Consider the following 72,089-nt stretch of genomic DNA (forward strand, 5'->3'; position numbering starts at 1 on the left):
CATTGTCGCCCACACAAAATCATCGTCGTTCAGTAGCTGCTTCCTGCTGTCCTGCCAGCAAAACAATCGTTTACTCTGCAGTTTCTCTGTTCCAGTGGAGATGAACAATAAATGGCCAAGGAACGTTCTGTGAGCAGTCGAAGCCAATTTCCATATCTGAGGACATATTAATACGAAGAACTGCGGAATATAGGGAACAGAGAAGCCGCACGCGGTTCAACCGGTAAAACTTCATTTTGCAAAGGTGACCGTGAGATGATGGCCGACGGCTTCGTTTAGCACAGGGCCTGCGTGACCTGTTTCCTGTACAGTGAGAGTCTCTTTTGCACCGTGTATGAGTAGGGGCATTTCTACAAGGGTCACTCCAAAAGAAATGCACACTATTTTTGTAAAAATTCAGTTTTCATTCTGCATGTGTGAAAGTTTTACAGTGTGTAGATACATCCCTCCCGCTTGTTTTCAAATTTAGTTCAACCTGTTCCCGTGAGTGGCGCCGTCACAGCATGTCTTCAAGATGGCTGCTACACTTGACGTTCGTCAGCAGCAACGTGCTGTCATATAATTCCTGTGCTGTGAAAACGAGACAGTGGGAAACATCCACAAGACGTTGAAAAAGGTGTATAGAGATGCTGCTGTCGATCGCAGTACAGTCGGTAGGCAAGCAGGTTACTTGATGAAAGCGGGCACGGAAATATTGAGGATTGTCCTCGCAGCGGGAGGCCTCGTACTGCACACACTCCAGACAATGTGCAGAGAATTAACGAATTGGTGACTGCTGACAGACGCATCACAGTGAACGAATTGTCTCACTACGTTGGGGTAGGGGAAGGAAGTGTCTGCAGAATACTGAAACAGTTGGCGTTAAAAAAGGTTTGTGCCAGGTGGGTTCCCAGGATGTTGACAGTGGCTCACAAAGAAACAAGAAAAACGGCATGCAGCGAACTTTTGGAACAGTACGAGAATGGTGGAGATGAATTTCTTGGAAGAATTGTGACAGGTGATGAAACATGGCTCCATCATTTTTCACCAGAGACGAAGAGGCAATCAGTGGAGTGGCATCGTGTAAATTCAACAAAGGAAAAAAAAAAAATCCAAAACCACACCTTCTGCTGGAAAAGTTATGGCTACGGTGTTTTTCGATTCCGAAGGACTCTTGCTTGTGGGCATCATGCCAAGTGGAACCACCATAAATTCTGATGCATATGTGACGACACTGAAGGAACTTCAAACTCGACTGAGTCGTGTTCGACCACATCGGCAAAAGCAGGATATTTTTCTGTTGCACGACAATGCACGGCCACGTGTCAGTCAAAAAATCACAAAACTCGGATGGACAACACTGAAACACCCACCTTACAGTCCTAACCTGTCTCCATGTGACTATCATCTCTTTGGGAAACTGAAAGACTCTCTTCGTGGAACAAAGTTTGAAGATGATGACTCCCTTGTGCACGCTGCCAAACAGTGGCTCCAGCAGGTTGGTCTAGAATTTTACCGTGCGGGTATACAGGCGCTGGTTCCAAGATGCGTAGGGCTATTGAGAGGGATGGAAATTATGTGAAGAAATGAAAATATTGTTCCTAAAGGATGTATCTACACACTGTAAAACTTTCAAACATGTAGAATAAAAGATGGATTAAAAAAAATAGCGTGCATTTCTTTTGGAGTGGCCCTCTTATGTAAGATGGCGCTCCTCCGCACTTTGCGCAGACAGTGAAGCGGTTGCTGCAGAGGCATTTGGGAAATGACAGGATTATCAGCCATCATTTCCTTACAGCCTGGCCATCCAGATCATCTGATCCTAATCCATGTGACTTCGACTGTGGATTTATCTGAAAGACGTTGTGTTCAGTGCTCCAGTTACAAAGGTAGCTGAACTGTAAGCAATGCACAGCACATTCTGAACGTGATCGACAAGACACTCCGATCTGTTGTGGAACATTCCGTTTCTCGATTTCAACTTGTGGCAGAAAAATGTGAACAGCATATTGAAAATTCTTTCGCCAGTCTCACGACAATTACAAATAGATGCAATTTTGTTTATAATGTGGTTTTTGGCCGCAGAGTAAATAAAAACCGATGTCAGTTTGCTTTTTAATCGATTTTTGGCCTTAAGACAATTAAAAACCAAATTTTTCCATCCATCGTGGTACGAGTTTGCCGTGGTGAATAGGCTTACCTAACTACCAATGTCACAACTGTTATCTGCCGAACTTACGTAGTCATTCACATTGAACAGTACGGATGGCGTTATGAGCAACTAAAACCAAAGCAGTGGATTGCGATTCACATGACATTTGGAGCAACCTCATTTACATTGAGACGCTTACACCGCCAGCTATTAATAAAATTTTCGTACATTTTTTTTTCGTGACGTTTCTCCCAGCGTCAATAATATGCTGTTCAAGTTTTACGCCATTCTGAGCAGTTCTTCTCTTTCTACAGCGTTTTAAAACTGGAACATTAATTATGAACACCCCCTGGTTATTATCGAAACTGCGTTGGAATTTAAAGGGCATCAATTTTTCGTGTTAACAGTTGCAAGTGAATGATAAGAAACAGCAGTTGTCCGATACCACGTTTAATTGGAGCTTCAATAATTTTCATAAAGAAATATCCGGAATGGCGCTAGCCTGACTAGTAATAGTACTCGTACTATAAAAGCACTGACCAGACTGAGCGACGGCTGTAGCTTCCTGGCGTGGAAACCGTTGTCTGATAAAGAGTTACAGTAATTACAACTGTTGTTCATAAGATTTCTTGTTGTTGTTGTGGTCTTGGGCCCGAGAATGGTTTGATGCAGCTCTTCATCCTATACAAACCTCTTCATCCCCGAATAACTTCACTATCTTGCGTCCATTTGAACCTGCTTACTGCATTCTTCTGTTTTTAGACTCCACACTTACCTCCAATACTAAAATGATGATTCCTTGATGTATCACAATGTCTCCTATCAATCACACCAACCAACCAATCAATCACACCAATCCTTTTAGTCAAGTTGTGCCATGAATTTCTTTTCTCCCCAATTTGATTTAGTATGTCCTCATCAATTACTCTGTATGCTCATACAGTCTTTAGCATTATTGTGTAGCACCACACTTCTAAAGTTTCTATTCTCCTCTTGTCTGAATTGCTTGTCATCTCTGATTCACTTCTGTACAATGCTTTTTTCCACACGAATACCATCAAGAAAGACTTCGTAACACTTAAATTTACGTTAGACAGCAAATTCCTCTTTATCCAACATGGTTTCCATTTTATACCCAGTCTGCATTTTATATCCTCTCTTATTCAGCTATCAACTACCTCGTCGTCTAGATAGAAAGGGCCAGTTTCCCATTACTGGTAATGTCAGGGATTTTTTCTCGCTGAGAGGTCTGGAATGGGGTAGAGTCAGTCTAGTAATGGCAGCTGAGGAGATTCTTGACCGAGTAGTAGCGGCTCGAGGTCACGAAAACTGGCAACGGCTGGGACAGGGGTGTGCTGACCCCACCCTCCTCCATAAAGCGTCCCGTGACGTCTTTAGCAAAGGATAACACGGCGTTTCCTCGGTAACGGCGGTTCCGCCAGGGCCAGTGGACAGAATTAACGTTTACATTTTTTTTTTCATTCCATTAGGCTTGTTCTGCTTTTGGCGACCTTCATCTTATAGCAAGACAGTGTCCTTTCCGTTCAACTGCTCTTCCATGTCATTTGCTGCTTCTGATGCAACTACAATGCCATCTGTAAGGCTCGAAGTTCTTATTTATTCTACCTGAACTTAAATTCCTTACTCATATTTTTCTTTGGTTTCCTTTGCTGCTTGCTCGAAATTCAGCTTGAATAACACTGAGGATAGACTACAACCCTGTCTCATTCTCTTTTCAAGTACTCCATCACCTCATGCCCGTCGTCTCTGTAAGTGCGCCGTCCAGTGTGGCCGAGTGGTTCTAGGCGCTTCAGTCTGGAACCGCGCGACAGCTACGGCTGCAGGTTCGAATCCTGCCTCGGGCATGGATGTGTGTGATGTGCTTAGGTTAGATAGGTTTAAGTAGTTGTAAGTTCTAGGGTACTGATGACCTCGAATGTTAAGTCCCATAGTGCTCAGAGCCATTTGAACCATCTGTAAGTGCCATATGGTTGCTGCACAAGTTGTAAACAATATTATTCTCCCTGAATTTTACGTCTGCTACCTACAGAACTTTATAGAGTGTATCTGGGTCAACATTGTCAAAGGTTTCCTGTAGTTTCCGTAGGTTTCTTTCTATAACTCTACGTTCTAATGTACGTCGTAAGGTCTCTTTGCCTCATGTATTCCTTCATCTCTCCAGAACTCTTACAGATCCTCCCCAATGCCGGTTTTCTATATGCTTTTACAAACTTGTAAATAATTCTTGTCACTTTTATGCAACCATGACTCCTCATACTGGTAGTTAATTAATACTTGGCAGCAACACGTCACAGCGACCAGAAGAAAAGTTGACCAACGGCTGGATGCCCTCTACCCGCTGTTCAACGAGGATTCCTCTCTAGCTGCCGCGAACGGCCACCTCCTATACAGACTTCTTGTGCGGCCAATGATGGACTATGCCTGTATTGCCTCAGGCAGTGCGGCGACTAAGCATACTCAGAGACTCCAATTGCTTCAAAACGAGGGGTTAAGACGGATTCTCCATGTCCATCCTCACTTTCCCTCACGCTACTTTCACAAGGCAACGCAAGAATCTGAAGTCATTCGAAGATTCCAAACGAAAGCAAGAAGACTTTATGAAAAGGCGGAAGTCTCAGGAAATCCCCTCATCCGGAACGTATGAGTTCACCAAATGTCAAGGACAATACACTGTGTGATCAGAAGTATCCGGACACACCCAAATTCATACGTTTTTCAATTAGGTGAATTATGATGCCACCTACTGCCAGGTACTCCACATATATGACAAACGACGCCTCGCTTGTCGTAAGGAGCGTAAACATTGAACGACTGAACTGTGGAAAAGCGTTGTGTGGAGTGACGAATCACTGTACACAATGTGGAGATCCGATGTCAGGGTGTGGGTGTGGTGAATGCCAGGTGAACGTCATCTACCAACGTGTGTAGTGCCAACAGTAAAATTCGGAGGCGGTGGTGTTATGGTGTGGTCGTGTTCGTCATGGAGGGGCTTGCACCCCTTGTTGTTTTGCGTAGCACTGTCACACCACAGGCCTACATTGATGTTTTAAGCACCTTCTTACTTCCTACTGTTGAAGAGCACTGCGGGGATGGCGACTGCGTCTTTTAACACGACCGAGCACCTGTTCATAATGCACGGCCTGTGGCGGAGTGGTTACGCAACAATAACATCCTTGTAATGGACTGGTCTGCACAGAGTCCTGACGTAAATCCTATAGAACAGCCTTGAGTTGTTTTGGGACATCGACTTCGTGTCAGGCCTTACCGACCGACGTCGATACCTCTCCTCAGTGCAGCACTCCGTGGAGAATGGTCTGCCATTATCCAAGAAACCTTCCAGCACCTGATTGAACCTACGTCTGTGAGAGCGGAAGCTGTCATCAAGGCTAAGGGTTGGGCAACACCATACTGAATTCCAGCATTACCGATGGAGGGCGCCACGAACTTGCTTTTCAGACAGGTGTCCGTGTACTTTTGATCACATAGTGTATTAACGACCTATAGCACTGCTCAACAGGTAAAGCATCAGGCAGTGCCACTAGAAGATAAACTGTAAAATACACCTACACCGCAAAATAAAGGCAACAACCTGAAGTCCTATCATGTACACAAAAATATAGTAGTTAATGCCTTAGGGTAAATGCTACTTTCACACAGCACGAACTTGCTCACAAGATGTGGACCGGAGTGTTAATTAGTGCAGTCGTTGTCCTAATGCAGAAGTGATGCGATTTATCTGACGTCCAAAATAATATGTTCATTGGCTTTCGGGAGAAGGGTGAAAGCGTTTCCGAAGTGGCTAAGGTTGTTAACTATTCACGTGCCCCAGTGGTTAAACTCTATCGTACATGGCAAAATGGTGCTATCTAAAACCATTGACGAGGCAACATTGGTGCACCACGAGTAATAGATGACAGTGGTCAACACCGGCTGCGGAGATGTATGTGGGTGAATAGACATGTAACTGCTGAGCAATTGACAGCCCTGCTGAACCAAGTGCTTGCCAACAGTGTTTCCTCAAGTACAGTTGCTGTGTATGGGCTTCAGCAGCAGGCGCCTGTTTCATGCAGCCATGCTGACTGCTGTTCATTGGCGAAAAGGGCTGGAATCTGCACGCGAATAGCGCAACTGGACGTCCATTGAGGTGGTGGCACGTGGCTTTCTCAGACAGGTCACGTTTTATACTCCATCGGACAGATGGCTGCAGGCGTGTGTAAACCTGTGACGGTTGCTGAAATGGTCCAGGCAAGAGGAGCGGGCGTGAAGGTCTGGGTAGTGTTTTCGTGGCATTCCCTGGGTGATATCATCATTATTGAAGGCGCAGTTGATCAGCACAAGCATGCACCTATTCTTGGGGCCCATTTTCACCCCCGCATATATTTTATTCTTTCCTTGTCGCAATGGCATGTACCAGAAAGACAATGGAATGTATCACGCCGCTAGGGTGTGCGTGCTTGGTTCTAGAGCATCGGGACAAGTTCACCGTACTCCCCCGTCTGCCAAACTCAACAGATTTAACGCGAATCGAGAACCTGTGCGACCGTCTCGAAGGGGCTGTACCAACCACGTATCATCAACCGAGAAACTTAGGGTAGTTGACCACTGCACTGGAGTCGACATGGCTTCACATCCTTGTCGGTACCTTCGAGAAACTAACTGATTCTCTTCCTGTATTCCTGGTGTAGACATGTTGCCAAATGAATGGGTATAAACAGAGCAGACTCCACCGACAAGGTTTCAGAAGTCACCCAATTGTCGCTTCTAACAAGGGAAGGTCACCGGGCCAGGATAAACCTATTAAAACTGTGAATATACTGGTGAAGGTTAGGCTCCCAGGTATCACATTCTGCAGCCATTTATCAAATTAGGGCCTCAATTCTGAGTAATCGTCGAAAAAGAATAACCAGTGATGCTCTAAAGCACGATTTCCTAGGCTGTGTTCTGCAGATAACTGGTGTTCCGTGGGAAGTTAATGAGTGCTCCACGGAAAAAATTTTAGTAAAATGACATTTCTTTTTTCGATATTTTTCAAGATGTTAACTTTAAAAAAATTATTATGATTTCTGTACCACTAGTTATGATTCATAATTGAAGTAATCATTGAATAAAAAAAGTTCTTATCATTGTTTAAAATTTCATCGCTCTACAAAATAAACAATGTGTTCCATTACCATACGTGGTTTCTGAAAGAGTTCCGTAAACGGGAAAGTTTGGGAACCCCTGCTCTAGGGTCTTAAAACGTCTCTAATGTTATGGAGAAATGGTTAAGACACATTCCTGAGGTGCAGCATGTTTAGGATTTGAACCCCATCAGGTGTTTCAAAATTCTTTTATTTTTAACCTTTATCGAAATAACTTTGATAACTATTTTATACAGTTCTTTAGTTTACTTACATTTTTCATTTCAAATCCTTTGTTGCAATATTTTGTTCAGCATATTAACTGCTTTTCATTTGTTGTAATAAATTTTTCCTCCTACCACTATTTCCATTTGTAGCCTTTCTGCATGTCGTTTTAATTATTCTTATGTGTTTACTCGAACATCCTTTTCTTCATATTTTATTTTCGTTTGTGTTATTGCATTCATTATTACTATTCCCAAAGTAGTTTCAGTATCCAGTTATTTATAATCTCTTCTTTTGTTTTATAGTCATCTGCGTTATTTTGTCCATAGTGTAACAAGAATTTATGTTTTGAATGTTTTGATCACGATTGTCGTGTGCAGACCATACATCTCGTAACGAAAAATAAGTTTTTGACATTTCAAAGCCAGTATCAACGATTACTTAATTTTTTATTTTTATCTGAAAAATTGCCATCTTCCAGCATCTGAATATCATGACAGGTGAATCTGAATAATTGAAGTTACATGGACTGTTCACCAAATGGAAAACAGTGTGATAGGGGCAAGAGGACAGCAAATTAAAAACTCAATATGATGATGAAAATGACATACCAGAGGTCTGGAAATAAAAAAATTGCATTTAAACCAATTAATTGACTAATAGTAATGATCCAAAAAGTCAGTTAAGTAATTTTAAAACAAATATTTGGTAGCAGAGTAGGAATCTGAAGCCAGAAGCATCTGCACTTCAGGAATTTATCTTAAGCACTACACTACATCCTTGCTCTGCAATTGTTTTAAGCGCTCTAGAGGATCTCATGAAATTATTTGTCTCGAATATTCATATACTAGGGCCTACTTTGATGAATGACTGCAAGCTGTGTTACCTGGGACGATAACATACACCAAACTACAGATGGTTGTAAGCCTGGCGCGGTTTTACTTAAATACACTCCTGGAAATGGAAAAAAGAACACATTAACACCGGTGTGTCAGACCCACCATACTTGCTCCGGACACTGCGAGAGGGCTGTACAAGCAATGATCACACGCACGGCACAGCGGACACACCAGGAACCGCGGTGTTGGCCGTCGAATGGCGCTAGCTGCGCAGCATTTGTGCACCGCCGCCGTCAGTGTCAGCCAGTTTGCCGTGGCATACGGAGCTCCATCGCAGTCTTTAACACTGGTAGCATGCCGCGACAGCGTGGACGTGGACCGTATGTGCAGTTGACGGACTTTGAGCGAGGGCGTATAGTGGGCATGCGGGAGGCCGGGTGGACGTACCGCCGAATTGCTCAATACGTGGGGCGTGAGGTCTCCACAGTACATTGATGTTGTCGCCAGTGGTCGGCGGAAGGTGCACGTGCCCGTCGACCTGGGACCGGACCGCAACGACGCACGGATGCACGCCAAGACCGTAGGATCCTACGCAGTGCCGTAGGGGACCGCACCGCCACTTCCCAGCAAATTAGGGACACTGTTGCTCCTGGGGTATCGGCGATGACCATTCGCAACCGTCTCCATGAAGCTGGGCTACGGTCCCGCACACCGTTAGGCCGTCTTCCGCTCACGCCCCAACATCGTGCAGCCCGCCTCCAGTGGTGTCGCGACAGGCGTGAATGGAGGGACGAATGGAGACGTGTCGTCTTCAGCGATGAGAGTCGCTTCTGCCTTGGTGCCAATGATGGTCGTATGCGTGTTTGGCGCCGTGCAGGTGAGCGCCACAATCAGGACTGCATACGACCGAGGCACACAGGGCCAACACCCGGCATCATGGTGTGGGGAGCGATCTCCTACACTGGCCGTACACCACTGGTGATCGTCGAGGGGACACTGAATAGTGCACGGTACATCCAAACCGTCATCGAACCCATCGTTCTACCATTCCTAGACCGGCAAGGGAACTTGCTGTTCCAACAGGACAATGCTGGTCCGCATGTATCCCGTGCCACCCAACGTGCTCTAGAAGGTGTAAGTCAACTACCCTGGCCAGCAAGATCTCCGGATCTGTCCCCCATTGAGCATGTTTGGGACTGGATGAAGCGTCGTCTCACGCGGTCTGCACGTCCAGCACGAACGCTGGTCCAACTGAGGCGCCAGGTGGAAATGGCATGGCAAGCCGTTCCACAGGACTACATCCAGCATCTCTACGATCGTCTCCATGGGAGAATAGCAGCCTGCATTGCTGCGAAAGGTGGATATACACTGTACTAGTGCCGACATTGTGCATGCTCTGTTGCCTGTGTCTATGTGCCTGTGGTTCTGTCAGTGTGATCATGTGATGTATCTGACCCCAGGAATGTGTCAATAAAGTTTCCCCTTCCTGGGACAATGAATTCACGGCGTTCTTATTTCAATTTCCAGGAGTGTAGATATTATGCCGAGTAGTAGATTCTCTACCTAGCATATCTGTTTAAAAAGAATAGTTCATTAATGTCATAGGGTCAAGCATTACACGTCTGCTTTCAACTCCAACAGCAAATTGGCTGCACGTAATAGCCTTTAGCTTTGATCCTGCAGGAAAATAGTCTATGCGTTCGCGAGAATTTCCAAGTATAAACTAAACAGAAATATTAAACAAAACATAAATGAACAATTAATAAAAATCGGTCTGTTCTAACATCTGTAATTGCTCTAGACAACAAATGAAAACTATGATGAATAAGCTTCATTCAAGAAGGTAAGCATCAAGTATACGCAAAGTGATCCTACAGCAAACATTTACAATACAAAAAGGAAGATAACTTTACAAAATGCGCTTAAGTTACATTTAGAGCATTACATGAATGTTAGCAGAATTCCCAAGCTAAACAGTCATCCAAGACATGAGAAAAACTAAGTCAATTTCTTGATCACCATTCACCAAATATTCGCCGGCTCGGATAATTCATTTAGTATGACAGTTTACACAAAAACAAGCAAGATAATAATTAGTAGAAAGTCATACTGTGTGTATTCTCAGTTTCGTAATGACAGTGGAAAAGTTAAAATTCTACTCTGGAGCACATCCAGAACTCGCGGAAGTTAGAGTCCCTTCAAAAAATAAAATACTGTAGTGGCTATTCACCGCCCAGAATCTATCACTTACACTATCGATTAACACACATTACCACAGGCAGGTCTGCCTTCTTCCAGAACTCACCTAAAAGAGATCTGCACCGCTCCCATGGGTACACTACTCAAACAGTGTCTGCTTCCACTTTACTCCAGTAGTATTTCACCATTACTCGTATTGCATGAAGGACACCTCCAAGAAAAGTACATCGTTCTTATGTTCTACACACATGATACTAACTTGACCAGTTTCCTTGTCGGCCGGAGTGGCTGAGCGGTTCTAGGCACTTCAAATCCTGCCTCGGGCATGGATGTGTGTGATGTCCTTAGGTTAGTTAGGTTTAACTAGTTCTAGGTTCTAGGGGACTGATGGCCTCAGATGTTAAGTCCCATAGTGCTCAGAGCCATTTGAACAATTTGAACCAGTTTCCTTGCTAAACAAATACACTATAAAAATATTTAACTAGCACACCCGGATCTTCTTTTACAAGTTGGAACTCTTGCAACATTTACCTTGTTACTGTGATTATATTTTGGACTGGGTTCTAGGGGACTGATGGACTCAGATGTTAAGTCCCAAAGTGCTCAGAGCCATTTGAACCATTTGAAAAAGCTTCCTTGCTAAACAAACACCCTATAATAATACTTAACTAACACACCCAGTTCTTCTTTTACAAGTTGGAACTCTTGCACATTTATCTTGTTGCTGTGATTATATTTCTGAAATCATTTTCTTTATTTTTATTTATTTATTTATTTTTCAAATGCTCAAAGATAAGGCCTCTTTTTGCATTCACAAACGAACTTGTACGTCTGAATACAAAATTTTTAAATACAGCTGGAACACCACATTTAAACTCAAGAAACAGATTTATGTTCTTCATTAACATCGATTACCTCACTTATGGGGACCAGGTCTTGGAAAAGACCGACAATTTAAAAAAAAAAAGTGTCTGTGCTGTATGGAAAGAACATTTTACACCGATTACAAAAATGTATGCTTTTTGGATATTCTCATTTGGTATTTGTTCGTAAATTTAGTTTGAACGTAATATCGCACAGTGCCACGCCTCTCGGGCATTTTACTGTGTATCACGATACGTGATGTATTCTTAAGTTCCCTAATTTTTTCAGTTTTTAGTTGTGGATCGTAAACTCAGGTGTATTCTGGAAGGCTCTGACTACCGGAATCTAAGTAAAGGCGTATCTACACTGATCAGCATGACTATTACAACCACCCAACTACTATCGGTATAAACCCGTCCAGGCGACAACAGCTTCACCTGGCGAGAAATGGCCGCTAGTCAGACATACGCACGGTGTATGCAGTATCAGTGAGCGTACTGTCTGTGTGTTGAACAGGTATGCGAGCGATACATCTGAGATTGACCGAGGGCAGAGTGCGGTGTCCTGGAGCCTCGGCCCGAGCTTTTCCCAAACTACATGACACGTCGGGGTTCGAGGAATGCTGCGATGACTGTCCTCAACACGTGGCGAAATCAAGGTGATACCGCGTCCAGGCTTCGTGGGATTGCGTGGCCACACCTCACCGCAGATGTCGGACGCTGTAGGGTGGGAAGACTGATAAAACAGGACAGGCGGCGAACTGTGGCGGGACTAACATCAGACCTCAATACAGGGTAGAGTACAAGTGTTTCTGAACACACACGGCACTGAACACTCCTAACGAAGGTCCTCCGCAACCGACGACCGATGCATGTGCCAATGTTAACACCATGACATCGGCAGCTTCGAGTGAAATGAGCACGTGACAATCGACATTGGACGTTATCACAGTGGCAGAACGTTGCATGGTCTGATGAATCCCGACACCTTCTTCATAATGGCGACGGGACGGCGGGAATTCATCGATTTCCAGAGGAAAGGCTCCTTCACACCTGTACTGCGGAACGGAGACAAGCTGGTGGAGTCTCCATTATGCTCTGGGGAATATTCAAGTGGGCATCCGTGGCTCCAGTGGGGGTTGCGTAGGACACCATGACTGCCGAGGAGTATCGTATCCTGGTTTCAGACCACATACAGCACTTCACAACGATCTTGTTTCCCGATGGCAGTGGCATATTTTTACAAGATAATGCGTCATGGCCGGCCCCTTGGTGGCCGAGCGGTTCTAGGCGCTTCAGTCTGGAACCTCGCGACCGCTACGGTTGCAGGTTCGAATCCTGCCTCGGGCATGGATGTGTGTGATGTCCTTAGGTTTAAGTAATTCTAAGTTCTAGGGGACTGATGACCTGAGATGTTAAGTCTCATAGTGCTCAGAGCCATTTGAACCAACCAATGCGTCATGTCACAGGGCCAGGAATGAGAGGGAGTGGTTCCAGGAACATCGTGGCGAGTTACAATTGATATGCTGGCCCCCCATCTCACCATATCTGAACCCGGTCGAACACATCTGGGATGAAAGTGGCGTTAGAGCTCGTCATACACCTCCCCAGAATTTAAGGAAATTAGTTGACTTTGTGAGCAGTTGTGGTGCCAACTCCTTCCTGCGATCTACTAAGGCCTCACTGCTTCCATGCCACCACGCTTTGCCGTTGTTATTCGTCCGAAATGTGCACGTACCGCCTATTAGGTAGGTGGTCATAATGTACTGGTTGACCAGTGTATAACTTAGCTATAACCAAAGACTTCAAATATGTTTGTTTACCTCTTTTTCCGGATTTTGAAACTCGTATGCATTGTAGTTTCTCTTCTGCTGTTCTATTTCAGTGTATGTTTTTTCTGTGTTAGAATAACGAGATTTAACACCAAACGGAGTTCACAGGCAACCGTTTCAAAGCAACAGCGAATAATATATATATATATCATCACCTACAGAAACAGGATGCACAGGCATCCAACACACTCATTAGCTTTCCTTGCTGTCATGGAATCAATAAGCCTAAATAAATGGATCTGGGAAATATAAATCTTCTTAGGATACATATGCATTGTCTCTCATAGAACCCCAACGAAATCTACAACAGCTGAATAGGGATGCGAATACCGAAAATGGATGTTGTTGGTCTGACAGTGTTGAAGAGAGCGTATTTGATGTAGTAGTACATTTCAATAACGGTGCAATTTCTAGGATTCATGTTCTGAAAACAATTAGACGTCAAGGCTCGAAGGAATATGATTTAAGCCCGAAGTGTTATTGATTTGCTGCGGGTAACGTAAGTCGTGAGAGTTGCGGAAGACGCTAAGGTTGTGTAAAAGAATGAAGAAAAAAGTATGGGGAAAAAAGAAACAGGTGATCAAAAGGTGTAAGGAGCTTGAACGTTATAGTACTTCCTAGTACTAAGCTAGTAAGTTTTTAAATCTTCTTTTGCGAAATACAAGAAACATGAATTTTTATGATTGAGGAACACGTTTCTCCTAAATCGCTGAAGTTAAATTCATCAAAATCTGAAAATATAATTAGAATGAACTCCTCTACCTTGAAAGGTAACCCTGGTGGGAGTATTTAAATGATTGTGAATGTAGGCAAAATGTAGTGTACAAACAACATTTATTTTCCCAAAACAGACGTAAATTATTCTAAACATGTTATTGATGGAATCTGTAAACAACTAACAGGTGATTTAAGGCTACACTGGACAAGGATCCTCGGTGGCAGAGACAGTTTAACTGGTGAAGCGAGTCAAGTACTCCGGCCCTAAAAATGTGGATAACGCAATCTGAACTGATCTGACGCTAAGCAGACTTTGATTGATCAAATATACTGAATTTTCTCCACATAGGTGCAGCTGAGAGCAACTGGCGATTGAGAACTGTACGCCCTGATAATGCCAGAGCGGCAGTACGTTAGCCTCTATGCTTCGTGCAGCGATGTTACTTGCGGCTGGCGAGATGAGTGTGGCGGAGGAGAGATGTGGAGGCGGCACCTGTGACTCGATCGCGGCCACGAAAAAAATGCAAAAATCTCACAGTCTAGCGATAAATCGCAATTTACTCTCTGCCTGAGCTCTGAAATCACAGAAGATTTCAGTGTGTGACACACCCGTTCGCTGGCCATACCAAGGACCAATTTGGCTCACTTATACGACAGAGCACACATGGATGCCAAACATCAAGACTGGTAAACGAAAAACGAATATGTGTGCCCTCAGCAAACGAGTAGGCTGAGATTTTTGAAGTCACACTGGCGACACAGTAAGAACTTAACCACAGGCTCCCCAGTCGAAACTACTCGCAAGTGAAGTGAGTATAAGGACAGGTCCCAAGTACCAACCACACATGCCAGAGCTTCGACCAGAGGTGTTTACCAGACGAAAGTCCAGCCACAAGACAGCACAAACTCATGTCGAACCAGGGCAAGAGTTAAGAAACCTGCATACCTAGAAAAAAATAAACCGCCAATTACTGGCTTTTTTCAGTTTCCGCAGAGGGGGAAGATGATATTTTCCGAAGCCGGGTCTCTTCCCATGGCAACTAGCAAACAGATACGGTCTCAAAGATCTTTATCTGAATCAACTGTGTCTTGGAGCTCATTAGTCCTAGCTATGAGGTGTAATAAAGATTCTAGCTGTAAAAATTTCCTGACAGATTAAAATTGTGTGCCAGACCGAGACTCAAACTCGGGACCTTTGCCTTTCGCCGGTAAGTGCTTTACCATCTGAGCTACCCAACCACGACTTACGCCCCGTCCTCACAGCTTTACTTCTGCGAGTCTTTCGTCTCCTACTTTCCAAACTTTACAGAAGCTCCCCTGCGAACCTTGCAAACCTCTCGTTCTGGAAACATCCCCTAGGCTGTGGCTAAGCAATATCCTTTCTTTCAGGAGTGCTAGTTCTGCAAGGTACGCAGGAGAGCTTCTGTAAAGTTTGGAAAGTAGAGGGACTGGCAGAAGTAAAGCTGTGAGGACGGGGCGTGAGTCTTGCTTGGATAGCTCAGATGGTAGAGCACTTGCGTGCAAAAGGCAAAGGTCCCGAGTTCGAGTCTTGGTCCAGCACACAGTTTTAATCTGCCAGGAAGTTTCATATCAGCGCACACTTAGCTGCAGAGTGAAAACTCTCGTTCTAGCTCTAAAAGTTTCTCAGATGCTGGAGTGTTCTTATACAACAGAGGTGGCTGGAGAAGTGGTTCACTGGTGTACTTGCACAATCAGCGAACACAAAAACTTGTGAATTTTTATTACGTGTGGTCTGCACACAATACCTGGTTTATGACTACACTGTGTAGACACATTCCTTTAGACCATCGCCTCAACCCAAGCTTCTGCTGGCGCCACAGCAGGTAGTGTGGCATTGCTCTGCTGGAGTCCTGTCTGAATGAGGAGCGGCCATGTCTACACTGTACGGCAGGATTTACTAAGGATGGGATCGCCGCAAATTGCTTTCAACTCCCAAAAAGCCGTTTCTATGAGCTACAAAGCATAAAAATAATTCATGCTTTTAGCGCCCTACCAGGCTCCATCAGGTGCGTCAGGTTGTAATGAAATTTTTAACAATTTTCTGTATGCGAAAAATAGGTGAGAGAGTAACTTGTCATCTTTTAACCTTCCTTACCTACTTTTTCAGAGAATTATAAGATATAGTGATGCCTGTGATTGTTGGCCTGAACTTTTAAGTGTATTTCTTGCAGCAAAATAAATTTTGTATATTTTTCACAGATTTGCATCTTAACAAAAAACTGGTGGTTCAACATAATCCCCTGTATGTTTTCAGTAGATTGGATTTTTCTAACATGTGCAGTCAGTGCTACCAAAGAAAATGTTACTTCAGTTAATCTGTGTTCTGTTTAGTAGCGCTTTATGTGTGTTAGTGTCAACATTATAATTTAAGAGACACGTAACCGATTTTCTGAGAAATGCTTTAAGTAGTAACCCTAGTTCTTTGTACAAAATTTGTGCTACTTACGGTTTGTTGATTAGTGTTGCTGTGTGGGAAAAAGAATGTTAAAAATGCAGACCGTTCCGGGACAGGTCCACTTTTAGGCTGCACATTTTTAATTTATACAATCTCAGAACACTGATAACTCAAAAACTCATTTTCAGTGTCCCTTCCGCTTTCGTCCATAATTATTATACACCGATAGATATCAGTAGCTGCAAACTCCTTACAATTAATCACACAAATGACAACTTCGTCTCCCTTAAGGAGAACCAAATTTTTTACTCCAAATCACTACAAGCTTACCAAAATGATCCCATTAACATCCATTGATATCTCGCAAGGTTCACGACCTAAAATTTTCCTTACATTCATTACCGAAATCACCATCAATAACTCCACCAACTCCCTCGCCGATACACCACACAAATTGCCGCTACTGCATCGCCTCTGTCTTCGTAGCATTTTCTCTCCTCTGAGATACTTTCGCCACTTTATGCTGTAACATACCGACTAACACATCATTTTCACATTCATCACTGAACATCCACTCGCAGTTCAAGTTCCTATAGAGAGCCATCAGTTCACTTCCATCAATAGAAATAAATGTACAGTTTCCTTCCTCTCATGTACATAAATCAATAGCTTCGACCTTCCTAACTTCAGCATCTGAACATCAGCTTCATCTTCCTTTAACACTATATCACCCAATTCCACCGATGTAGATTAAAATATATCAAAAATCTGGCGAGACTACGGCAACGCAGCTTTCACAAATATCTTCACACAATTCCGTCAGTACACCACAAAATTCATCTCTTGCTGACGACACTACAGCTATGCCGTCTGCACAGATATCTTGAAATGCTCGTATATCCGTCAGTACAAAATCATCTATATTTCTTTCAGCTACTTGTCAATAATTATTACTACTGACTAGTACCTCAGCCGCGCGGGGCAGCCACGCGGTTCTTAGGCGTCTTGCCACGGTACACGCGGCTGTCCCCGTCGGATGTTCGAGTCCTCCCTCGGGCTTGCGTGTGTGTGTTGTCCTTAGCGTAAGTTAGTTTAAGTTACATTAAGTAGTGTGTAAGTGTAGGGACCGATGACATCAACAGTTTGGTCCCACAGAAGCTTACCACAAATTTCCAAATTACTAGTACCTCATCAGAATTCATCACACACTCCACCTCCACCAAATTCCGATCTAAGTCTGAGGTAGATCACAGAATTTTCCGTCAAATATACATTAATTCCATCTTTCACTTTCTTTTGCCAAAATAAATTTTTGAGACCCATATTATTATTATCAACTTTGTCTGTACAATTTACAATATGTGTTGCCCCCTCTTTATGGTTTTGCCGCATAAAATTCTTTCCTATTTTACTACTTCGATTTCCAACAATTGTGGCTTCTTTACACAATTTTCGAAACCCACATATTTTTAAATGACGTGTCCTTTTCAAATCCAGTTTATTTTGCGACCTCCTGACCTTATATGCGTCGGCGTATAGCTTTCCGACCTCTTTACTGTTGTTCGATTTCGTTATGTGCCTGTCTCTTAAATCTTTGTTCCCATTTCCATTTCCCCTCTGAAAATTTTTATTACCATTACGACAATAATTATTCTGGTTCTGGTCATGATTGTTATTCTGATGATTTCCATGTTCCCCGTTTTGGTACCCATTTCCCCATGTGTTGCTCCGATGTGTGGCTCGAATTTCAATGCCTGTTCTAGCATCAGAACAACAACTAAAAATTTATCGATGGGATTTGTCCGACTGTGTACAAGATCTCACAGAAAAATTTCCGGAAAGTGTTGTGATTTCCGTTAGCACTCCCAGCAGGCGATTTATGTGCATCAACTTAGTCATTTCACGCACACAAAAATCCCGCATCGGCCAACTATTTTAACCTTGGTGCATTTAGAAACTCATTCTGAACTGCAGTTTTCTTCGCTTGGCCCCAGAATTTGTGCACGAAACAACTGTCAAACACTTATTGGTGAAGCACTCTTTAACTTTGAAAATGATTGTGCGTTGCATCAAGATGCTTTTTCGCGAATATAATTTTCTCGTCTTCCGACATTCTATCGGGCAAAAAATCTCTAAAATCAGCCGTATGGAATTTTCCATCATTTGTAGAACACTTTGTGTTCTTGAATTATCCAATGGGAAACCTATCACGGTAGTAGCCTTGAGACGCCCTGCTAAATCCGCAGGACAGGGCAGGTAGTTTAAGCTGTGGGAAGTGGACCAAATAAGTGGCTGTCAGTTACACTCGAACATACAACCTTTATTATTTGATGAAACATTACAAGAGCCCAAAAAAATTTTTTTATACACACAGCTTTAATCTTTGGGGCTTAAAAATGGTTGAAATGGCTCTGAGCACTATGGGACTCAACATCTGAGGTCATGAGTCCCCTAGAACTTAGAACTACTCCTAACTAACATAAGGACATCACACACATCCATGCCCGAGGCAGGATTCGAACCTGCGACCCTAGCGGTCGCGCGGTTCCAGACTTATTTGGGGCTTAGTTACCGGCTGAAAGCCACTTTAATATGAAAACGGTTGAAGGCCAATAACTTAAGACTCAAGCATAATCAGTAATTTAAAAGGTAAGCCTTATCTGACAGCAGTTCCTTATTTAGGCTGAAGGCCCAAAGAATCAGACACTTCAAGAGCAAGCAAGTTAAATTCAAATCGGCTGAATGCCTAAAATTTTAAACTCCATAACATTAATTTTTTAAATACCAAAGCCCTTTAATTTAGGCTGAAGGCCTTAAGAGCAAAACAACTCAAACTCAAAGTCGGCTAAAGACGCAACACTTAAAATTCAACAACATTAAAATTTTTAAAATGCCAAAGCTCTTACGTGAAACAGTTATTTAAATTGGGCTGAAGGCCGAAAGAAGCTTACGGCTTAAGGGGGAAAACAACCTTGATTGAAAAAGAAAGGCTAGAAGCCACACAAGTACAAACAACAAGAACAAATTAAAAAAAAAAAAGATGTAGTACACCCCAGGGCGCTCAGATGTAAGAGGGTCGGCCTGGAATTCAAACACTAACGCTCGCTTAGGTCAGACAGGCAGTCGGGCCAACCTTTCATGATCCGACGACAGCCCAACCGACCAAAAGTCAACGGCCCTACCGACAAGATAACTTCCACTGCACCCGATCAGGGCACAACAGGGAGTTCAACGGAACAACGCAGAAAATATTGGCTCCCACAACCAATCATACATGTCAAACTACACACAGTGCTGGACAGCAACAACACGATGAGGAAACTACGCCGCGCGGGATTAGCCGAGCGGTCTAAGGCGCGGCAGTCATGGACTGTGCAGCTGGTCCCGGCGGAGGTTCGAGCCCTCCCTCGGGCATGGGTGTGTGTGTTTTTCCTTAGGATAATTTAGGTTAAGTTGTGTGTAAGCTAAGGGACTGATGGCCTTAGCAGTTAAGTCCCATAAGATTTCACACACATTTGAACATTTTTTTGAGGAAACTAGACTGCCTGATATTTACGTCAACGGCCAGGCCAGGTTAACCGGAACGTGAACGGCTACAAGGCAGAAGATCCCGCTGGTGCACTTCAATTCAAATAACCAAATTCAGTGAAACTCCACTGGAGGGTGGCTAGAATTTTCCAACTAGAAAACCACGTTGTTGCTCGCGGGAATATTCCAACAGCCGACAAGGAACTAAAAATGGTTCAAATGGCTCTGAGCACTATGGGATTTAACATCTATGGTCATCAGTCCCCTAGAACTTAGAACTACTTAAACCTAACTAACCTAAGGACATCACACAACACCCAGCCATCACGAGGCAGAGAAAATCCCTGACCCCGCCGGGAATCGAACCCGGGAACCCGGGCGTGGGAAGCGAGAACGCTACCGCACGACCACGAGATGCGGGCAACAAGGAACTCTAAGCGACAAATGTAAACAGTTCTGACTTGCTGGTAGGTTAAATCAAAACTCAACTATAGTGTCGAGGGTCGGTGAGCCACGGACCTCGTAGCAGTCCCACACACTCCGACACCACGTGGAGACCGCCAGCGGCCCCAGCCGAAGTACGTCCTGCAGAGAATTCCTCGCTGCTCCACGCCAACCGACCGACTGCCCAGACCCAGAAACGGTGAAACGACCAAATATACGTCGGCCGATGAGACGACCAACCGAACGACCAGCCAATGGTCGTCCCGCTCCAATTTCCCTCTGTCTGACAGTTCTTGTGTGTCGCCAGTGGTGGGCGACCACTGGATGTCCGCGCCTCACTGGCGCTCCGTCCCCAGCTTTAACTGCTGCTGCGTCCCGACTGCACTCCTGGTCCGTCTCCAACTGACAGCCAGACACACGACGACCCGGAAATACTATCGGTCGCTCCAGAGATGGTACGACAGTGCACTTATCGATACGCGCTGCTGCTGTCGATCACTGGCAAGTAAGGCAGGAAGTCAGTGACGCCAGTAAATGGACTAAGGAAACGCGGCGGCAGTACCATAATAGAGAATGACAAACAATAAATGGAATAAACGCGAGCCGTGCACGGCTCAAGCCTGATAGCCTGATTCCTGTATAAAGAATTTAATTTTCTCCATACATCTTGATCTGTTGTTCCCACTACAAAGCTTTGTTACTTATTCCTGATTCAAACTGTTGCCTGTTTTTAACTACCTCCTCCTCAAATTCTAAGGACATCACACACATCCATGCCAGAGGCAGGATTCGAATCAGTTACTGTAGCGGTCGCGCGGTTCCAGACTGTAGCGCCTATAACCGTCCGGCCACCCCGGCCGGCGGTCACTTTCTCAAACGTATATTGCCTCGGCACATAATTCTTAACATTGCCACCCAGCTCGGTGTGCATCTTTTCCAACTTTCCCTTGAATCCTTTTTATAGTACATTGACTCTGATGTTAACCAGCCCAACCATCTCAGAAGCTCTGAGCATGTCTGCCATTACAGCCTTCAATTTTGTATCAATCATCGATTCAATATCTGATTTAATTGTTGTTATTTGTCTTTAAATTTCAAATTATTGAACTTAGTCCTGTTTTTACTGAACCTCTCTAAGATGTTACCAAACCTAGTTTTGTACCCAACGCACGGTACTAGATCGTATGTATAATAAAATTTACATTAATTGTGACGATAAATTGGCCTAAACCCTTATCCCCTGTGGGATTTTGGACTATTTGAATCAGCAGTAAGTTCCATTTGACACTACCACACTTAGGTGTAGGACTAACTGGTGCACTATTATTATCTGAATCTCTCAGACTGCGTGTGAGCACAGAAATTGCAGTACATTGGTAGAAGCATAGCGTTTTCCGTTTTTTCTTATCGTATATCGTATTTGGTCTTTCTCCTTCTGAGGTACAGTTCTGTTCTTGTTTGTTTTGTGTTTCAGTGAGGGTACCGTTGGAATAAGGAAGGTCATTGGTGTTGTCAGCCTCAGCAAAGTCTGTCTACAGTTTGAGCTTCGTGTACGTAAACAGAATGAGAGAGGCAGCTTGAGAGAACCCTGTCACCGCTTGTGGGCTACCTTGACCTTACGAATAAACATTTCAGCCGAGTCACTGGGAGAGGTGAGTGAACGTATTCTCTTTCTCAAATATTTGTTGTGGATTTCCAGGGTGATCTCAGGGGTCAAAGTTGCCTCCTCGTCGCGAAGGCAAATTTGTCAAATACAGAACATCCTTGACCGTTTGGCTAACACTTATTACTGTCAACAAAAATACCTTAGTGTTAACTGAAACTGAAAAATTGCAGGACGAAGTTTTTTGCATTGCAACTGCTGATGTTATCCTTCAGTTGGTGTGATGATCAGAAGGGAAGGAATGAACTGACAATTAAGAGGCATTTCGGAAAGTTGACAAATCCCTTAATGGCTATTCCTAAAGGGAAATCGAGATTATCAGCTAATAGTATTTGAGTTATTGTGGTTGTTGGTAAAAAATGAACAAGGTAACATGTTACATGCGGATCGTAGAGTGATGTTACAACTTACTTATCCATCGACAACCGGTCGTCATGTTAGAATTATTGCTGGAGCATTAGAGTATGAGGAAACGTTGTGGAATTTTCTGGAGGTTTTTTTTATATAAGTGGCTAGGTACACACGAAAAAAATTTAAAAATGTGTATGAAGTAAAAAGCAAAAATGAACATTTGGCTTATTATACAGGGCGACAATTATTGAACTGTATGAAAAAAAGTAAATTAGATAAAAACTACGGCGTGCACACACTCTATTCAACATGTCAAAGTCACTACAGATACTCAGATTTAGGTTATGGCATATTCGATATGCCTGCCATCATTGACGAGGATGTGGCACAGACGAATAGCGAAATTCTTCATGACCCACTGAAGTGTCGGAACATCGCTTTCGACGACCACATGAATGGCTGTTTTCTGCTCAGCAATGGATTTGTGAATATTGCTGTACACCTTGTCTTTAATGTAGTCCCAATAAAAGGAGTCGCATGTGTTGAAAATGATTCAAATGGCTTTGAGCACTATGGGACTTAACTTCTAAGGTCATCAGTCCCCTAGAACTTAGAACTAATTAAACCTAACTAACCTAAGGACATCACACACATCCATGCCCGAGGAAGGATTCGAACCTGCAACCGTAGCCGTTGCGCGGTTCCAGACTGTAGCGCCTAGAACCGCTCGGCCACCCCGGCCGGCGCATGTGTTCAGATCCGGAGAACATGGCCCCGGCCGCGGTGGCCGAGCGGTTCTAGGCGCTTCAGTCTGGAACCGCGCGATCGCAACGGTCGCATGTTCGAATCCTGCCTCCGGCTTGGATGTGTGTGATGTCCTTAGGTTAGTTAGGTTTAAGTAGTTCTAAGTTCTAGGGGACTGATGACCTCAGAAGTTAAGTCCCATAGCGCTCAGAGCCATTTTAGAGAACATGGCAGCTAATCGACACCCAAGCCAGTGGCCTCTGGATATTCCAGAGCCGGAATGCGGCCCCCAAAGTGTTCCTCCAGGACATAAAACACTCTCCTGATCCGATGCGGTCGAGCTCCGTCTTGCATGAACCACATCTTTTCGCAATCAGTGTCACTCTGGATAACGGGCTCGAAATCGTCTTCCAAAACCTTCACGTACCGTTCAGTAGTCACCGTGCCATCAAGGGATATCGCACCGATTATTAGGCGACCGGGCATTGCACACGACACAGTCACCCGTTGAGGGTGAAGAAACTTCTCGATCGTGAAATGCGGATTCTCAGTGCCCCAAATGCGCCAATTTTACTTATTGACGACCCCACGCAAACGAAACTGGACTTCGTCGCTAAACCAAACAATGTTCACATCGCAGTCCTGTTCGTCAATTCTGTGGACAGTAGCGTTGGCGAAACATAACCTCTATTCATCGCTCTGGGTGTTAATGACTGATAGGTTTGAATTTTGTGTGGGAAGAGATGCAGGTCTTCAACAACAATTTGTCGTAGTGTCTCCTGGTTGATCCCTGCCTGTTATGCAACTCGTCTGATCGATTTCCTGGGGCTGGTTTGAAACACAGCGTGTGTTTTCTCAACGTTTTCACCCCTTTTTGGAGGACCGACATTCGTAACACTGTCATCACGAAGACTACCCGTTTTCGCAAACTTGCGAATCAAGTTCCTGATCCCAGAAGGAGATTTTCACTCTGCGGTGGAGTGTGCGCTGATATGAAACTTCCTGACAGATTAAAACTGTGTGCCAGACCGAGACTCGAACTCGGGACCTTTGCCAGAAGAGCTTCTGTAAAGTTTGGAAGGTAGGAGACGAGGTACTGGCAGAAGTAAAGCTGTGAGGACGGAGCGAGAGTCGTGCTTGAGTAGCTCAGTTGGTAGAGCACTTGCCCGTGAAAGGCAAAGGTCCCGAGTTCGAGTCTCGGTCCGGCACACAGTTTTAATCTGCCAGGAATTTTCAAGTTCCTGATTGTTAGCACATTTGGACCGGTTGTCTTCAGCCTAAACTCGGTCGCAAAGGTTCTTTGAGCCGCAGCTGGGCTGTTATTGCTCGCATACTACATCTTCACGACCGCTATACGGTCAGGCACATTTTGACGTGCAAATGGCTGACAACAAAGTGCGTGAGCACGCGCCTACTAATTCTTATCGTGTCCCGCAGCCAACCGTGTAGTTTGGATGTTCTAGAGCAAACCGTTCGAAAGTTATGACGATTTTATTTAATATAGTTCAGTAGTTGTCATCCTGTTTTAATGAAGTGTGTCTTTCCATTTTGGGCCTTGTGTGTTCTCTGAAGCTAAGGCAGTACTTAATATCTTAGAAAACATAAAGTCGGAAAAGGGTGGATAGTGTTGATGTTCAAAATGATCAGTCGCTTACTGCTGCCAAAAAGGTTTGTTGCCATTGTGGTAAACCAGGGTATTTTGCGAATGATTGTCCGGTTCCTAAGAGTAAGCGTGGGAACAGCTGACGCAAGAGGTAACTTGTTAAACTGAAGCCAAATACTTGAAGACAAATTTTCCTGCTATTGAAGAGTGATCTCTCTTACTTTTTTAACGGAGTTTGGTAACCAAACATAAATAAAACTTGTTGCTTTTGTTGCAAGGTTGTCCTGCCGCTTTTCCAGCTTTAACTTTTAATGGTAGTGAGGGTGGAACATTTATGAAGCATTCCTTTATGAAACTGCAGTGGAAAATCAGTGTGTTTGTATGCTGTTTCCAGTGGTGGATTTTTCAATGTTGTTTTAAATAAATAAATAGTAAATGTTAATTCCGGTGTAACCTCAAGGTGGACTCAGTGCTTCCAGCCCAGTGGTCGAATGTCCTGCAATTCTTCTTTCACAGTCGGATTTACTGTGTGATTTGTTACAGAATTTCTAGGAGCTGTGTGTGGCCTTATTTCAGACTCTCTTACACTCCACAATTTCTGGTGCATCGTCTGTTCCTCAAAAAAGCGCCGTGCAAATTCTCTGTACTGGATTTTGCCCTTTCCGGGCGAAGCGCCGACGTTCTTTTTACCTAGGCCCCACTATCCCCCGTATCGGTCGCCTCGCTGCGCGGGCTACGGCATGTCCTTCGAACACCGATTAGTGTTCAGTTGTATATAAAAAAAATTTCCCGTGTCCTACCAATTCTAGGCTGCCCAATAATTCACCTACATACGTCTAACGTGACACTGGACATCTCCGCTGGTTAGTAGTTATTGCCTACAAATTATGAAGTCAAACAGAATAATAGGGCCGTAACATTATTAACACAAGACATTGTCTCGTAAAGTGAGTAGGCTTTATTGGGACAGGAAATATGTTTTGCATACCTTCACATTCGTTCTCGTAAAGGGTATAGTGACACTAATGTGCCTCATTGGTGAACCAGTGGGCGCATGACGAAGGTTATTCACAGCGATGAGCGAACGATGTATCACCTAGTGTGACCAGAGCTCAAGACGAAATTAATGGTCTCTGCATGACTGTAACGGACCACACATTTTCTTTAACAATGTTTCTTGACGCTAGAGTGTTACAACAGCAGAAAACCTACATGGAGATTGCGTGATGATGTTAGAGACTTTCAGGGATGACGAAGAGGAATAAAAGCATCAATTTGAGATCAGCGACCTTGGCCTGGAACCGACCGAGTGGAAAGTTATGTCACAAACGTTGTGATACCTCTCTGATAGTGGAATACTTATACCGGTGCGGTTGTTGCTAAGATCGTAGAGTAGGCAGCTTTCAGAGGTTGTAGCATAGATCAAAGCAGGTAAAAATTCCGTAAATATGGGGTCTAAAAAGCATATCTTAGTAGGAACGAGCACTTACTTATCTTTGGTAGTGTGGAGCATATCTCGCCTACTGAACAAGTGCCCACAGCTGCTAAGGTATCCAATTAAAAGTCCATATTTATTGGATTTTATTTTCTTGTGTTTCGTCCATACTGCCTTCTTCAAAAATATGGAAACCAAAGAGATTGTAGCAGATGTGTTTCACAGTGCCGAGGATGAACAACTACTCACATCACTTCAGGTATACCTTTTAGAGCCTATGCTAACTAAACATTTTTTGGTGTTGTTGTGCATGCTACTATCTCTGAAAGTTGCCTACCCTAAAATGTTAGCAACAACAGTACATGTACATATAATCAATATCAGAGGTATGACAACGATTTTCGCATATGAGTGTCGACTCAGTCATTTCTGGATGAGGGTCCCTTATCTCAGACTGATACATTTAAACTTCTCCCTGATAATTTGCGACAGTATCACGGAATCACCCTATACACTCGTCAATAGTTCGGACACCGATCAACGCAAGCTTAGAAGATGATGTGAATGCTATGAGCATAAGAAGTTACTTATTGGTGTCATACTAGACTGGAGGTTGTGTTCTTGCATGAGTTTCGCTTTTTCCTCATCTTAAGTGATTGTTATAACCGTATTATGCACTGCTATACCGAGTACAAATGTGACAACTTCCACAAGTGAGGAACTTCACGGACCAAAACCGGGGGAAATGATTTGGGACGTGAGTGGATGTACTCCTATGTACTGAGACCCTCCTTCAGTTAATCCAATATGCCATATTTCAGAGACATAATGCCTTTTATATGCAAGGCTTCGATGAACTATGGTTACCAGAGATTGCCTGCCAACATATTTGCCACATGTGTCAACGACAGAACTTTTTTTATGGTGTGGTTGGTGACCAATAGTTTGTTATGCCTAGACGGTAACTGCTTCTGTAATATTTGCTGGACCCATAGACCGAGTATACAGAGACAGATTCGAAAGACACATTCACAGGATTTTTTAATTCCGTGTCATAAAGTTTAAAACCGCTGATCATTACTTATGTGCAGCTTTCCATCAAACTGAATTCTCGAAGGTAGAAAACGTGTGCACCATTGGAAAGCATAATATTTGTGTATCGTCACGTTCCTAATCAGTAGTTTTAGGTTCATTTTTTGTGCTCTGATGTTGCAATTTTCACAGACGTACGTACATGTTACTGACTTACAGCAGAGTACTGGGGATGTGAAACAGAACGATCACACAGACACAGTTGTTGTTAAATGATAGACTACGACATTCACAAGAAACACTAACACATGCCACAACAAAAGCTTGCGCTCATGTTCTTTATCAGGATTCCCTAAGTAGACTTAGCTGTGGAGAGAGAATTGTATTATAGCTATCGTGTACGTTGCGAGCTACATGTGTACAATCAAGACGAATGAAAAAGCCGGCTGTCTGAATTGTAGTTGCTAACTGCTACTTCGAAACACAAAACGAACTGCTAGGATTACCAGCTCTTACAAATGCCTCTAATGTGAGAAAAGATACATGTTTCGCGGTGGAGCCACTTTTGAGAAATAGCGCACACTGTGTTTCCCAGGAAGGACACTTCTGGCGATATCGGGAGTTATTTTCGACAATCATGTCAGAAAGAAAAATTAACGTTAGAGACGACTAAAATAACGCTAAATAACATTAAGATGTTCTAAACTCAACCGCTGCTAGAAAGAAAATCCTCCCTAAAGAATTGCGGAGGTTCAACTTTCGGCTAGCAGTAGATAATTCTGTTACCACAGATAGCGGTTAGAAACTCATCAGAAGAATATTAACTGAGATTAAATTCTTCGCTCTAAGAAAACCGAGGAAGACTGGTAAAACGATACATTTAACTGCACACTTTATCACGGTGATAAATTACCGGACGAATTTGCGGCCTGAACGTGACTCATTTAATCAATTAACGCTAGCAATTCTCTCGTGCTTGTAAGACTTAAATTTCTTCAGCCGACTGGCAATAAGTGCTAATGAGTTAGATGGTTTCTTTCGTAGTCCACTTTAATAAATGCGATTGTATTGAAACGTTCCCTCTGGAAAATTTATGAATTACTGTGCTGGTAAACCCCTTACGTTATTTGATTTTCAAACAGCTGAGCAAAACTGAACGTGCTCAGACATTTCTCACTTTGCTTATTCTGATCAGCTCTAAACTGACACACAATATTTTTAGCACAACGCAATCTGACTTTCAATAATCCCTACAAAAGAATGGCCCTGACTAATAATAACATATACCTTTCATGAATCACTTAACCTCACAAAAATCTTCGTCACTCGAACTACTTCAATACAGCGAGCGCCAACACTGCCAGCTAAATAAAAGATCGTAACTACTGAAGGCACTAACTGCTGATAGGCATAATTAGCAAATGAAAGATTTTGATAGAGAACAAACAATCTATTTACCTTAATAGTGTTCAAAAGTCATAATATTTCTATCAGTTCATGATATCCAGTATTATAAATTTACTCTTTCTGATGGACACACGTCCAGATCGTCCGCTCTCAAAATTCTGCCACCTCTCTCCCCACATCCACCACTGCTGGCGGCTCATCTCCAACTACGCAACGCTGCGCGCTGTTCACATCCAGCTGCCCAACACTACAATAGCAAATATTCCAACAATGCAAACCAGCCACAGACAATAATACTTTTATGATAATCGACTTTAAACACCTAATCTAGCAAAAAAGCATAACAGTGATTTTCCGCTACGTTTAATACCTACAAAATACTCTACTTCGGGTAACTTTTAGAACAAATAGCTTTTTACTTTTACAGTAGACTCCGAAAGATTTCATCCATCGTTTAGAGATGAAGAAATTTTTAAACATATATTTATGTATGCTTCTGAGTCGGTTTGGTATGTTAAAAAAAATTGGGCACACACTACATGTTGCCGCGCGGGTTAGCCGAGCGGTCTCAGGTGCTGCAGTCAAGGACTGTGCGGCTGGTCCCGGCGGAGGTTCGAGTCCTCCCTCAGGCATGCGTGTGTGTATTTGTCCTTAGGATAATTTCGGTTAAGTTGTGTGTAAGCTTAGGGACTGATGACCTTAGCAGTTAAGTCCCATAAGATTTCACACACATTTGGACATTTTGAACACTATGTGTTGTTTACGTGGTGGTGAAGATGATATTGGTATACACTGGAGCAAATCACCAGTTTTGTGTCATTCGAAGACTTCTACATTTCGACATTATATGGTTGTTTGCGAAACGTGTATAATTGACTGTTCGATCAGCTGCTGGCTATCGTTAAAACAGGTTTCTGCTTCCGTTTACCCGTTGCATTTTAAATTTGTGTAATGATATTGGTATTTAATTAGAATTCATTACCAGGTCGGTCATGCAACAGACAACTGATGATTACTTCCATTTTCGTCTCAATTCTCAGCTAGTTTTCCACCTGTAATGAAGAAATCGGCATCATTACAGTATGACCTAGCGATAGAAAACCGCACGCTGATGTTCATCCTAACACTGTTATTTCCTTTGCAGAATGTCGTACCCGCACCGCTTGCTAACTTTTAAAAGAAATAAATCACTAGTTCATTTATAAAACAGTCTGGTAAAGTTCAGTGATTTTCAAGTACTTAAACAGATCGATGTCTCAGAAGCACTCATAGCAACAGTGTCTTAAATAAGATTGGTTGTTCCATGGTCTTTTACAATTCATCGTCCATATCGTCGAAGTTTATTTATTTATGAGTGAGAAACCAACTCATGAATCTGAAACCCTCTACAAGTAACTTTATTTATTATCCTGCCAGATGTACAGAGTACACAACCAATAAAAGGAAATCAATCGTTCATGCATTGGTTGACCATTAATTGTCACCATAGCAACGATACGAATAAATAATTATGTAAGAAGAAAACATTTTTACAAATATTATTATACATTCCAGCCAACAAGCGATGACTTATCAATCGTACATATTAATGTATTGAAAGCTATATTTCTGTAAAAAAGAAATGATTTTCAGACGGAATTTCTTACCACGAAAGTGTAGAAGTAGGGAAAATCATTTTATTGATTATGTGAAGCAGCAAAATGAATTTCCATAATTAAAAATACTACCATACAGTGTGTAAACCTGAGATTTTTACTGGAATAAAGAAGTAATTCCGTGGTTTTGAAACCAGTCCAATAAATGTAGTAGAAAGTCAAATTTAAGTCACAGCACTGTAGCAATGTTCACGTTCCAGCATTAGAAACACAGCTAAGCCCAAATACGTGAGTGACTGCCGGACATGATTTCTCTTCCTTCATGCTGCACTACAGGTAACATGTCGAAACGACGTGCCGAACCACTCAGCACTATGCTCGCAAAGATCAAAGATACACGTTCCGACAGCTTCAGTGGCTTAGAGTGTTTTGTTTGGGGACCAAGAATAAAATCCAGAGAACAAAGTGAAGTATGTAAATACCATCATTTCATGAAACATATGCACTGTAAGCAGCGCATGCCAGGAATGTTGTCCAGAGGCATGAATATTTTGTGTTTTCTTATTGAATTAGCGTTTGTAGTGACATCTCATGGCAATGATCGGAGCACATCGTGATGAAAGTTATATATGAACAACAAAAGTAAATATTGTTGGCGAGAAACGAGAAACAAGAAACAGCTAATACTACAGCACACCTCTTGTGAAACTTAGTAAGCTCTGTAATGTATAGTTAAGACTCATTCCCACAATTCTTTGTCGTGGACTCTTTGTGACAGAAATCTTCACCGTGCCACGCAAAGAGTCGTGTCCATATCTACGTCTGATTCATGGAAATCAGAAAGCTGGAAATCATGTTCTGCAGTGTTGAAAGAACGTATTATATGTAAAATGCAAAGTTGCTGAAGTACTTTTTCGGAAAACGTTATACTTGAAGCATATAAAGTGAACCACATTATCATTCGCATTTTTTTGCTATGTAATTATTCTCAAACGATTGTAGGAAAATTACTGGTTAAAAGTATTTGATTATTTTCGTTGTATCTCACATCATAAGGTGGTTATTTCGTTATTGGTCATGTTTATTATGATAATACGTAACGTACCACCACACAGAGATTAGTGGTCGAATTTATGTTAGACTCAAGGAAAGCAGAAAGAATAAAACCGTCTTTTGGTGAGCTGCTGCAAAACATTCTTTATAGAAACGAAGTTAAGCTGCATGCCATGCAGCGCTTTACCTTCTGCGTAAATAATTGAGAAGTACATGTTTTTCGCTAGGCAGTTGTCCTGAATCGACTGCAGTTAATTGGATGTCACTTAGGAGACTTGCATGTCCCTAACCACTTATCAAATCGGGAAAAGGGGAGCTGCAGTGTAACTTGGATCTGTGCTGCCTTTCGTTTCTGGCGAATCTGTATGTCATTGAGAGATGCTTGACAGAATGAAAAGCAATATTTCCTAGCCAGGCGCTCTACCACTAGACAATTAAACCGAATAATAATTTGATCACACTTTCTTCTAACTCACTCGAGTTACTGCCGCCGTACGGTAGATCACAGTGCCATCGTTTCCATAACTTAACTTGAATTCATCGCATTTCAGACCCTGTATACGAAATGTTTATATGTTATGTACAGAAAAATTCCCTGAGGATCTGTGTATACAGAGACGGTCCGTTGAAAGTGACCGAGCCAAATACGAAATAAGCATCAAATGAAAAAACTACAAAGAACGAAACTCGTCTAGCTTGAAGGGGGAAACCAGATGGCGCTATGGTTGGCCAGCTAGATAGCGATGCCATAGGTCAAACGGATATCAACTGCGTTTTTTAAAATAGGAGCCCTCATTTTTATTACATATTCGTGTAGTACGTAAAGAAATATGAATGTTTTAGTTGGAACACTTTTTTCGCTTTGTGATAGATGGCGCTGTAATAGTCACAAACGTATAAGTACGTGGTATCACGCAACATTCTGTCAGTGCGGACGGTATTTGCTTCGTGATACATTAACCGTGTTAAAATGGACCGTTTACCAATTGCGGAAAAGGTCGATATCGTGTTGATGTATGGCTGTTGTGATCAAAATGCCCAACGGGCGTGTGCTATGTATGCTGCTCGGTAACCTGGACGACATCATCCAAGTGTCCGGACCGTTCGCCGGATAGTTACATTATTTAAGGAAACAGGAAGTGTTCAGCCATATGTGAAAAGTCAACCACGACCTGCAACAAATGATGATGCCCAAGTAAGTGTTTTAGCTGCTGTCGCGGCTAATCCGCACATCAGTAGCAGACAAATTACGCGAGAATCTGGAATCTCAAAAACGTCGGCGTTGAGAATGCTACATCAACATCGATTGCACCTGTACCGTATTTCTATGCACCAGGAATTGCATGGCGACGACTTTGAACGTCCTGTACATTTCTGCCACTGGGCCCAAGAGAAATTACGGGATGATGACAGATTTTTTGCACGCGTTCTGTTTAGCGGCGAAGCGTCATTCACCAACAACGGTAACGTAAACCGGCATAATATGCACTATTGGGCAACGGAAAATCCACTATGGGTGCGACAAGTGGAACATCAGCGACCTTGGCGGGTTAATACACTCCTGGAAATTGAAATAAGAACACCGTGAATTCATTGTCCCAGGAAGGGGAAACTTTATTGACACATTCCTGGGGTCAGATACATCACATGATCACACTGAGAGAACCACAGGCACATAGACACAGGCAACAGAGCATGCACAATGTCGGCACTAGTACAGTGTATATCCACCTTTCGCAGCAATGCAGGCTGCTATTCTCCCATGGAGACGATCGTAGAGATGCTGGATGTAGTCCTGTGGAACGGCTTGCCATGCCATTTCCACCTGGCGCCTCAGTTGGACCAGCGTTCGTGCTGGACATGCAGACCGCGTGAGACGACGCTTCATCCAGTCCCAAACATGCTCAATGGGGGACAGATCCGGAGATCTTGCTGGCCAGGGTAGTTGACTTACACCTTCTAGAGCGCGTTGGGTGGCACGGGATACATGCGGACGTGCATTGTCCTGTTGGAACAGCAAGTTCCCTTGCCGGTCTAGGAATGGTAGAACGATGGGTTCGATGACGGTTTGGATGTACCGTGCACTATTCAGTGTCCCCTCGACGATCACCAGTGGTGTACGGCCAGTGTAGGAGATCGCTCCCCACACCATGATGCCGGGTGTTGGCCCTGTGTGCCTCGGTCGTATGCAGTCCTGATTGTGGCGCTCACCTGCACGGCGCCAAACACGCATACGACCATCATTGGCACCAAGGCAGAAGCGACTCTCATCGCTGAAGACGACACGTCTCCATTCGTCCCTCCATTCACGCCTGTCGCAACACCACTGGAGGCGGGCTGCACGATGTTGGGGCGTGAGCGGAAGGCGGCCTAACGGTGTGCGGGACCGCAGCCCAGCTTCATGGAGACGGTTGCGAATGGTCCTCGCCGATACCCCAGGAGCAACAGTGTCCCTAATTTGCTGGGAAGTGGCGGTGCGGTCCCCTACGGCACTGCGTAGGATCCTACGGTCTTGGAGTGCATCCGTGCGTCGCTGCGGTCCGGTCCCAGATCGACGGGCACGTGCACCTTCCGCCGACCACTGGCGACAACATCGATGTACTGTGGAGACCTCACGCCCCACGTGTTGAGCAATTCGGCGGTACGTCCACCCGGCCTCCCGCATGCCCACTATAGGCCCTCGCTCAAAGTCCGTCAACTACACATACGGTTCACATCCACGCTGCCGCGGCATGCTACCAGTGTTAAAGACTGCGATGGAGCTCCGTATGCCATGGCAAACCGGCTGACACTGACGGCGGCGGTGCACAAATGCTGGGCAGCTAGCGCCATTCGACGGCCAACACCGCGATTCCTGGTGTGTCCGCTGTGCCGTGCGTGTGATCATTGCTTGTACAGCCCTCTCGCAGTGTCCGGAGCAAGTATGGTGGGTCTGACACACCGGTGTCAATGTGTTCTTTTTTCCATTTCCAGGAGTGTATATGGTGCGGTATTATGGAGGAAGGATAATTGGCCCCCATTTTATCGATGGCAATCTAAATGGTGCAATGTATGCTGATTTCCTACGTAATGTGTAAGTGGGCTGTTTAGGTTTTTTTATTGGTAACGCCACCTCTGTATGAAAATCACTGGCTGTGCTGTGTGCAGTCTGTGGCTGCTTTGCATTGTTGTAATACTCGCCATTGTAGTGTTAGGCAGCTGGCTGTGAACAGCGCGTAGCGTTGCGCAGTTGGAGGTGAGCCGCCAGCAGTGGTGGATGTGGGGAGAGAGATGGCGGAGTTTTGAAATTTGTCATGAACTGCTATATTTATATATGATGATATCAAGGTAAATACATTGTTTGTTCTCTATTAATATCTTTCATTTGCTAACTATCCCTATCAGTAGTTAGTGCCTTCCGTAGCTTGAAACTTTTATTTAGCTGGCAGTAGTGGCGCTTGCTGTATTGCAGTAGTGGGAGTAACGAAGATTTTTGTGAGGTAAGTGATTTAGTGATTTGTGAAAGGTATAGTTTAATGTTAGTCAGGGCCATTCTTTCGTAGGGATTTTTTTGAAAGTCAGATTGCGTTGCGCTAAAAATATTGTGTGTCAGGTTAAGCACAGTCCTGTAAAATTGTTGAAAGGGGACGTTTCATATGTCGACCCTTAGCCTAGGATACCTCACTGGAATCTTCTGATTTTTTTCTTGTAGTTTGTGTAATTAGTGTAGCTATTGTTTATTGCTAGCGCGTAATCATAGAGAATTTCCTTTGTAGTTGTAGTTTTTCATTGTTGTACAGTAAAACAGTTGTGGCATGCATGTAGATTTGCAGCAAGTATTTCGCAGCTGCACTTACAATTAACGAGATATTATTTTCAGTGCTATGTTAATGTGTTCTCTTATTTTTGCTCTTCAAATTGTGTTTTTCTGTGTTATCGTGTGAAATATTGTGACAATAATGGCGTGTGAAAAACGTAATACTAGGCTCCAAAGTAAACTGAGAAATGACAGTAAAGACGAAAGCAGTGTGTTAGCGCCACCGAGTAATGAATTAACTAATGTTCAAAGTAGTAATTTGGTAATTGTGCATAGGGAAATGGAGCGAGCGGCAAACAATGGTGTAGACAGTGAAACAATTAGAGAACAGGGAAGCATTATCGATCGATCGGTCGGCGACAGCTCGCCTCAGGAATCCGAAATGACAGGAAACAATCTCGCAAATGCTGTGGATTCAGGATTTGGGTCCTCACCGTTTTCTCAAATAAGTCAAGACACATTTTCTGCTCGTCAAAATGTGAATGTTGCCGGTGCAACTTCACTGCCGAAAAGCACTGAGGAACGTGTTTCAGACACCAGTGCATTGTTATTACAGTTAATGCAACAAATGGGACAAAGGCTACAAAAGTTAGACACAACGCTTGAACAAAATCAGAAACAAATGGAATAAAATCAGAGTCAAACACAGCAAAAGCTACAAAAGTTAGACACAATGGAACAACACCAGAGACAAACACAGCAAAAGCTTCAAAAGTTAGACACAATGGAACAAAATCTTAAAAAATTAGACACAATGGAACAAAATCTTAAAAAGTTAGACTCATTGGAACAAACTCTTGAGCAAACACGTGAAGATTTAACTACTGAGATACATAACATTGAATCGAAATGTCAAAAGGTCTGTAATGACGTAAAAACTCAAATTTGTGAGCATTTTCAACCTATTTTTTCGCGGCATGAAAATGCATTACAGAAACTCGAAGCAGCCATAAAAGAACTGCAAACTATTGTTCATGAAAATCATGAGACCTTGCAAGCTAAATTTGACTCAGTTGCATCTACCGATTCGGTTACGCAACTTGCAAAAACTCAGGAAAACTTAGAGGACACAGTAGATACTCTGAAACTTGGTTCAGAAAAACACACTGAGGAAATAAGTACACTATCGGAGAAAGTAGCAGAACTTTCGGATCAGCTCAATAATTTATCTACGAAGGTAGATGATAATCTGAATGACACAGAAGAGTGCGAACAAATTAGGAAATTCAAACAAAATCAGAATCAAATTAATACGCAACACCAAAGAGAAATCCGGGAAGTACAAGATCAGCTGACACAGGTAATACAAGAATTACGTATTTCAGAGGACACTCGCGCCCCAATACAGGAAGAGGGACATAGAAATACGGAACAGCCACAAAATAATAACACAGCGCATTTCGGAAATTATGAAAGAAATTGGCAAGGTGCACCGAATTTTGAAATGGAACCGCCGAAACGACGTAACAATGACCGATATGCGACTCGCCGAAATGATGACTTTGACTATAAGCTGTTCATTACTACACGTAAATTCAAAACATTTAAGAATTCTGCCAACGACATTCATCCACAAGCGTGGCTCCATCAATTCTTTCATTGTTTTCCCCCCAACTGGTCATTAGAGCACAGATTAGAATTTATGTGTGGCTATTTAGAGAATGAACCAGCTGTAAGAATGCGATCGGTCATTCACGATTGCCACAGTGAAGGAGAATTTTATCATGCCTTCCTCTCAGCATATTGGTCTCAAGCCACACAAGACCGAGTAAAACATGGCATCATAATGATGAAACAATTCGAACAATCTGAATTTTCCAGTCTTGTGAAATATTTTGAAGACATGTTACACAAGAATCAGTATCTTTCAAACCCATACAGCCCCTCAGAACTCATCCGCATTTGCTTAATCAAACTGCCTGAACATTTGCGACATATTATTTTGGCAGGACGTTGCAAAGACGACATTGAAGCATTTCAGGGACTCTTACAAGAACTGGAAATTGACACAGACAGTCGTGGAACGCGAAAACAGGAAAACAATCACTGCAGGTCACATCCGTCACAATTCCATGACGACAGAAATAATAAATGGACACGACAAAGCTATTCTTACAACGCAAATCGTGACCAAAACAGACACCACCCATATGACAACCACTGGCAGAGTAATAATAGTTACAGAGAAAGTTCGCATTTCCGTAGTAATGAATATGACAGAGACAATCATAGAAACAGACAATATGGTAACCAGGACTATTATTATCAAGGGAGACAGAATAATTTCAGACGCAACGGTCCAGCGCGCAGTTACGATTCAGGGAGAAATTCTCCACCACATGACCGACAAGAAAGAAACTACAGGAACTACCGACATGACGACAGACGATATAATCATAGCGACACACGTGAATTTCATCAGAACTGGCGGGATTCTAACAGAGCTGGGCCCTCTCGGCAAGGCGAATTTATAAAAGTTAGGTCTCCTAGTCCCAATAACGACGCGCGCCAACAAAGAGGCAGACAATGCCTCGCACCCCAGGCTGCCGCGTGCGCCGGCTGGCTCAGAGAAAAATAACGCAGACGCTAACCTTGAGAAAAATTCCAGTATTCTTTACCGACGTACACCGCATGACAATTGCATTCAAGTTCAAACTCTGAGTACTATGAAGAGTAAAGGATTTCACCACACTTCACATATAAAACCGTTTATTGAAAGATATCTGCTTTTTAACGTAGTCTTTGCCATAAAACTTTTCACTTCACGCTACTAGTACAATTTGTCACACTGAAAAACTGTTAACATGCAACAATGTTTGAAGTTAAATATCCAGTCTAGAACCTAGGGAACATTTTTAAACAGAAATTACGAATGCATTGTTATTGTGAACAGACGTCACAGTGCTATTGTGTGTGCACATTCTTGCTTGTTAGTTGCTCGATTACGTAACGACTATCAGGCTTACATACTTAGGACACATACTGGTACTGCTAATGAGATTTTCATGCAACATTTTGGTTTACTTGGAAATACATTCTGAATTTAAAGTGCTTTCTGAGAGATACCAGATGACACAGAGGTTAGTTTATGTGACAGCTACACGATTTTTATCACGACGCTACTAATGAGTGACAATTTACAATGTTGCTTTTGCGGTGTATCTGTTTTATATCTGCACAGTTTTCTGAATTCTTCTGGAAAGAGAAACATGTTTTAGTAGTAACTTTTGTGGTATAGCAGCAATGAGACAGCCTTTTTCGTGGCACAAGAATACGTTACTGTACAGTAATTTCTTCATCACGCCAATAAGAATAATAACTAAGATATCTATACGCAAAGCATTTCACTTTTGTGTATCATGAGGTAAGTACATTGACTTTAGCAGAACTTTGCTTACAGAGGACGATAACTACAACAGTTCCACAGAATTATCTTACAGCAAGACGCGCATTTAGCGCTACAGGACACGCATTTGAGTGATTAATTTTGTACTTAAAACATTTATTTTTTAAAGATATTTGAAGTACAATGATACAAAGGTTTTCCGTGATACATTTCATTCCGTTGCTGTAATCTGTAACACCTGAGGGTATAATTACATTAATCCTCAGGGGGGTACACGCCTACTTTGTGTACCATGTGTTTGGCAAGCACAAGGAGCCCTAGCTAATATGGTATTTGCTTATACAACTTTACACATCGGTACCATATTTCTCTAACACACAAATTACACAGCTATCTGACCATTTCACTGAGAGAGACAAACGTTTTTACTACGGCAGTGACAGATGTTTACGTAATTACACAGTTGGATAACTTCACACTTACGAAACTGTATTTTGTTTGTACTTTGTGAACTGTTCATATTTTTTCGGACCCATTGTGATGTTATGAGAGCTTTGAATGATATATTTGGTATGGGATCATGATTTTTAAAGTACGTTTGAGGCAGATGACACTTTTGACATGAGCAGAGAATTTTTTTTAGGTTTTGAAATTATTGGAAGAAGATACGACGATTTTGAGAATTGACTGAGACGTTATGATATTATTACGACGACGATGTGTACTATGCCGTTGAGATATGTTTATGATCAATAAGATGATGCTACCGTATATGAGGAATAAGAAGTAGTATCACAATGCTGACGAATATTTTTTTTGGACACTTATATTTATAGGATTTTGTTTCTACAGATTTGCAACGCTAATTCTTGACCTGTGAAATATTTTTATATGAGACTGCCACTGTAGCGGAAACTGCTGTCGTAAATATTTCCGTAAGAAAGGTAAGTGACCTTGACGTAATGCGTCTTGAGCGGCCACCTGGGCCAGCCGCCTGGAGAAAAAGCCATTAGAAAAAAAAGGGGGCCCATTAACCTCGCTTCTGACATTCCTTTGTAGAAAGCATTACCTGGAAACATATCGTACTTTCTGATATTTACTGAAATGCCTAATGAAATGACAAGAAATAGTTTGTCTACACACCTGATTATGACTACTGTCTTTCTAGATGAGGGACCTTTTTACTACTTATGAAATGCCACATGGCTATTGAATGATGTTCTTATGCTTTGCTTTCGCATTCGGAAGGACGACGGTTCAATCCTGTCTCCGGCCATCCTGATTTAGGTTTTCCGTGATTTCCCTAAATCGTTCCAGGCAAATGCCGGGATGGTTCCTTTGAAAGGGCACGGCTGATTTCCTTCCCAATCCCTCGTTAACCCGAGCTTACGCTCCGTCTCTAATGACCTCGTTGTCGACGGGACGTTAAACACTAACCACCACCATCTTATGCTTTGCTTTGTACATAGTTGCTTATTTCATTTAATATCTAGTTTCTAGCTGCACTGCAGCATTGGTTAAAATAAAATTTAATATATGTACTAATATAGTTATTTTATGTCTACAGATCGAGTAAATAATAATTTTTTTTCAAAAAAATGAGGGAGCACAAAAAGACATTTACCTTCACAGGAACTGCATACATAATTTTCTTTTCTAGTACTTAGTAATTTTTTGTAGAATTAGTTTTTGTGGTGCACCACTTTAATTACATAGACATTAAGATGTGAATATACATTTCCCTTGTCTGCATTGTTGTCTTTACTGTAATATTTATCTGCTTGAGCTATGTCATGTTTAGATATAAGTTTTTTTTTATTTTTTTGCTGCTGCTGTTTGCCAGGCATAGTGCTACTGAATTTTAATTTGTGTTCCTCTGCTAAGCCAGATTTATTTTTCTTGTTTGCTGCACATTGCCTTATATTAGTTGTAATATTGCAATTGCTTCGCTAATTTCTAAAATGCTGCTTCCTTTGCAAATTTCCATTTTTTTGTCATTGCTGTTTGTGTTAATATGTTATGTGCTGCTGCATTGCCTCGTCCCTTAGTTTAGCATCTGAGCTCAGTAGATTTAAGTTATCTTAAGAGGGGGTAGACTATATAAGAAACTGACTATGAAGAATAGGGAAAGAATGCATTGAGAGGTTATATGAAACAGATTTGGCAAAAATGAGTATTGTGCACTGAGAAATAATTATTTTGAAAGAAATATGAATAGAATACAGAATACAGAAAGCAGGTATAAACAGGACTTTTGGGAATAATGATGAATGAAGGGAGATCTCCAAGAAGTAAAGAAAGTTTTGTTTGCAAAATACTGCAGTAAAACAAACCCTGTCCTTTCCATTGTGTTATCCCCCTATGTGTTTGTGTACCCTTGTGTCTTTGTTTTCTTCCTGTCTCTGTGTACTGTTTCATATAACTTTTTTCTCTTCTAATACTAAGTTACATTCACTATGATGAGGAATACTGTTATCCTCAAATACAATTGGCATTAATAATATGTTATTTACTTTGTAAAGATGTTTAGACATTATTTATTCTGCTTTGTGCTAATGCTCATGTGTGAAGTTGATGTTTCACAAGTTCTTCTGATCTTTATGTATTTACTTATGTCATAATTCCTGTAACACTGATGTATATGTTTATTTCTATTCTTTTGTAAAGCCCCTATTACTACAAATGTTATCTGTATTGTTATGTTCTTTAATAATGTATTTTGTACCTTTGTAATTGTATTCTTATGTTGTAAATTTATAATTGTATAGACACCAGTTCTTCAAATTATGTATCATTTCACTGCACACGTTTCTGTTGGTCATAATATATGCACAGTATGTGAGAAGTTGGGACTGATAGTGTTTGCACGTGTGTTAATGATTCAGCAAGGGACTGGATAACAGCATTGCTGGTTCTAAGGACAATTAAAAAAAACTTTGTGAATGCACAAGTGGTGGTTTATGGACTTGCTATATTATCCGCAAGACTCTTCAATGGTGATTGTGCACCTGCACAGTCACACCAGATGGCTGCTGGCCATTTCTACAAGGACTACAGTGGGTCTACACCTTTGCTGACTCACCAGTACCATTATTTCTATAAGGACTGCAGTGGGTCTGCACCTCTGGTGGCCCACCAATACCGTAATCTCTACCAGGAGTACAGTGGGTCTACTCTGTGATGACCTGCCTACCAATATTCTTCATAACTTCGATGGACTCCGCTGTGGGTTTACTATGTTGTGGCCCATTACCTGTCTGCATGTCGAGTCAGCACTGTCTTTCCGTTGGAAGGAGAACACTACTTCTTCAAGACTCCATGGAAATCCACTACGTCTGTGTGCATTGTCTTTTACTGCTCAGACTTTGAGAAAAACACGGCAATTTTAGTGTGATCAACGATCAGGACTGTCTTTATGGACTGTGAGAAAATTTTAGCTTTTGACCAACATTGTATCAATACGTGTGTGAATTTGATTTCTTTGTTATTGTAATTGTGAAAAAAATTTTTAACAAATATGTATTGGCCAGTGCCCAAAAACATTTGTAAAATTTTTTGTGGGTAGCATGGGGGCTATGTAAGTAGGCTGTTTAGGTTTTTTTGTTGGTAACGCCACCTCTGTATGAAAATCACTGGCTGTGCTGTGTGCAGTCTGTGGCTGCTTTGCATTGTTGTAATACTCGCCATTGTAGTGTTAGGCAGCTGGCTGTGAACAGCGCGTAGCGTTGCGCAGTTGGAGGTGAGCCGCCAGCAGTGGTGGATGTGGGGAGAGAGATGGCGGAGTTTTGAAATTTGTCATGAACTGCTATATTTATATATGATGATATCAAGGTAAATACATTGTTTGTTCTCTATTAATATCTTTCATTTGCTAACTATCCCTATCAGTAGTTAGTGCCTTCCGTAGCTTGAAACTTTTATTTAGCTGGCAGTAGTGGCGCTTGCTGTATTGCAGTAGTGGGAGTAACGAAGATTTTTGTGAGGTAAGTGATTTAGTGATTTGTGAAAGGTATAGTTTAATGTTAGTCAGGGCCATTCTTTCGTAGGGATTTTTTTGAAAGTCAGATTGCGTTGCGCTAAAAATATTGTGTGTCAGGTTAAGCACAGTCCTGTAAAATTGTTGAAAGGGGACGTTTCAAATGTTCTACCGATGTTACTACAAGATGTTTCACTGCATGACAGAATGGCAATGTACTTCCAACATGATGGATATCTGGCCCATAGCTCGCGTGCAGTCCCCGGATTTCTTTCTGTGGGCAAAGTTGAAGGATATTTGCTTTCGTGATCCACCGACAACGCCTGACAACATGCGTCAGCGCATTGTCAGTGCATGTGCGAACATTACGGAAAGCAAACTACTCGCTGTTGAGAGGAATGTCGTTACACGTATTGCCAAATGAATTGAGGTTGACGTACATCATTTTGAGCATTTATTGCATTAATGTGGTATTTACAGGTAATCACGCTGTAACAGCATGCGTTCTCAGAAATGATAAGTTTTCAAAAGTACATGTATCACATTGGAACAACTGAAATAAAATGTTCAAACGTAAACGTACCTTCGTTCTGTATTTTAATTTAAAAAACCTACCTGTTACCAACTATTCGTCTGAAATTGTGAGCCATGTGTTTATGACTATTACAGCGGCATCTATCACACAGCGAAAAAGTGATCCAACTAAAACATTCATATTTCATTAAGTACTACACGAATATGTAATAAAAAATGGGGGTTCCTATTTAAAAAAAACGTAGTTGATATCCGTTTGACCTATGGCAGCGCCATTTAGCGGGCCAACCATGGCGCCATCTGCTTTCCCTCTTCAAGCTAGGCAAGATACGTTCTTTGTAGTTTTTTCGTTTGACGCTTATTTCGTGAGATATTTGGCCCGGTCACGAGCAATGGACCCCCCTGTATGTTCGTGAAAGCTGGATCAAAATACCTACAGCATTTTCTGAGATTAGCGTGCACATACGGACGGACACTGGAAGGTTGCTTCACTCCATATACTTGAGATAATAGATGAAAAGACAAAGGAAACGATGAACCTTCGGTGCAAAACCACAGAAAACTGACAAGTACTGAGCGAGCAAGGCGCAGTAGCGTAAGGAGAATTACTAATAAGGGAAACTCACGATCGCTTCCGCCTCAGCTGTGGGGGTCTAGTGGGCAGCATGTCAAAAACTGCTTACTGATCAAACATGAGATTCCTGTTTTGATGAAAGCAGGAGGAGGATGTACTGAACTTTGAAAAAAAAAAAAAAAAAAAAAAAGCAAACTAGAAACAGTGAACGTTTTTGTTTCCACAAAATTATGAACTATCCGTCCAGTCATTGACGAGTCTGTTCGTTGTATTCAAATTTGTGTCTGTGTCCTTGTGTAACGTCCGTCTGCAACATGAAACGACCTATAATGAAAGGTGATTCTGCGCAACTACCCAATTAGAAGCCGAAAGGAAATGGCTTTCGAATGGGAACGGCAAACGTTTGATGACGAGGCTACAAGTCAACCAAATCGTCCACCGGAAATAACGTCTGGTGTGTCATCGAAGGTATTAGTGACAGTACGTGTGCCATATGATAGTAATAGCTTATCGACGCACCTAACTTGTACTTCTGGTGAATGAGTGAGATATGCCTACTTGCCCAATTTAGGTGTTCGTATGAATGTGACCATTCCCAAAGAAATGATGAAAACATAATAATCTGTTACATAAGCTGCAACAAATGGATGCAAGAGTTCCACAGTCATACATTTTTCCCTGTGTTCTATCAAAGAAAATGTTTTTAACGCTTTTGAAGTTGCGTTCCGTTTTGGAAGTTTTGACTCATGAATTCCTTTGTTGTAACTTAGTTCACATCCGTTTATTTGTCGTTTTCATTTCTGTGAGATGTCTATCTGGTATCTCACCTACCCTCACTATCATCACATTTACTCGCGATGGTACTGTATTCTTACCACGTGATAACTACTCTATAACCAATGTATATTATGACAGTTGCCAGGACTACAGAAAGGGAACAAACATCTAATAGTTCATAATTTTGTGGGAAAACAACTGTCATGACAGGCTTTTGAACACGGCACGTCAGCTTTGCTGTCCAACACCGTGACAACGATGATGCTGCGGCTCTTCCACTTCTGTGGAAGTTGCACATCTTGGGCGTGGGCCGTTCACTGTTTGTATTTTACTCTTTCTTCACAGTTCAGTACACCTTCTTACTGTACTCATGTCTGATCTGTGTTCAAGTTTTGACGGGCTATCCTCTCAGCTCAACCATCTTACCACTAAATCTGTTGGCGGGGGGGGGGGGGGGGGGGGGGGAGGATAGTTCAAACGGCTCTGAGCATTATGCGACTTAACTTCTGAGGTCATCAGTCGCCTCGAACTTAGAACTAATTAAACCTAACTAACCTAAGGACATCACACACATCCATGCGCGGGGCAGGATTCGAACCTGCGACCGTAGCGGTCGCTCGGTTCCAGACTGTTGCGCCTAGAACCGCACGGCCACTCCGGCCAGCAGGGTGAGGGGGTGGGGATAGGTATGACGCGGAGTTTTCCTCCTGAGAAACGCAAGGGAATAAGAAAACGGATCTATGGTCTAATTTGATGCAGAGCAGTAGTATAAATGAAAGGGTTATTTTTATAAGTAACTAGGTAACTGACTGGTATAGGGAACAAGTACGTCCCTTAGCGGATCTCAACAGGCAAGAAAATACCGACACTATGGTTTAATGAAGGATGAGTAGATTCATGTAGCACACATGCAGGACCAACATAGATGCATAAAGTTCGTACCGAACGGACTGGTCAGGGTGTGGCATTTATTGATGATGCTGATTATGTCGTTGTATCCACTGTGTGACAAGTGCAAATCTGCAAGAGGAATTAATTGTAAAATATACATAACGTTGCAGGTGACGTGCACATTATTAGTCGACCACAGTATTATTGAACCTGGGAGAGAGAGCGGTTCGATCCGCTAGTGCTTTTACCTGTGCGCTTCAAGTCGCTTAGGAACTGCTCTGCTATTTCAACGAGTAGAGAACTGGGCCGTGAACCTATTCGGACTTTCACAGTTAAACGATAGTCAAAAATTTGATGTGGGTTTTGTTTACTGTAATGTCGCGGCGCGTTTCCGATAACATCCAATGCAGAGCAAATGCAATAATACCGTGGTTGGTTAGTGCATACACTCATGAGCCAATACGTTCTGACCACTGCCAACCGCGAGAGTGAATGCTGCCTCGTGGCCCTGAGGGCGCTTGGCGTGATAAAGAAACGTACACAGGCGCAGCGGAGAAGAATGGGGAATTCTTCTAGCGACCGCACGGATTGAAAATGCTGAAAGCATAGAGATAATTGACAGATAGCTACTGCCAGGTGCTTGGGAACGAGCATTTCGCAAACAACTAAAATGGCCGTCCTTTCTTGTGCTCCTGTCGCGAGCCTCTACCGAGTGTCGTTGAACGTCAGTGAAATTACGGTAGGTGACAATGTGCTGGAAGTCAACGAATCGCAGGACATGGTGTCTGGAGGATCACCTGCTCCGTAAAGCGGGACAAGGTGCCGATTGGTGCCATTTCTGACGATGGCCTGCCATACTACTGCAGACAAAAATATCTTGGAGCACATCGGTTAAAGCACATAGTTAAACTTGCTCCGTAGCAGACCATCCCAACGTGTCTCCATGTTGACCCAACGATAAAGTCAGTTACGTTTGCAGTGCGTACAGAATCATCGAGATTGGGCCGGAAGGAGTGGAAACGTATCACCTCGTCTGTTGGGTACATTTCGATGGTTCGTAAAAGATACGGCCTCATTCTGGGGAACGGCTGCTAGAAACATGCCCTGTGCCACGACTGCAGGCCATTGGGGGCAGTTTTATGCTGTTGGGGACACTAAACTGAGAATCCACGGAATCTGTGGTAAGCAATCCAAAGCACCGTCACAGCTATAGACGATGTGAACATTGTTGTGGCGCTCCTTTACAGTTTCATCCTCGAAAGCGATGGTATTTTCCATCAGGCTAGCTGTCCGTGTCACATGACCAGATCCATGCTGCAGCGATGCGAGGAGCTGTAACGTGAAGTGGGCTGCAAAATTCGCCTGGTCCGAACCAAATGGACTACATCTGGGATGCTAATGATTGCGAGCACCACTCCCACAAACCACCGGACCGTAATTTACGGGGAATTTGTGAGTTGTATTTAAACATCTGGTGCCACACACTTCCAGAAGGTTGCCAAGGACTTTTAAAGTCCATTTTCCGCACAAATGCTGGTGTGTTACGTTCCTTAGGCGGACCAACACGTGAATAAGGTGTTAACCATAATGTTTCGGGTCGTCGGTGAATTTCAAGAACCGGCCACCAGAGATGATTTTTTTTCTTTTCTTTTTTTTTCTTTTTTGTGCCTTCAGTCCTTTGTCTGGTTTGATGATGTAGCTAGCCAATAATTCCTTTCATGCACCAGCCGTTTACATCCCAGAGTACCACTTGCAACCTACTTGCTCAGGTATTTGCCGGATGTATTCCAGTCTGTCTTCCTCTGTAATTTGTACCCTCTACACCTCCTTCTAGTACCATGGAAGTTATTTGCTGATCTTTTTAGCAGATGTTATATCATTCTGACCCTCTCCTTCTCAGTATTTTCCGTATATTCCTTACCTCTCCGCATCTATGAAGAACTTCCTCATTTCTTGCGTTAACCATTCGCCAAATTTTGAACCTTCCTTTGTAGTACCATATTTCCAATGCTTCGATTATCGTCTGTTCTGGTTTACCCACAGTTCATGTTTCTGTACCATGCAGTGCTGTGCTCCAGAGGTACATTCTCTGAAATTTCTTCTTCAAAATAAGACCTTTGTTTCACTTATTCCCTCCATCATTGGTTATTTTGCTACCTTGGTAGCAGGATTCCCTAACATTATCTACTTATTGATTACAAATTCTGATGTAAAGTTCCTCACTGTTCTCATTTTTGATACTTCTCATTCTTTTTGTCTTTCTCTGATCCACTCTCAACCCACATTCTGTGCTCATTAAATTATTTATTCCGTTCAACAGATCCATCAACACTGCTTCACTCTCGCTGAGGATAACAATATCATTAGTGAACCTTGTCATTGATATCCTTTCATCTTAAATTTTAATTCAGTCTTGAAACTTTCTTTTATTTCCGTCACTATTTCTTCGACATAAAGATTGAACAGCAGGGGCGAAAGACAACATCTCGACGTATAGGTTGAACAGAGGGGTGAAACTCTAAATCTCTGTCTTACATCTTTTTTTAATCCGAGCACTTCGTTCTTGGTCTGTCATTCTTATTGTTCCTTCTTGGTTCATGTACATATTGCATATAACCTGTCTTTCTCCATACCTCACCTTTGCTTTTCTCAGATTTTCCAACATCTAGCACTATTTTAGACTGTCGAACACTTTTCCAGATCGACAGACCCTATGAACGTGTCTTGACTTTTCTTCAGTCTTCCTACCACTATCAACCGGAACGTCAGAACTGCCTCTCTGGTGTCTTTACCATTCCTAAAGCTAAAATGGTTGTCATCTTGCCCTCTTAATGTTACCGCTCTTGTTTTTATGTTCACAGAAGGTGATTTGATTTTACAATATACTGAGTAATTCCTTCCATAAACATTTTTACTATTTCTTCACATGTTTAATGCAGCCAAATCACCTTAGCTTCCATGCACTTCTAGTTTTTTTCGTTCCCAAGTGTTTCTGTATTTCTGAATTTCCCTGAACTATTTTGTAGTTCCTTCGATTGTCTCTGAACTGAAGTACTTCCTCTGTTACTCATCGTTTCTTCTCAGTTACGTCCCTTGTTCCTACGTTTTTCTTTCCAACTTCTGTGACTGCTCTTTTTAGAGACGCCCATTTCTCTTCAACTGAATTGCCTTATGAACTGTTCATTATAACAGTATATATATATACAGGGTGAGTCACCTAACATTACCGCTCGATATATTTCGTAAACCACATCAAATACTGACGAAACGATTCCACAGACCGAACGTGAGGAGAGGGGCTAGTGTAATTGGTTAATACAAACCATAAAAAGAATGCACGGAAGTATGTTTTTTTAACACAAACCTACGTTTTTTTAAATGGAACCCCGTTAGTTTTGTTAGCACATCCGAACATATAAACAAATACGTAATCAGTGCCGTTTGTTGCATTATAAAATGTTAATTACATCCGGAGATATTGTAACTTAAAGTTGACGCTTGAGTACCACTCCTCCGCTGTTCGATCGTGTGTATAGGAGAGCACCGAATTACCTAGGGATCCAAAGGGAACGGTGATGGACCTTAGGTACAGAAGAGACTGGAACAGCACATTACGTCCACATGCTAACACCTTTTTATTGGTCTTTTTCACTGACGCACATGTACATTACCAAGAGGGGTGAGGTACACGTACACACGTGGTTTCCGTTTTCAACTACGGAGTGGAATAGAGTGTGTCCCGACATGTCAGGCCAATAGATGTTCAATGTGGTGGCCATCATTTGCTGCACACAATTGCAGTCTCTGGCGTAATCTGGTGTAATGTCGCCGCAGGCTGCCACAATACGTTGATTCATATTCTCTGGGGTTGTAGGCACATCACGGTACACATTCTCCTTTAACGTACCCCACAGAAAGAAGTCCAGAGGTGTAAGATCAGGAGAACGGGCTGGCCAATTTATGCGTCCTCCACGTCCTATGAAACGCCCGTCGAACATCCTGTCAAGGGTCAGCCTAGTGTTAATTGCGGAATGTGCAGGTGCACCATCATGCTGATACCACGTACGTCGACGCGTTTCCAGTGGGACATTTTCGAGCAACGTTGGCAGATCATTCTGTAGAAACGCGATGTATGTTGCAGCTGCTTGGGCCCCTGCAATGAAGTGAGGACCAATGAGGTGGTCGCCAATGATTCCGCACCATACCTTTGCAGTCCACGGTCGCTGTCGCTCTAACTGTCTGAGCCAGCGAGGATTGTCCACCGACCAGTAATGCATGTTGCGTAGTTTCACTGCCCCGTGGTTTGTGAAACCCGCTTCATCGGTAAACAGGTAGAACTGCAACGCATTCTCTGTTAATGCCCATTGACAGAATTGCACTCGATGATTAAAGTCATCACCATGTAATTGCTGATGTAGCGACACATGAAACGGGTGAAAGCGGTGACGATGCAGTATGCGCATGACACTACTTTGACTCAGTCCACCGGCTCTCGCAATGTCCCGTGTACTCATGTGTGGGTTCATGGCAACAGCAGCTAACACACCAACTGCACCCGCTTCTCCTGTGACAGGCCTGTTACGGACCCGTTTGCATGCTACGACCATACCTGTTGCATACAGTTGGCGGTAGATGTTTTGCAATGTGCGGCACGTTGGATGCTCTCTGTCCGGGTACCGTTCTGCATACACCCTGCAGGCTTCAGCTGCATTTCGTCGACATTCGCCATAGATGAGTAGCATCTCCACCTTTTCAGAGTTCGAATACACCGTGGTCACAGTTCCTACAACACTACACTATCACAGACGTCTGGTAACACGGTGTACTACAGTTGGTCTGCGTGCGGAGACGAATGCAGAATAACAATAGCAGCAAGCGCTACATGCGGACACTGCGACAGCTATACCAAACCACAACAGTGCACTACAGCCACACTCGTAAACACGGTCGTCATCGTAAACATGTCCCTGCAGATGCTGCTCGCCGACCGTGGCAACACGCAACTGAACGTCGGAGGCTTCAAGCGTCAACTTTAGGTTACAATATCTCCGGATGTAATTAACATTTTACAATGCAACAAACGGCACTGATTACGTATTTGTTTATATGTTCAGATGTGCTAACAAAACTAACGTGGTTCTATTTTAAAAAACGTAGGTTTGTGTTAAAGAACATACTTCCGTGCATTTTTGTATGGTTTGTATTAAACAATTACACTAGCCCCTCTCCTCACTTTCAGTCTGTGGAATCGGTTCGTCAGTATTTGATGTGGTTTACGAAATATATCCAGCGGTAACGTTAGGTGACTCACCCTGTATATACGAGGTGCGACAATAAAGTAATGAGACTGATTTTCTTTGCAAGATGTGGAAACCCTGCAGGCTTGCGTAGGCACAATATCTTTGACCTTGGTCTATAAGCTACTTCTAGTCCAAGTGGCACATCGATGCAACTGCTTAGTCGTGAGTTGTGCTGTAATAAGTTAACACATGGTAGTGTCTCTCGTCACGGAAATGGAACCGCGTAATTTGGCGCATTTCTTTTTGCATTAAATTGGGTGAAAACGCGACGACAACTTACGGTAAGCTTCCGAAGGCTTTTGGAGAGGAGGTTATGTTAAGATTTCAAGTTTTTCGTTGGCATAAAATGTTTAATGAAGGCAGAAGGAACGTTGACGATGAAGACCCCGGTGGACGACCATCAACCTTACAGACAGTTGTCAACTTGGCCAGGGTGCGTGACCTCGTAAGATCTGATCGAAGATTATCCGTGAAAATGATTGCAGGAGAACTGAACATCAATTGAGAAATGGTTCATCTAATAATAACTGAAGATCTTGGTATGAGAAAGATTTGTGCAAAGTGGTCCCCAAAAATCTCACACCACACAACAGCGAGAAACACGGGAAAATGTGGCAGCAGATCTGTTGGAGCAAATGGAAATCAATCCAGAATTGTCGAGCCGTGTTATCACAGGTGATAAAAGTTGTTTTTTTTTCAGTACAATCCAGAGACAAAACGCCAAAGTTCGCAATGGTGCTCAAAGAGATCACCCAGACCAAAAAAAAGCTCGCATGTCAAAGTCTGCAGTGAAAAGTATGCTTGTGTGCTTCTTTTATTCCAGTGGAATTGTTCATAAAGAGTGGGTGCCTCCTGGACAAACAGTTAACCAATATTACTACAAAGACATTTTAGAAAGACTTCGTAAAGGAGTTCTTCGTGTCCGTGCCGACATTGCTGATAATTGGATTCTGCATCACGATAATGCGCCATCCCATACTGCTCTGACAGTACAGCAATTTTTAACCTCAAAACAAATTTCAGTACTACCACAGCCACCTTATTCACCACATGTCGCTGCGTACAACTTATTTCTATTTCCAAGAGTCAAAACGTCGGTCAAGGGACACCATTTTCAAACAACACAAGATGTCCAAAAAGCTGCGATGAGGGTCTTCGAGGATATTACAGAAGATGAGTTCCAGAAATATTAACATCAATGGCAGAAGCGCTGGAAAAAGTGTGTGCAATCAGAAGGGAACTACTCCTAAGGAGACAACACTAAGCTTGACTAAAACGGTAAGCAACATTTTTTTCACATCAGTCTCATCACTTTACTGTCGCACCTCTATATATATATATATATACACACGTGTGTGTGTGTGTGTGTTTGTCTGAACAATTGTTGTTGCTGTCCATTCTTATGAGAACAACCCTATCGCTGAATGTTCATAGGAACTCATTCTCTACCCTAATTTCCTATTCATGACGAATCCTACTCTCAATGCACCGTTTGTTGTTCCTGTTGATACTACCCCATGCTCATGTGACCGTTTCAATTCACTGACCCCCCGCTATATCTAGATTTAGCCTTAGCATTTCCCTTTTAAGATCTTCTGCCTTTTCCACCACGTCAAACTTGTGACTTACCATGCCAGACTCTTATAACGTTATCCCTCCGTTGGTTATTCAATCTCTTTCTCACGATCGCCTAGCCCTTGCCCTTGGCAGTCCACTCCCAGATATACGAATTGGGGGCCACTCCGGAATCTTTTGCCAATGGAGAGATCATCACGTAATTTTTTAAATGACAGATATGTCCGCTCGACCACACTCTTTGGCAAGGCCATTGCCAGGATTAGATTAACTTCATAGGCCCTATGTCTTCGGCCACTACTGCTGACGATTGTCATTCAGGATTTAATCCGTGGTATTGTTCGATTCCAGACAGGTTCCACTTTAATTATTAGATAAAGAAGCTATCCCTGGACTGCGGGTGCTAAACACATGGATCCACAAGTGACAAATACGAATCATAGCCGGCGTAGGGCCACAAGACAATTTAGGCACCGAAGTTCAGATACAGTACGGTACAGATCAACATGTCACTGCAATTGTAAAATCTAAAATGCGAAAGACGATGAGCTGCATCCAAAATCCGAAGCAGTAATGTTATTTAATTGACTCAACTTATTCGAGGTACACTTTTCTTTTTAAAACGTAATGTAAGTGCAGTTATGGTTCAACAGTCAACGCTCTGTAGCCACAGATTCTCTCAAAGAAAACCAAGAAATGCTTACGTATCATGTGGAACCATTAGGAATTCTAATTAAATCTAGGTGAAACACAATTCAGATATAAAATTTCATTTTCTTTCATCCTACTCGCATGTAAATTATTATAAACAGCGAACTGCAATTTAGGATGAACTTGGTATTACCAGCTCACTTACGGTGTTAACTCTATTAATTCTGTGGACTATTTTGCTTACAGCCCCAATCAGCCGATAAAAATTTATTGAGATATAGGTGACTGTTTTATCTCTGTTTCTTCTATTTTCTTTTAAACTTTAAACATGGCTGCTCTTCTCCAAGGGTGCCCATAGAAACTTGATAGGACTGGAAAGCAACAACCAACCAGCTGCATGATCGAAGGTTTATTAACCTTTCGGTTTACTTCCGCAACTGCTTTGCTGTTACTTTCCAATGCTACCAAGTTTCTAAATTTTCTTCTTTCAAGATCCTCGCAATAAAATTTAGGAAGTAATTTCCTCACCAGAGCAGTGGCGCTAATGGATTTGTTAAATTCACGATTTGCGGGGCACTACTTTAGATACAACAAGCACTCCCACAACGTTGAATCGGAAACTGCGTAACAATATAATCATACTGTATTAAGATAATAAGTACAAATACCATCTCCTTTAGGAACTGAAAGCGGAATATTCCGTCTAATGTTCTGGAAGACACAGCAGATGCCATGAAGCTTCTCAGAAGAGCGGAACAAAGAGGTCTGATCGGATATCAACGAGCGGCAGTGTATCTGAAGCGCTACTGAAGCCATTCTTTAACAATGCGACCGAGGAGACAATAAGTTCCTGGAAAGGAGGACGGACATTAATGTACCATTAGACTAGTTATTATGTTCTCCTCTTTACTTCAGGGGAAACATCTTAGCTTTTATCTTTCCTGCGTGATGTACACTGACAAGCTGATCCTCTCTTCTGCTGGTGCACTTAACAGCAATTGTAGCCGATAGATTTCCGGCTACTTTCTGTAGGCATTAGCCTGCTGAGTGGTTGGCAACCGTTCTCCCTTTCTGGTTGTCTCGCGGGAAACTTTTTATGGCCACAGAAACGTTACAGACACTCAATCTGTGCTTCATATTCATGGCTCTGTCGTCAGCTGTGAGTGTTTCTTTCTGCAGCTTTACTCGCTGCAACATCTGTAAACCTCGCCTGAGGAAGCTCAGGAGATTTCTTCCTTTTACATCTACATCTACATCTACATTTATACTCCGCAAGCCACCCAACGGTGTGTGGCGGAGTGCACTTTGCGTGCCACTGTCATTACCTCCCTTTCCTGTTCCAGTCACGTATGGTTCGCGGGAAGAACGACTGCTGGAAAGCCTCCGTGCGCGCTCGAATCTCTCTAATTTTACATTCGTGATCTCCTCGGGAGGTATAAGTAGGGGGAAGCAATATATTCGATACCTCATCCAGAAACGCACCCTCTCGAAACCTGGACAGTAAGCTACACAGCGATGCACAGCGCCTCTCCTGCAGTCTGTCACTTGAGTTTGCTAAACATCTCCGTAACGCTTACCCTGTGACGAAACGCTCCGCTCTTCTTTGGATCTTCTCCATCTCCTCTGTCAACCCGACCTGGTACGGATCCCACACTGATGAGGAATACTCAAGTATAGGTCGAACGAGTGTTTTGTAAGCCACCTCCTTTGTTGATGGACTACATTTTCTAAGGACTCTCCCAATGAATCTCAACCTGGCACCCGCGTTACCAACAATTAATTTGATATGATCATTGCATTCAAATCGTTCTGCATGCATACTCCCAGATATTTTACAGAAGTAACTGGTACCAGTGTTTGTTCCGCTATCATATAATCATACAATAAAGGATCCTTCTTTCTATGTATTCTCAATACATTACATTTGTCTATGTTAAGGGTCAGTTGCCACTCCCTGCATCAAGTGCCTATCCGCTGCAGATCTTCCTGAATTTCGCTGCAATTTCCTAATGCAAAAACTTCTCTGTATACTACAGCATCATCCGCGAAAAGCCGCATGAAACTTCCGACACTATCTACTAGGTCATTTATATATATTGTCAAAAGCAATGTTCCCGTAACACTCCCCTGTGGCACGCCAGAGGTTACTTTAACGCCAGTAGACGTCTCTCCATTGAGAACAACATGCTGTGTTCTGTTTGCTGAAAACTCTTCAATCCAGCCACACAGCTGGTCTGATATTCCGTTGGCTCTTACCTTGTTTATCAGGTGACAGTGCGGAACTGTATCGAACGCCTTCCGGAAGTCAAGGAAAATGGCATCTACCTGGGAGCCTGTACCTAATATTTTCCGTACTAGTTATTACAAAGACTCTATCTATGATGGTTTTACCTCGTACATATGTCATGATTAAGTACACCCAAGGACGAAAGTAATTTTCGCGTCATGTGTCACTGCCAAGTAACATACTTTAACAAAAGTGGGACCATACTTGGAAAGAACTGCCACAGTGGAGTACAGGCCAGTGAGACGAACAGAAATGGAAGATGGTCCCCTGGACGTTACAAACTGCGGCACATGGTACGCGTGTGTGATCATCACGGACGGAAATAAATGCAACATGCTGCCCTGCTGGCCAAAGATTGGTAAGCTCTGGATAGCAAAACGATCTTCTGAACAATGTTCCTGGGTACATTACGCGTTCCCACATAGTGCCATATAATGGCACTTCCAGTATTACTGAACATGGTTCTTTTAGTAGTCCAGGTGTTAGGGTGTGCGGAGGTCTAATGTTGCATGGGCTTAGTAACGTCCAAAATTTTGAACACCATACACTCACCTGTCAACTTCAGGGCTGAATTCGGTGATGACTTAACTTTTATGAATGACAGTATGTGACCTCAGGGAACAGCGCAGGTTGAAGTGTACTTGCAACGAGAGGTATTCGGCGAATGGGCTGGCCAGCCCATTCCACGGCTTAAATCCCATCGAACAAGTGTGGGATGCGTTGGGTGGGGGGGGTGGGGGGGGGAGGGGACGTATTACAGCCCACCCTCGTGCCCCAACCACCATCCAGAAATTGTCGACCGCTAAACATAAACACAGTCCTGTTATCTGTGCAGTGCATGATGGAATCACATGGCATCTATTTTAATTCAAATCTCTTATTAGCGAAGGAAAAATGGTTGTATGTATCAATACCTGACCTAATATGACTTAGTTTACTCTCTCGATCCCCCACGAGAGGGGGGCTAGAAGAATCTACATTAGTTATCTTCCTGCTACATGATAGGGATGTATAATCTACAGTAAGGCAAATTTTAAGAAGTCTTAACTTTTTTTAAAGTTTTGTCTATCTCCCAATGTAATTGCCTTTATGGGGTCTGTCAAAGACTTTATGAGGCTAAAGAAATCGTGCTACCATGCACTAGTGGTAAATCATACATTGATCAAACTGTTCGTAGCTTTGAGGACAGCTATATGGAACATAACAGTCATAAAATGTTAAAACAAATACTCTGGCGACGATGCTCGTAACCTATGCAATGGAGGCAGCACACACGGTACTTTGTGTATGCTCCGAGAACTTTCTGTTGGCCTACGCTGGATTCCTCCTCCAGTTTGATGCCATCTAGTGTCTGACAAAATTGAATGGTGAAGAACCACAAAAAAGAAAGACAGGGATCCAAGAAAAAGAGGACCTTTGTCCCGCCTCTCAAAAGAAAATCAGTAAAGGGAATCTTAGAAACCCCTGCTTGATAACAGCGCTGGCAGAGTGATGGGTCTGCACAACACATAAAACATAAATCTTGTGCTCCAGTTATATGAGACTCACAAACAGTAGCGTATCACTTGAAGATGACTGTCAGCTGGACCGTCGAAATTCACGAATTTAAATCTACCCAATAACTGATTCCAATTTTTCTTTCCGCTTTATACAGGGTGTTACAGAAAGGTACGGCCAAACTTTCAGGAAACATTCCTCACACACAAATAAAGAAAATATGTTATGTGGACATGTGACGGGAAATGCTTACTTTCCATGTTAGAGCTCATTTTATTACTTCTCTTCAAATCACATTAATCATGGAATGAAAACACACAGCAACAGAACGTACCAGCGTGACTTCAAACACTTTGTTACAGGAAATGTTCAAAATGTCCTCCGTTAGCGAGGATACATCCATCCACCCTCCGTCGCATGGAATCCCTGACGCGCTGATGCAGCCTTAGAGAATGGCGTATTGTATCACAACCGTCCACAATACGAGCACGAAGAGTCTCTACATTAGGTACCGGGGTTGCGTAGGCAAGAGCTTTTAAATGCCCCCATAAATGAAAGTCAAGAGGGTTGAGGTCAGGAGAGCGTGGAGGCCATGGAATTGGTCCGCCTCTACCAATCCATCGGTCACCGGATCTGTTGTTGAGAAGCGTACGAACACTTCGACTGAAATGTGCAGGAGCTCCATCGTGCATGAACCACATGTTGTGTCGTACTTGTAAAGGCACATGTTGTAGCAGCACAGGTAGAGTATCCCGTATGAAATCATGATAACGTGCTCCATTGAGCGTAGGTGGAAGAAACTAAAATGAGCTCTAACATGGAAATTAAGCGTTTCCGGACACATGTCCACATAACGTCTTTTCTTTATTTGTGTGTGAGGAATGTTTCCTGAAAGTTTGGCCGTACCTTTTTGTAACACCCTGTATAGTAAATATATCGTTCCTAATTTCCTTAATATTTGAGCTATTTGACAGGGTCTGAACATTTTATGGTTGGCCTGTTTGTACATGTTCTTCCTAACTGAATCCCTTTCACTTTTTCTTCCCGTGGTTTGATAATTTTGTTCAAGATCATGTAGAATAGAAGCGGTAAGCGAACTTCTCGTTTACGACCCCTATGTCACTTAGTTGTGAGATTTCTCCCGTAAGTTTCATTTAGAAAGTAATGTCTGTGATTGTCTGTTGTACGAGTGCCCAGTTTCTCTGTTTAATCCATATCCTTCTAGGGTATAAAAGAAAATCTGCCTTTCTATGGAGTTGTAGGCCTTCTTAAAGTCCACGAATGAGATCACAGTGTTTTTTACCTGTTTAACCTTCAAAAAGCTTCGCAAGTTTCAAATCCGTTCATTGTAGAAGTTCCCTCATGCGGACCCTGCTTGGTATTCACCTATCTTTATATCAGCTTGTGGTTCTTATCTGTTAAGTAATAATGCCTTGCAATTAGTTTTAAGTAACCTGTACTAACATCATGTACAATATGTCAAAGGGTGCCTGCTGCTTTGACAGTGATTAAGAGCGAGCTATACTCTGCTAAAGTGTTATAAGTATTTATCAACTGATTACTGCGTCCGCTGTCAGGAACAGTGTAAAATGTTAGCCAAATGGGAGTGATTGCCTCCAGCTGAATGATCTCGAATCTAGAAGCACAAATCCTGCACTCACATAGACACTGGATACAGCACGCCAAGTGAATGACGTATGCTAACAACACAGAATTAATAAGTTTTAGATATCTGAACTCTGCGCGACCCCAAAACTGTGCAGTAATCACTGCAGCTGAAGTTGCGACGAGAGCCTTGTGGCATCGCGTAGTCGGAAATTGGACGATGTGCCGTGTTTTGACGTGTTTTGTTTTGTGTTGCTTTAGGGCGCAAAAAACAGCTGGGGTCATACACGCCCAAGTCAAAACCAGAGAAAACGAACACAGAATTGAGTTAAACATGCGTCAGTCCCAATGGACAGAATAGGAAACAGCTAGAAACAGGCCCAGGCGTGTTCCTGTTAAGTGTGGCGGTGCGCCCACGCACGCCGCGCCCACGCCAGCAGAGTTTGCATTCGGCGCCGTTGGCAAGAGGGCAGAACTGGAGCACCTGCTTTTTTTTTGTGTAAAGTAGGTGGGGGAGGGCGGGGAAGGCAGAGCGATCAGGGGTCGTAACCCGAGGCCTGGTCGTAGTGTCCCCCTCGTCCGTCAAGGAATCAAGGAATCAGGGATGGGAAGGGGAAATCTTTTGTGGGAATTATTATTTATTTATTTATTTATTTTTGTTTACTGTTTTTAATACATTCTTAATGTGGTTTGACGTTATACCACAACAAAAATAAATGTATCTAGCACCGCATCGTGCTCTGAGAAAAAGAAAACAATATCTCGGCACGTTCCTACACCGAGGTAATGTATATGGGGAAAACGAAAAAAAAAAGTGCTTCATACAGGATGCAGAAGGGTGTGTCGCTACTCTCCTTACGCTTCTTCATCCAGGTACGTCTTCACGTATATCATGTTGTTCCACCGAGAATCGAACTTAGTCATGTCAGCTCACTCAATGTGTATCCTCTCCTACCTGTGGATGATCCAGCTGCGTGGAGGGTCGCGTAAGGCACTCCCTAAGTAATTAGAAAAAATACTGTCTGTATTTTGGGTTCCGTACGATCTTGCAATGACGTTCTTGTAGGTAGTTCCAAAAGTCTAATACATCTTTAGGTCCATCGTGAAATAAGCAGTGTACCGCATGCGCACGGATCCACGTGACAGCGTTGGTCTTGGCGCGCGGAAAATACTGGTGATCCGGAAATAGTACAAACCGAGGTGTAATGTGTTCCGAGTCACTCGTAGAAAATACGACAAAATTTGTCGCACCAAGCGCCATACGTCTGCTGCCGCGCCACATGTGAGACGGTGTTCTTCCGTGTCTGGTATCCCGCAGTCTACGCAGAGAGGCGATTCCGCCATGTGTATCTTGTGGAGGCGCGATCGGGTGATCTGTTTACCATTGACTGTGATGTACCATGTGGATCGGACGGCTGTGTCCAGTGGAACCGCGTGAATCGTCTTCCACACCACCTTCCAATTAACCTGAGGGCTTTTGGTCTCCACGATGTTTGGTGGGCGCCTCTGCTGTAGGACATATATATCCCGCGCCGACGCCTGTTTCGTCGGTGGTACTGCGATACGGACATAGCTGTGTTCAACGTAAAAGTTCCCGAAGTAGTAGAAGGGTGGGGGTATGTCTTGCGTCGTCAGCGGGGGCATAAGGGAGGGTGGAGCTAAGGACTCCAACAGCAAGCCTGTCAAACTGTCCGGGTGGTGGCGCCACAGCTTGATGTGTGAGCTGACATACAGGGCCACAGCTCTGTCGTGGACATGGACTAGGCCAAGACCTCCCCTTTCTGGGGGAAGGGTCAGTGACTCATAACTGACTTTGAAGAGCATGCCGGTACTGACGTAGGCTCCGAATGCCGCTAATAGACGGCGAGCCATCAGTAACGGTATTGGGAGAACACGCGCTATATGTGGAAGGCGCGATGCGCGGTAAACATTGACGAAGTGTGTCCTTTGGAGAATGTCGAGGGTCCGCAGACGAAGGTCGAAGGTCTGGACCCGAATTTGTTGTAATAAGCGGCGGTAGTTAAGAGCCGCAGTGCGCCGTATGTCGTCGTGAAACCCTATTCTGAGACATTTGATAGTGCCACGAAGCTGTAGGGGTTCGACACACGCTGGGGTCAACCCGTCTCCTATGGCCATGGCGACCGATTTGGCGACGTTGAGACAGCTGCCGGAAGCCACACCGTACGTGGTATTCCATTCTAGTGCTCTGTTGACATCGTCGCGATTGCGGAACACGAGAACCAGGTCGTCTGCATATGCTGTACAGCGAAATGTGACGTCGCGTAGGGTAAGACCGGTGAGGCGCTGACGGAGACCACAGAGGAGTGGTTCCAGTGTCAGAGCATATAGTAACGTCGACAAGGGGCAGCCTTGACGCACGGGCCGGAAAATCGGGAGGGACTGCGAGAGACGCCCGTTAACGAGCACTTTGGAAGTCGTCCCTCGGAGGAGGCGCATCACGACGTCTGTGAATTGCTGTGGGTACTGCATGTGCTGGAGAACGGACGTTAGGTACGCGTGATCCACTCGATCAAAAGCTTGGCTAAAATCTAGTGATGCCAGCGCTCCCGGAATGCGGCGTGCCCTGGCTAGGGCTATTAAGTCACGGTATCGACACAGTGCTGTGTGGATGTTGTTGATACCCCCTAGGGAAGTCTGATCTGGCGAGATGACGTAAGGTAGGGTCGGTCGTAGACGGTTTGCTAATAGTCTGGTGAATATCTTCATGTCGCAGTTGACGAGTGTTAGCGGGCGGTAATCTTGAACTCGAGCCCCACCTTTAGGTTTGTGAACCGGTATAATTACTCCTTCTACGAAGGTCGCAGGGAGCGGCACCGCGGGGGACATAAGCTCCCGACAGATGTCTGTTAACTTGGGAGCCAGTAAATACTGGAAAGTTCTATAAAACTCCACAGGGAGCCCGTCGGGGCCAGGAGACTTATTCGCCGCTCCTTTACCGATGGCGTCGATAACTTCGTCTTCCGTAATGTCGTTCAACAATTCAGTTTGTAAATACTGTGGGACAATGCCGTAAACCAGTTGTGAGACTGCGATCACCGTCGTCGGGTCGGAACATTGAGCAGAATAAAGTCGTGCGTAATGGTCGAAGACGGCTGCAGCAATATCGCGTTGTGTGGTGTGATGACGGCCGTCCTCAGTGGTGATGGCATGTATCAGCGCCCGTCTTCGCAGTGTACGTTCTCGGATGACGTGGTACATGGTGGGTCGTTCCGTTGCGAGTCTGTCTTGTGTCCACGCTCGGACGGTCGTCCCTTCGAGGTGTCGGCGCATATGGGCTACGATCTGTGCTTTCGCACGCTGAACTGTCAGCTGTCGTTCCGGTGTGGGTGACAAGGAGGCGCATTCGCGAATAACGGTGAAATAAAAATCAAGGGTCTGCTGCCTCCAAGCAGCAGTCTCACGACCATACGCAATAAAGGTTCGCCGTAGGGCCGGCTTGGCGCAGGTTAACCACCAGCTAATCGACGTAGGATACGTTGGGAGGGGGCGGACGCACAAACTCCACGTGTCTTCTATGGCGCGTCGACAATCCGGAGATGCGAGATGAGCAAGGTTTAATTTCCAGGGATGTCGGCTGCGCCACACCCGTTGGCGACGAAGGGTAACGGCACATATATAGGCCTCGTGATCAGAAAAGGCTACTGGCCACACCTCCGCGTCACTTACCGTTGGCGCGAGAGAACGGGAGACGTAAATCCCATCGATGCGACTAGACGAGTGACTCGTGAAATGGGTGTATCCCGATCTATTTCCTCGGACATGTTCCCATGTATCTACCAGCTGGAGATCGCCGATGAGTCTCCCAAGTTCGGGGCACGGTGAATGGCGTGGCAGCTGATCTTTAGGTGCTTGGGTGCAATTGAAATCGCCCCCTAATATCAAGTCATCGTGCCTGCCCTGAAAAAGCGGTGCTATTCCTTCTGCGAAGAAGAGCGATCGGTCACGACGGCGATTCGTTCCGGAAGGGGCGTACACATTGATAAACCGGACGCCTTGCACCGTTACGGCCATTCCTCTAGCGTCGGGGAGATATCGGACTTCGTCCGCCTCGAGGCCCTCTCTGAGGAGAATGGCGACTCCACTGTTAGTTGGCGAGGCGTGGGACACATTAGCCGTATAACCATACATACCCGGGAAATCGGCGACAAAGACTTTTTGGAGAAAGACAATGTCAACGTCTGCTGCATTGAGCATGTCTTGGAGCAGCGACAACTTTGTACGTGTCCGAATGGTGTTAATGTTGATGGTCGTTAGGCGATAGGTCTGTAGATCGTCTCCTGCGGTGGGGGCCGCCGTCAGTGTCGCCGTAAAAGGTGGGGCCAGTGATCTGCTGGCCGCGTCCGCGCCATCAGCTGTTGCTACTCGGGAGGGGCCGAGGTGTGGGAGGAGAGACCCCTCTCCTCATCCACCACAACGGCCGTAGAATCGTCTTCAATGTCATCCGCCCAAGGTCCGTAAGTTAACTGTGGCTGCGGTAGAACACTTGTGGGCTGAGTGACTAAGGTTGAATCCGCAGTTGTTTTCGGTTGTGTACCAACGGCGGGCGCTGTGCTGGCCATCCGTTTGTCCGAGAGAGCGGAATCGGTTTTGTCAAAATCAGACAAAGTGACAGGTGAGGGCGATCTCGTGTCATCCATTTTCCTCGTCGTTTCGTCGGCCGTCCGGTCGTCAACTGGAGAAGACGTCCGCCGGAGGCAATCGTCTGAGGGTGTGCGACGTCGCTTTTTATGTTTTCTCGGTGACCTTTGTTTGCGGACGTGGCTTTCTGTGTCCGAAAGAGTTTGTGGTTCCCGTATAGCATCCCCCTCAGGTAGAAAGGCAGAGGTCGGTACAACCCTAGCGTCGAGTTCCATTCTCTCGTCCGAATCTTCATGTGGAGTCGATGGGCGGCGTTCTTCAACCCCTGTAGACACCGTAATGGTCAATCCAGGACCGGCGACAGGTGCGCATTCTAACGCTTCCTGTCTTCCGGGGGGGTTGTCGTCTGTCATGACGGTCGATCGTGTCACCTCTGCGTAATTGAGGGGGAGGGCCGTGAGCGTAGGAGGTGGTGTCGTGTCATGCAATGGAAGTTGTGTAACCCGACGTTGAACACACGCCGAGCGCACATGACCCTCCTGGCCGCAACCAGAACAAGTACGAGGTTGGCCGTCGTACATTATTATTGCTCGACAGCCACCTATGACTAAGTAGGACGGCACATGTTTCTTTAATTCAATTTTCACTTGTCGGACGCCGTTGAGGACTTGGTACGTCTCGAAGGTGTTCCATTTTTCGGCCACGTGGCTAATTACCGTCCCATAAGGGCGGAAAGCTGAGGTAACGACGTCCGGTGGTACTTCGAAAGGGAGTTCGAAGACTCTTAGTGTGCGTAATCCTAGTCCAGCATGGTCAACAGTAACCTCTCCGATGTGACCATCGGAGTGTTTGAACTTGAGAGTGTTCACGCATCTGTTCACAACTGCGTGACATAACTCGTCATCGACCATCTTGACGTAAACGACGCTACTTGTGATGGATAGGTGGATACCGATGATGTGCTGTGTTGGTATTTGAACTTCGTCACGGATGAATCGTTCGACTTCAAAGGCTCGTGGTCGTGCGTAGTCGGTCTGGAAGCTGATCTTGATGGCAGCTTTTCTGTACGAATGAGCCATGGCGACTCAGTGTTAACGGACGCGAGTATTAGCTGCGGCGAGGAAGTAAACAAACGACGCGCGCTCGCGACTCTGCTGACGGGACCGCGACTCTGCGGACGGGACGTAAACAAGACGTCCTCGCCGCTCACCGGCCGAAAGCAGACTGCTTCGTTCGTTAGCAGCACCTGAGCCCGACGATTGTTTCCGGTCGCATGCCGCCAGTGCAGCCACTCCCTCTTTCGGTTCAGCCGTGCTCGGTGAAGGTTTTGCTTACGGACTAGGGCAGTTCCGTGCTACTGTTTAACGAACATTGCGTGTTATCGAACTAAGACTTAACTGCAATTCTTTTGTTAATGTTCTCACTTGCCTGTCTATTTTGCCGTTCTATTTTGTGTTGGCTGTAGACACTATAGTTTTTGGCGAGGAGATATTTTCTTATCCGTGTGTGTTTCGCAGCAAAACCGACCCATCGTTGGTTCAGGTGGTAACACGCCCGGGAGTACGAATGGGTGGTGGTGAGGGGGGGAACTTAAACTGACTTCTCGTTTCGTGACCGTGCGCCCTGTCCGCAGCACGTACCTGGTAATTCCGCGGCGGTTGTACTGTTCTGCTCCACATTGCTGCTCGCTTGCCTGAAATTATTTATAGAAATATGCAAGCGAATAAGGGGAGCCACTCAACGTTAAAACACAACACTGTTCGACGTCTGGTATGAACAACTATATTCTGAGACGATTAAAGGAAAATCACAGGTTGCACTGTTTACATTCCAATTCAGAAGTGTTATCCCAATTAATGGATAATTAACAGTCCACAAAATATCATTTAGACGAGCGTATTCGTAACCGACACGACGCGGGTGATTGATGATGATGCGGAAGCCGAATGATCGAACGAAAGTTCTGACGCCCGTCACACATACAGATACCTGGTAATAGTCCTCGTTGTCACTAATAATGATATAACATTGTTCGTAAAGTTAATTTTTCATTTCTCAGTTCTCACTTGTGCGAGCGTGCGCGTAACCGTCGCGGCGCGGCTGATTGCGGGAACGCGATGATCGAACGCACGTCCTCACGCTCGCTACAAGACACTGGCACTTGACTGCACTCTTTTATGGTAACTAATTTCTACTGATTCACATCAGTTCATTCTGGGAGACCGAACACGGCGCGGATGATCGATGCTGTGCGACACGCAACGAGAGGATACACAAATACGTTATCGACAGCATTGCTCATTTTTTCATTACTTCTTGACGCACTTTCCTCTGAATCACTTCCATATTTCATCACTTTAATGTAAAAGCACTTGTAGCAACACTCCAACCTGAATACTAAAAAGCCTCTCACATGCAGAGCTACACGCTACACAACATAATAGTACCGTGTCCCGCGCTCGACTCTCTACAGACGCGGCTGCCCGCAAAGATACTCCACAACTAAGCCAGCGGTATGACAATACGCTTACAAGGTGTTACAAAAACAGTTACATTCGCAACTTCAGTGGCTTACGGATTCGCAGAGCGCCTTGGTCCATTCACCGGCAGTCCAGCGTTTTCACGTTCCAGTAGACGAAGGCAAATTGGGACTCAGACCTGTGAAGTGTGCAGCGGTTCGGGCAAAGCCGTCGTTGCAACTATTTTTTTTAATTTTTAATTTTTATTTCGACTAAGCTCATGTCAGAGACACCAAAGGACTTGGAAGAGCAGTTGAACGGACTGGACAGTGTCTTGAAAGGAGGATATATGTTGAACATCAGCTAAAGCAAAACGAGGGTAATGGAATGTAGTCGAATAAAGTCGGGTGATGCTGATGTAATTAGATTAGGAAATGAGACACTCAAAGTAGTAAAGGAGTTTTGCTATTTGGGGAGCAAAATAACTGATGATGGTCGAAGTAGAGAGGATATAAAATGTAAACTGGCAATGGCAAGGAAAGCGTTTCTGAAGAAGAGAAATTTGTTAACATCGAGTATAGATTTAAGTGTCAGGAAGTCGTTTCTGAAAGTATTTGTATGGAGTGTAGCCATGTATAGAAGTGAAACATGGACGATAAGTAGTTTGGACAAGAAGAGAATAGAAGCTTTCGAAATGTGGTGCTGAAGATTAGTTGAGTGGATCACATAACTAATGAGGAGGTATTGAATAGAACTGGGGAGAAGAGAAATTTGTGGCGCATCTTGACTAGATGAAGGGATCGGTTGGTACGACATGTTCTAAGGCATCAAGGGATCACCAATTTAGTATTGGAGGGCAGCGTGGAGGGTAAATGTCGTAGAGGGAGACCAAGAGATGAATACACTAAGCAGATTCAGAAGGATGTAGGCTGCACTACGTACTGGGAGATGAAGAAGCTTGCACAGGATAGAGTAGCACGGAGAGCTGCATCAAACCAGTCTCAGGGCTGAAGACTTCAACAACAACAAAAACATCAACAAGCTCAAAACATTTAATTTGAATTATAAATTTCTTTCGTTAAAGAACCTGCGTCGTTGTCGCTTTCTGAACTGCTTCAGTTTCTCATTGCTTATTATCTTAAGTAAACCTGTCATGTTGCTTCCCACATGTAGTTTCACGAGGGAGAAAAGAAACTGGGCTAGCTGTAACAGTCACAGGTAGCCGACCTCAGAGTGTTAAGGAGAAAGTAGAGATTTATTTGTTCCAATTGTGAACAGTTCTACGCTGACTCTTTGATATGTGACGTCGGTGTCCATACTCTACCGGACAGGCTTGTATGTCTTGAGTCTTTGCGTTTAGAGGATCTGGCAGTGGAGGAGGTTCTGACTTTCGCTGAGACGTTCGGAGTGTCACAGGATACAAAAGAGCAGTTTGAGGACGTCATGGACGAAGTGTCAGAGTGTTCGTTACCGCAGCAAAGGCATCGTTCACTGGCATCCTCGACATGCTCATTTGATACACGCTGTCCGCTGCCGACTTTGTCCACATCCGTAGCAAGTTCACCCCTTGTCTTGATTGTTCCCGTGCCCGACGTCAGTGCTTGTACCGTCAGGCACAGTATGCAGCGTTTCATAAACACAGCCATGTGGCATTTGTTTGCCACAGCTAACCGTTCAGTTAGTCCTAGAGCGTGGAAACAGGGTTTACAGAACTTCATGGCATTACACCAGTGCACAGCCGAGAGTTCAGATTCCCATTAGATTCTATATTATGCTGCAAATTTTGCAGCAGTTGTTCCGTATGACACCGGGTTCTCTGTGTCTCTCGTTCAAATGGCTCTGAGCACTATGCGACTTAACTTCTGAGGTCATCAGTCGCCTAGAACTTAGAACTAATTAAACCTAACTAACCTAAGGACATCACACACATCCATGCCCGAGGCAGGATTCGAACCTGCGACCGGGGCGGTTTCCCCACACATCGTCGTTTGGTCGGTTATGGCGATCAGCGATCAGTTCACTAACGACGTTGGGTATCAGCATGTCACGAGGGCGAGCACGTTTCTGGTCGACGGCAATGCGAGGTCGGAGCACACTTTTACAGTTACAAATACAGGATGAAGTGCGTCTCGTTTTCGACTGTATCTATTTCCAGGCAATGGGTGAACTTTGCCACGAGTTCAGGTCTCTGTTTTTGCCTTCATTGGGTGCCGCAAAAGTCTACGAGGCTCAAATCACCCTTAAGACAACGGGTGTTCCTATGTTTTATTATGTTTCTTCCGCACAACGACTGGCTCCAAGGAACGAACTGGACAAGTTGCACTACTAAGCATCGTTGAACCCGTTCAGTCTAGCAAATGACCTACGCCTTTTGGTGTTACTCGTTAATATATGGGGCTATTTCGTTTGTGAGGGAATTTTAAGTCCACCAATAACTCTTCATCGATAGTACATTGCTTTCCTATTTCAGCTTCAGATAAATACTCACGAAATTGGCAGGTGGTAAGCGTAGTGGTACATTTCGCGTAGGGACCACGATGATAGGTACTAGAAATTACGACTCATACGAAGGCTTATAGATAGTCGCTTTTCCCTTGTTCTGTCTGCAGGTGAGACGGGAAAGGAAACGACTAGTTGTGGTACAGGGTACCCCCCACCACGCATCGTATGGTGGATTGCGGAGTGTGTATCTAAATGTAGATGTAGACTTCCTGTAACAGTTCATCGCTTAGAACGAACCACCCGGCAATTACCTGTGCTCCTTCAGGTGGTTCAGTTTGCTTGCAATGATTGGACCGAACAGTTGCCCGCCAAGGTATATTTCCCCTTCAATCACTGGCTGGTAGTAGTCAGTGTCATACAACCCCTTACCACAGACTAATGTGACGCCCTTTTCATCGTCCCTCCGGGTATCCAGGCTCACATTCTTGCTCTCCCGGGTTCCCGGGTTCGATTCCCGGCGGGGTCAGGGATTTTCTCTGCCTCGTGATGGCTGGGTGTTGTGTGCTGTCCTTAGGTTTGTTAGGTTTAAGTAGTTCTAAGTTCTAGGGGACTTATGACCACAGCAGTTGAGTCCCATAGTGCTCAGAGCCATTTGAACCATTCTTGCTCTCCTACACCATGACGAGTGGGGCATGACCCGCATGAATGTTGTTTCACGGCATTTTTAATAGTGGCTTGGCACAGATTCGGGTACTGAGAAAGTCATTCATGAGTGCACATAGTACTCCATGCAGCAGGCAGTCCCTGCATGTCCTTTCGTTCCATGGCCCATGCAAGTCAGCCCTACGACCACATCCAAATACGCTTTACAGGTCCCTTCTATAATTTCATTTGGTTGGTGGTAGCTGATGGCTGTCCATGTATCTGCATGTCATATGCATGCCCATGGCGAGAGTTATGATGCAACCAAGCTCTCACTTAGTTTTTTGTTGTCGAAGCGTTCCTCCAGAGGGTTGTCTCTGATAACGACTCACAGATCACTTCATCAGTGTTTAATAATCTCTTCACACAGAATAGTATTATCTATCTCACTAGTTCTCCATCTGCATTCAAATGGGGAGGTGAAGCATATGGTGTGCATATTGAAGACGCAGTTAAAAAAGTACTTTTTCAGTTCGTCTGCAGACTCGGCATTGCCTATGTTTCTCAGCATCTACAGGACCAACCCACTGACTGGTTGCAGCATGAAGAGATGCAAGGCCGTTAGCAGCTGCCCTGACTGGCGCTGTGAATGTTCCTTCCTACAGTGGCCTGGAGAGGCGCCGGCGACGGTGCGAGCAACACGCAGAGAACAGATGACTACGGTTGACTCTGTTGGGCTGTCTCCAAACAAGTAGCAGGTTACAAACACATTCGAGTTTGGTCCATAAATAACACCTAACACCAATACAGGAGCGTCCGTCCTGCATGATTTCTTTCCCATTTGTAAAGATGCCCATGGGGGGGGGGGGGGGGGGTGTTCCACTTATTACTCGCAGTGGTCATCGGGAATGGAGATTCGCAGCATGGAATCCTGTAGCCTCTTCCAACGCCGAATTCAGTTCTGAAGAATTCCGACCACGGTTTCTCTAACTGAAAGGTCATAGATATCCATCACCCTGTGCACCTGTCGAACGTGGCCGACCCGTATCCTTTAGTCCTGAACATTGTCTGTCAGTCGGAACCAATTCCGCTATCATTATTCACGATTGCACTTTGTGGCATGATGGATGTTCTCTCTATCCCTCGAGAGATGACCCCAGTGCGTCCCTACCGGTGCTTTACTTTCAACTGAAACGCTGCAAATCGATTCGCGTGAGGTGTTCTACCCATAAATATTTCTGAGTACTTGTGTATGTTTACAAGTAACGTCAGTGGCGACCTTCCTATCAGTATAGGAACAGTCACAATAACAACACGGGCACACGAAAGGGACCTGTCCATCCTACAGCACTAAAACTGATGAAGTCGAATTAATATGCCAGCCCCGACTCCATGAAGATACGGGATAAAGCTAGGATAAAGGAGAAGGGAAAAGACTAAACCCAACATAGCCACTGCTGAAATCTTCTACGTCGCTCTGTACAAGTCACAAGTCCGGCCCCATCTATCCTGGAATACCCCGCCGTAATGTTGGGTAGCACAGCGCATTTAAGAAATCTTCCACGCAGGAGAATCGTACAAACATACCATCATTTGATCATTGGATAGACTCTCGTATGGACGACGTAGTAATAAGTCTCTCTCACGCAGAGAAACAACTGAATGAGTCGAAGAAAAAAAAAAAGAGACACCATGTTTGGATGGAATCTCACTTCGGTTTTACAAAGCGTAACCTACGGCATTGGTACCTTACTTGCTGGTATTTATCGCTAATCTCTCGCCCAGCAGAAAGTCGCAAGCGACTGGCAAACGGTGCAGCTGCGTGCTGCATATAAGAAGGATAAAAGCACGGACCTGCAAAATTACAGACCAGTATCCTTAACCCTCCGTCGCTCCCGCGGATGATACTCGTCATCCACATGACTTTCCCGCTAAATTTTGTCTGACACGGCAGGATTGAGATCCCGCCATTTTAAGTACCTTTCTGTTAACTCTCCAGCATTTAGCTCGAATCATTGCTGGCTTTCAGTTACGAAAGATACATTGTTTATGAAACATTATTATAGTCTGGAGGACACCGGTCATCCGCACGAGCTCTGCTGCCACAATCTGAAACAAAGTAAGTCTGTATTACTTTATTGCCTTCCTAGATTCAAGTGATCTTTCATGTGCGTAAATTTGAACTTATTGAAACAGACTGCAGTTACCTTCTTTGTTACCTAGTATTCTCTTTATTATTAGAGTGAGGAAGAAATGTCAAAAGCAAGAAAACCGCGGACAGAGTTTAGTAGAGATTCTGATGTATGTTTGGAATGGTTCAATGAGCTTAGTGATGAAGATGCTCACAGTGATAGCGCTGACTCAGAGACTGAAGACTGTGTTCATGAAAGCGATCATGATTCAGGAACTGAACAAGAAGTGCCGCAGAATGATGAATATGAGCCACAGGAAGAAGTAACTCAAGAGGACGCATTTCTTTTAGGGAAAGATGGAATAACTACACGGAGGAAAAACAAATATCCTACCATTGTTAGAAGCAGATCTTGTAATGAAACTTCCTGGCAGATTAAAACTGTGTGCCCCACCGCGACTCGAACTCGGGACCTTTGCCTTTCGCGGGCAAGTGCTCTACCATCCGAGCTACCGAAGCACGACTCACGCCCGGTACTCACAGCTTTACTTCTGCCAGTATCTCGTCCCCCTACCTTCCAAACTTTACAGAAGCTCTCCTGCGAGCTTTCATCCACCCTTAATACTAAACGGTTCAGAGACAACATTTTCCTCTTCAGCAAAGAACGTGACAATAATCTGGGAGCATCACTTTATCTATAGTGTAAACACAACTGTAGTCTGTAAGAAGGTGTCAGCGTCACTTCATTCATAACAGAAATACACTCCTGGAAATTGAAATAAGAACGCCGTGAATTCATTGTCCCAGGAAGGGGAAACTTTATTGACACATTCCTGGGGTCAGATACATCACATGATCACACTGACAGAACCACAGGCACATAGACACAGGCAACAGAGCATGCACAATGTCGGCACTAGTACAGTGTATATCCACCTTTCGCAGCAACGCCGGCTGCTATCCTCCCATGGAGACGATCGTAGAGATGCTGGATGTTGTCCTGTGGAACGGCTTGCCATGCCATTTCCACCTGGCGCCTCAGTTGGACCAGCGTTCGTGCTGGACGTGCAGACCGCTTGAGACGACGCTTCATCCAGTCCCAAACATGCTCAATGGGGGACAGATCCGGAGATCTTGCTGGCCAGGGTAGTTGACTTACACCTTCTAGAGCACGTTGGGTGGCACGGGATACATGCGGACGTGCATTGTCCTGTTGGAACAGCAAGTTCCCTTGCCGGTCTAGGAATGGTAGAACAATGGGTTCGATGACGGTTTGGATGTACCGTGCACTATTCAGTGTCCCCTCGACGATCACCAGTGGTGTACGGCCAGTGTAGGAGATCGCTCCCCACACCATGATGCCGGGTGTTGGCCCTGTGTGCCTCGGTCGTATGCAGTCCTGATTGTGGCGCTCACCTGCACGGCGCCAAACACGCATACGACCATCATTGGCACCAAGGCAGAAGCGACTCTCATCGCTGAAGACGACACGTCTCCATTCGTCCCTCCATTCACGCCTGTCGCGACACCACTGGAGGCGGGCTGCACGATGTTGGGGCGTGAGCGGAAGACGGCCTAACGGTGTGCGGGACCGTAGCCCAGCTTCATGGAGACGGTTACGAATGGTCCTCGCCGATACCCCAGGAGCAACAGTGTCCCTACTTTGCTGGGAAGTGGCGGTGCGGTCCCCTACGGCACTGCGTAGGATCCTACGGTCTTGAGGGCATCCGTGCGTCGCTGCGGTCCGGTCCCAGGTCGACGGGCACGTGCACCTTCCGCCGACCACTGG

The sequence above is a fragment of the Schistocerca nitens genome, chromosome 6 (assembly GCF_023898315.1).
Source record: "Schistocerca nitens isolate TAMUIC-IGC-003100 chromosome 6, iqSchNite1.1, whole genome shotgun sequence".
Taxonomy (NCBI): domain Eukaryota; kingdom Metazoa; phylum Arthropoda; class Insecta; order Orthoptera; family Acrididae; genus Schistocerca; species Schistocerca nitens.